Source organism: Amphiura filiformis, chromosome 4, assembly GCF_039555335.1.
Source record: "Amphiura filiformis chromosome 4, Afil_fr2py, whole genome shotgun sequence".
Lineage (NCBI taxonomy): Eukaryota > Metazoa > Echinodermata > Ophiuroidea > Amphilepidida > Amphiuridae > Amphiura > Amphiura filiformis.
The window spans coordinates 67,219,591-67,291,679 of NC_092631.1; the positions used below are offsets into that span (position 1 = coordinate 67,219,591).

General features: G+C 35.9%; 2 protein-coding genes across 2 annotated transcripts; both read left to right on the forward strand.

The window, feature by feature from the left end:
* The first annotated feature begins 321 nt into the window (after positions 1-321).
* LOC140151258 (cytochrome P450 2U1-like) lies at positions 322-12,216 on the forward strand. The gene is made up of 3 exons (XM_072173531.1): positions 322-586; positions 8,430-9,404; positions 9,940-12,216. The coding sequence occupies exons 1-3, from the start codon at positions 478-480 to the stop codon at positions 10,116-10,118; spliced, it is 1,263 nt and encodes a 420-aa protein (XP_072029632.1). The 5' UTR covers positions 322-477; the 3' UTR covers positions 10,119-12,216.
* Positions 12,217-13,997: 1,781 nt separating this feature from the next.
* Positions 13,998-17,551, forward strand: LOC140149579 (cytochrome P450 2U1-like). The gene is made up of 3 exons (XM_072171656.1): positions 13,998-14,090; positions 15,851-16,817; positions 17,204-17,551. The coding sequence occupies exons 1-3, from the start codon at positions 13,998-14,000 to the stop codon at positions 17,380-17,382; spliced, it is 1,239 nt and encodes a 412-aa protein (XP_072027757.1). The 3' UTR covers positions 17,383-17,551.
* The last annotated feature ends 54,538 nt before the right edge of the window (positions 17,552-72,089 follow it).

The window sequence follows — 72,089 nt, forward strand, 5'->3', positions numbered from 1 at the left end:
AGTGGAACCCTGCAGGGCAAGAAAGCAAGAGTAACCTTAATATAACATTGACCAACAGTAACTTTAATATAACGTTACCCATCAGCCTTAATGTAAGACAGGGCGCTATTTATACTGCCGTATATTCAGTCTCATATCTTCGTGGCAGATGAAGCAAAGAGCAACCACATATCCGGGCTATATACATTCAAACACAGAACCATGCTAAAAATGACGACGTTTTTGTTCAATAATGTGCTGAACAACGAAACTGTGGTACCTACAGTAATTATAAGTTTGCTGATGGTTTTGTTATATCTGACATGGATGTATAGCAGATTTCCAAATATTCCCCCCGGGCCATGGAATTGGCCAATTATTGGTGCACTTCCGATATTTATTATTGGGAAATTCAAAGGTCTTCTGATACATGAATTCTTACAAGAATTAGCCATACGCTATGGTAAAGTGTGCAGTGTAAGACTTGGAAGTAAGCTTATGGTAGTTCTGTCAGACCAATCAATTACCAGAGACGTATTCCAAGGACCTGATGTTGTTGATAGACCCGCTAGAGTTGATGTAACAGATCTCGAACAACAGTGTACAGGTGAGTAATATAGTCCATCCACTAGCATCGAATTAAATCACCTGTCTTGTTCTAAAATTCTGACAGGGTTTATCTTATTCGGAATTTTCCATATAATTCAAATATCAATTTTTTACTCACTAAAGCGCTGGTCATGGGGTAAAAATGTACTGTTTGGCAAAAATGGCCGTCAAGCCCATTTAATTTTTTAAGCTTAAATATCTCCGAAGGGCAAATTCTTACAATTTTGTTCATTACAGCAAGCCATTTCATATAAAGGTATTTCCAGCTTGGGACTCCTTAACTTTAAGGGACGCACCATTAGATTCTCAGGGGGGCATGGGAGTTTGGGTCAGGCCAAATTTTTTTTTTTTTTTTCGCCGCCTTCGGCCGCGAAGTTATTTTTTCAATTTTAATGTACATTTTTATACAAAGTTGGGTGGGGAAATTTTTTTTTTACTCATCAGTGAGGCAAAATTTTTTTTTTTCGTTTCACTAGTTGGCGAAGTTTTTTTTTTTTTTTATTAGTTTTTTTTTTTTTTTTTTTTTTTCTCACTAGTGGGCAAAGTTTTTTTTTTTCAAAAAACTCCCATGCCCCCCCCCCTGGAAATCTAATGGTGCGCCACTAAATCGGCGAGTTACTGTCATCATAACAAATAAAGAAATGCATAAAGATTGTATAATACAAGTAACACACCATATAAGAGGCAAATATTAATTTTAATTAGTTTCAGCTTGATAGGCCTTCAAGAGAATATAATCTCTACCATTTGACATTGGTTTCATCGGGTTTCATCTTGGGGTGTATGCCGTGGCCAAGTGATCATTAAGTATTATCCATATACCAAGAAGGCAAATATTAATTAGTTTCAGCTTGATAGCCTTGCGAAAGAATACAAATCTTTATCATTTAGCATTGGTTTCAATTCTTGGGTAAATGCAATTGTCAAGTTACGGGCTGTATAAAAAACAAAGAAATACCCCGGGAGAAATACCTAAATCCGCGCAGTTGTTTTTGTATAATTTTGTATAATAAGTTTGTAACATTTGGGGAGAGTCAAACTTTCTGAGTACATACCATTTTTAAGAGCTATATTTTAAGCTCCTCCCATTTTCCAACAATTATTGGTACATTGCAAGTGCATTTAAGCATTTTAATCTAGATATCCATTAGCCTTGATTCAAGGCTTCTGCCTTTTTCTCTTCTTTCTTCCTTTAAAAAAAATTACTTTACCATTTACTTTTGCTCCATGAAACCTTACCCAATTGACTATATATGCTACGGTTTATATAGGCCTATATTGCTTAAAGGTTACATGAAAAGGTGACACAAGTATTTTTTTTATGTTCTTCATAATAAAATAATAGCAAAAACACAAAATTTCGCGGTTGATAAGCAGCTCTGGTGAAGAGAAATGATTTTTTTTAAAGTAGCCCGTTCCCGTGTCTACCATGCTCTGGCAATGTTTTTTCTGAAGTATTTCCATGTCATTCTTGGATGTCATTCTATCCATGCACTGAGCATGCTGGTTTTGACCACAGAGGGGCCTGAGGGTTCATGTGTTTGACCATCACCATGGTCTGACCAGGGTGTCACTTCCCTGATCTAACTTGGGAATCCCTGCTGGCTGCTTACAATAGCATCAAGCACACTGTATACAAGAGACAGGGTATTCTCACACTAAGAGGACATTCCTTCAGTTTTTAGCAGAAGGCCTTGACAAGTTTGTAATTAGATTAAAGATGTTCTATGTATGTTATGTGGCCATGGTTTTAAATAGGTATATATACCAATAGAAAATGAACAATTAAAATTGATAGAAAAATGCATCAGTCTATAGAAAGCCTGAGGACTTGGAGCAAGTCTAGATATCCATTCATTCCTTCTACCTCCATCATCATATCTCTGTTATCTTACGTATCAGGATATTGAAATTACCCATCCCATGGATGGATCTTTAAATCTTACAAGATTGAAATGTGATTTTTGGTTAAAGTGAATACAGATTTGGCATGCCGCAAACGGTCTAAAAAGAAAGGTTTATTTTTATTACAAAGGTTGCCAACATCTATGTGGAAATCATAACAGATTTATATCTGAAAATGATAAATTGCTTTATTTTTGTTCAAATAATTTAATCAATATCTAATTCATGCAGTTGTACAGTTTACTGGGTGTCATGTCTTTTGCACAACAAAACCGATACATGTTTAGATTAGCCTTCGTATTTACCCTTTTCCATAGGTTGTTGATTGGTCGAGCACTTGTTGGTTTAAGTCATATAAATTGGTTCATAAGTTAAAATCAAATAAGTCCTATGCACAGTTTTTATATGTTGCAAGTATATACAAGTTTATTAACAAACTGTAAATCTTATGACCACGATGCATCGATTTCTTAAATTAGGAATAATTACAAACGTGGTCTAGTCGAAATCTGGCAAATTTCACTAACATTTGTGTGTCTGTTGAACACTTCGATGGTGTTTTTCCTCATATAAAACATGTTTCATTTTGTTTTAAAGTCTCAAGGCATGTCAGGGAGTTTAAACAGGACCAAATGTTTATCCTCAGTAAGCAGTTGGGGAATTACACGGTTGTTTGATGGGATCATTTATTAGTTTTTCAAACAAAACATCATGTACAACCTAATTTTAGGCTTAAACAGCTAAAGTGATATCATGCTAATGTATACGAGCTTTTAAGTCATTCTCAACTTTAATTTCCCCTCTTTTACAAAATTATTCACTTTTATAGCATTTTTATAGCTTTTTCGTATATATAAAATGTATCTATTAATGACCAAATTGGTGGCGCTATTTAGTTAATGGAAATTACTGTTTTAAGCTTTTAATACAAATAATTCCTTTTATTGTTTGATCAAATATGTTTATAAAATTTCCTTGTTGCTTGTTTCACCTATTCCAGCTGTTGCAATGGCAGTATTAATCACCTACCCCTTGCAAATAAAGAATATGATTTATGATAAATAGCGCCATCTATAGTTTGCATTTAGTTAATAATGAAGCCAATTCTATATACATCAAACAACCGTATAACCACAGCTGGAAAACATTTGTATGACCATTATCCAAAGCTACAATATGATGCTTACTAAACTTTCAGTTTTAAGCGTTTCCGATGTACAAAATTTTTATTCGCTTTAACCTACATACATATCTTAACAACCAAAAATCGCATTTTCATCAAATAACTTTTATTTTGTAGCATAGATTTAAGAGTATAAACATGATAAATTTCCATTGACTGGCACGTACAGCAGAGACGTGATGATGGAGGTAGAACATTTTGAATGACCTTCGTACATTGCCCATTTCAAGTCTTTGAGCGTTTATTATTATTATTATTATTATTATTATTATTGTTATCATTATCATTATTATTATTATTATTATTATTATTATTATTATTATTATTATTATTATTATTATTATTATTATTATTATTATTTTATAATCCCAAGAAGGTATGACCCCGGATGACAAAGGTATACCACAATATAATGCTGTTGGCCCATGGTTCAGCTATAGTGCGGTAACCGCTCAAGTTAGAATACATTTTATTAGTTATTTTTTGTGATACTCTTTACATCTTTTGACTGTGATTCTACCTGGGTCTGCAAAACACATGGGCTTATTTATTTACTTTAATGTAAGAATTGGCAACATAAACATTAATGTTCAATTATAGTTGGGGAAATATGTCAATAAAATTCACAGGGTTGGCAAGGTCACACATTCAGGCATTTTCTCAAGCCAAGGTATGTCACGCAATGGTAGTAAACGTCATGACGAGTTAGTAAAATCACACAAAATCTCACGCATATGCATCGTAAAAATCACATTGGGGAATACCAACATAATTATACCACAGAGATGCCACTTTATACCACTCAGAAAACCTGAAATAACGCTTACATTTATGATAAAAAGTTACAAAACGGGCTGAAGGTAAAAAAAGTAAAATTTTGACCAAGTTGTATTATTATGATAATTACAGTAGCAATGTCACCAACTGGAAAGGTGTAGGCCTATACAGTGTAGCTGACAGGTCCAAAACTACAGAGCCCTGTGGCAAACCATAGACAATTAAATGGTCTATGGGCAAACCAAACTGCGAGATAATCGGCTCTAATAGTTCACCTGGTATATCCACTTGGTATGGGTAGACCAATCAGCAAGATATGTAACTAATAGTTCGTATCTTTGCCACACCAAACCATTGTTCGAAAAGTACAATTTACTTAATATAGGCCATCTATATAATAAAGAACTTGGTATATTTATGTACAAATATCATAAGGGCCTATTACCAAGATCATTTGACAAGTTAGGTCAAAAACTTCAATTTAGTGACCACTCTCTGGCTAGTAAGGTTTGACGATTGATTCGACTTCTATGGACCATTTAGAAAAAAAAATAGCCACATGTCCCTCGCGAAAATCCCGGCATTTTTCGCTAGAGGCCAAAATCCAAAATGGCCGCCGCCACCATTTTGAAAATTTAAGTTTTGAACCAGAGCACCTATAATCATGCACAAAGACACTTTTCCGGATATGTCGAGTACAAGGATTCCGATTCTGACATTAGTTTGACATTACGGCATCATTTTCACCCAGAAATTCAAGATGGTGGCCGGCACAATCTTGAAAAATTTAGTTTTGAACCAGAGGACCTAAAATCGTGTACAAAGACACTTTTTTGGATAAGTCGACCATAAGGATTATGGCATATGACATTACTTTGACATTATGACCTCATTTGTACCCAGAAATCCAAGATGGTGGCTGCCGGCGCCATCTTGAAAAAATAAGTTTTGAACCAGAGTACCTAAAATCGTGTACAAAGACACCCTGGTCAAATATTCGTTTGCTTAAAATGGTATTATTGTAAATTAAGATGGGTTCTTTGTAAATCTTTTTTTTTAATGTTTATGTGTATATTAGTTGTTTTGATTAAATTATAATTATTTGTTAGTTAAAAGATTATAGGTGCTCTGGTTCAAAACTTAAATGATGAGAAAGGTAACACTCTTACCGAAAGTGTAGACATCAAAAGGCGATGGGTTCAGTATAGTTCCCAGCTGTTTGTGGCACAAGATGACAAGGTGTATGTACAGTGTGAAACGAGTGAGGAAGAACCTCCACCATTGAGATCTGAAGTTGAGCTTGCCATGGAACAAATGAAAAATGCTAAGTCACCTGGCATTGATAATGTAGCTTCTGAGTTGTGGAAGGCAACTGGGAAAGAAGGGATAGACCTAATGTGGCGTCTATGTGGTATCATCTGGAAAAAAAAGAAGAAATGGCCGAGAGACTGGTGCAGGGCAGTATTTATTCCACTGCCAAAGAAGGGAAATTTGAAAGAGTGTGCCAATCACCGGACCATCAGCCTGATTTGTCATGCAAGTAAAGTGCTTCTGAAGATCATCATCAAGAGAATGAAGAACAAAATGGAGCAGGAAATATCTGATGAGCAGGCAGGATTTCGTGAAGGAAGGGGTACTAGGGACCAAATTGTCAATATCAGGAATGTGATTGAGAAATGCAGAGAGCATAGACTTCCTCTTTACATGTGCTTCATAGATTACAGTAAAGCTTTTGACTGTGTTAGCCACCCTCAGATGTGGGAAACTATGAAAAGATGGGTTTTCCAAGTCATCTTGTGGATCTGATCAGCTGCTTATATGAAGACCAAGAATCGCAGTCAGAACAAGTAGTGGAGACACAGATTGGTTCAAGATTGGAAGAGGCTTACGACAGGGCTGTGTGCCATCACCAAACCTATTTAACATCTACTCTGAAGACATAATGAGAACAGCTTTGGAGGGGTTTGAAGGTGGAGTGAAGTTTGGCGGTACAAGAATTACTAACCTGAGGTACGCCGATGATACCACTCTTATTTGTAGCAGCAGAGTAGAGCTGATTGATCTTTTGAAGCGCATCAAAGAGGCCAGTGAAGAAAAACACCTTCTCCTGAACACAAAGAAGACAAAAATAATGGTTGTAGACAGAGAGAGAAAAAGTGATGAGTTTGTGATAGATGGACAACAGATTGAGGAGGTGAAGCAATTTGAATATCTGGGTTCAATGATTAACAACAGTGGTGACAGCACAACTGAAATTAAGAGAAGACTGGCTATTGCAAGGACAACTGTGCAGGGCATGTCAAGCATATGGAAAAGCAGAGGCCTATCCATTGACCTCAAGGTACGCCTACTTCGTGCAACTGTGTTTTCCATTGCCACTTATGGATGCGAGTCTTGGGCTATGACCAAGAATGATAGGAAAAGAGTAGATGCTTTTGAGATGTGGTGTTACAGGAGGCTTCTACGAGTGACATGGAAAGACAGGAGAACAAATTCCTGGATCCTTGACAAGATTGGTACAAGACTAACCATCAGAAGCGGCATAATGGAGAGAAAGCTGAAGTACTTTGGCCATATTGTCAGGAAACATGGAGGTGTAGAAAAACAGATTTTGCAAGGGGCCATGGAAGGCAAACGAGGAAGAGGACGTCCACCAACATCTTGGACTAATGACGTGAAGCTGGTTTCTAACCAGGGAATGCAAGGTGCAACACACTTGGCATCGGATCGAGTGAGATGGCGTACTCTTGTGAAGACCACAGCAGCGCTACACAGCGCCACCTGACACAGAGAGAGAAAAGGTGGTACATCGTTATCAGGCCTTGGCTTTGTGATGTACCTACCTTCATCAATACTTGTTAATACACAATAATTGTATAATTATAATAATGCTATAATGTTTGTATGAGATTGATGAAAAATAAAGATTGATTGATTGATTGAAAAGTTCTATTGGCAACAGGTCTTCTTGAGAATATTTTGATCACGAGTTGGCTTTTTAATGAGAGGCCTTATATATAATTACAGAATGAGCTCCTTTTGAAAAAGGTCCAGTAGAAAGAGAAACATTTACAATATCAGTTATCACTGAAAGAATTTGCTAGAAAGAGAAACATTTACAATATCAGTTATCACTGAAAGAATTTGCGGTAGGTTCTTGTCTTTGAGGTACCATGTCGGAATTGGATCCAAACTACTGGTTTTGCTTGGTGATGACATGATGATTTGTAAGACTTTTTCATCAGTATTTGGCCTAAACACTTCACAAGTGGTGGAACATTTTCACAAGAAGAGTCACCAAAGCGCTCAGGAATAATAATTGAGACTGTCTAGTTTCTTTCTTATATGTGACCATCCAGCACAACTGAGCCTTAAAGTCGCCAATCATCATTTTTTAGATATTCAACCAAAATATTCTGCTTGAAATTAGCTTTAAAATGATGTATATCATGTCTATAGTACTTGACATTTAAGTAGTGAAAAATCAATAAAACAGTCAATAAATCCTTTGTTTCCTATTGTTTATTGTTAAGTTCAATGGAGCATATCTCAATAGTGGCACTGGCAACATCCGGGCTCAGTTGTGCTGGATGGTCACATATTCACAAACTTATTTACAAAATAAGCGGAGAACTGATTAGCAAGATCGGTAGCGGAATCATAGTATGGTAGATGTTGAACATGTTTGTTGAGAAGTGAGTTCATTGTTAAAAGAGGACATATCTGACAGGGAAAAGTAATATTTTGTTAAAAAAATCCTTTTCATTAACCCCCAATCTATACAATGAAAATATATATACGAGTTGAACGTCTATGACCACTCTGATACGCCTTACAGCCCCTTTAAAAGGTCATGATATCTATGATCTATGTTTGGATGACCCTGGCAGCATGAAATATGTAGATTCCTAGTAATACAACCATTTTGTAATTTCTGAAACTAAAGAACGATGTTTCCTTTTTTCCATTCTCACAGATATAGTTTTTGGATCTGGACCCGCCTGGAAGGAGCAACGGAAGTTCTTTTTAAGTGTTTTTAGAGGGTTTGGTGTTGAACAATCCAGTTTTGAAAATCGCATAACTGATGAAGCCGCCGCAGCTGCAGATGAATTTAAGAAGTGTTTAGAACAACCATTCAATCCAAAGCGTATTTTAGCCCGCGGGACTGCAAATATCATTTGCGGTATTCTCCTTGGCAAACGATACAACTACAACGATATTGAGTTTAATCGAATTCATGATTTAACAAAGGAAACCTTAAGACTTAATTTAGCCGGGGGACTTATTACTAACATACCATTATTGAAATATTTAATGCCAAATGTCGCTGAAAAGAGACGTCTGTGTAAGATGGAGCTTCATCAAATAGTTTCGAGCATCATTGAAGATCACAAGAAAAGACTTGGAACTACTGGCGATAAGGAAGCAGGAGATTGTATAGATGCGTACATCTTGGAAATGAACCAAGAACGTATTAAAGGAACAACGCGGTATTTCACAGATGAGAACCTTGTCGCGAACGTAGCCAATCTCTTCATAGCAGGAACAGAAACATCTGCCAATACTTTAGCTTGGAGTCTGCTATATATGGCTGCCTATCCAGGCATTCAACAACATATCCACAAAGAGATCGATTCTGAAGTTGGACAGAACAAAATGGTGACCGCTTCAGATGCTCCTAATTTACCGTATCTCCAAGCAACAATGTTGGAAGTACAGCGTATCAGACCAGTTGCTCCACTCTCTGCCCCTCACACCAACCCAGTGGAAACAACCATCAATGGTTACACAATTCCTGCCAAGACGGTTGTCACTGCTAACATATGGGCTATACATCATGACCGCCAAGTTTGGGATCATCCGGAGCAGTTTAGACCTGAACGATTTTTGAAAGAGCAGTCGGGATCTACTGTGGTTTGTGGACAGGAGAAAATCATGCCTTTCTCTATTGGTAAGGCGAATCAGAGAGTTTAATAATTTACCTTAATAGTAACATAATTCTTAGTTGCAATTATGAGCTCCGTTTGTTTGGGTTAGTTCACACCAAACAATGCAATTTTTGCCAAAGCTCATTACCATTCGCAAGATGCTGTGAACCACCAAAACTCAACACTTTAAAAAAGTTGCTAACTTTAAGTTATCTAGTCTGCAGTATCCGGCATTGTTGCTGGCCTCTCTATCGGACTGTCAAAATATCCTTGACTCCCAATATGGATCCCAATTTGCAAATTTAACCATGGCACATCGTATACCTTCAACCAGGGAGTGACCCCGGGGTAGTCTTTCAGGCACCATCAAAAACCTATGTTGACCCCTGTGCGCCTTGTGACCCCAAATTCACCGTCTTAGGTGAGTGGATCTTGTGGCTAAGTCTGAACAAAATTTAGCTTAAAAAACAAAGTAATAAAGAAGATACGGTAAAAGAAAGCAAGAACATAGTAAGTTAGGCTTAAGCTAACGATGCCCGTTGCCTTTTGTCCCTACAGGTCGTCGAATTTGTGCGGGTGAGAAGATAGCTAGATTGGAGTTATTCCTCATATTTGCAAGTCTGCTCCAACGTTTCAGGATCACTCTACCAGACGACAATACCGTGCCAGACTTTAGCACCAATGATGGGGTTACTTCAGAGCCCCATGACTTCCAGATTCGCGCTTATCAGCGATAGAACATGCAGAATGGTTAAACCTGAAAAATGTGTACCTACTGCTAACCTGGTCGCAACATACATCATAAAACTCAACGGGGATGGGATGGTACTCATTCGGTGACAGACTGATGTCGGGGAAAAAAAGCTTTATTTAGTGAGAATGATACTAAAACACAAGTGGGTTCAATCAGTGAGAATCCCACATTTTATAAAAGAGTTTTGCCACTTGATTTCCATATTGATCCTGATGGCACTCATTGTTTACATTGTTTTTTTCTAAATGGGTCATTCGGTGAGGGAGTTATGTTGCAAAAAATATCTCTTCATGCAGTGACATGTCAGGTAAAAATGCGGACCTAGACCTGGAATTAAGCTCTATCGCATCTCATTTTGCACCTCAAAATATGCCTATTGTACCCCACATTAATTGTGGTCATTTCTGCTATGATAATGGTTTTTTATAGGGGTGTTTTGCACCTCATAACGATTTCTTAATTCCAGGGCTGAATTTATATGGGATGCCCCAAACTGTTTTTCCTTTATTTATATAGGATAGCACAACATAACATAAGTAAAATAGCTTCAATAGCCAAAGCAAATTTAAACTTCTACGCTCCTCAAATTTGCTCTAACATCCACTGGAAGACGCCGGTTGACCCGGTGAAAGGACTCCGATGAGTGTACCAAATTTGAGTTTGATTTCTATTGAAGCTATTTTACTTTTAGTTATGTTTTACTATAAAGAAAACCAGTTTGGGGCACCTCATATAAATTCAGCCTTGGAAATAATAATTTGTTCATGAGGTTTAATTCCTTTCCACTATAATACGATTTCTGCTTCTGATGTTTATTATTGACCCCTCTTCTCCTGTAGCATTTTAACACATTCTCATTAATTGGGTGCTTTTTAACTCACTTTTTTTTCATTCTAAGTACTCCACACCCACATTTCAAAAGCTGCTATAGTACGTATGTTCGCATCTTCTTCATGACTCAGATCCAGCTCCAAACAATTGACTGTACAATAATCTTTTCTTGTTTTGGTTTTACAATCGGTATAAAGCAAAACTTACTGACACCTTTCTATGCCAGTCCTTGCTCTTATCTCGGTCCGACTATCCAGGTATTTGAACTGCTTGATCTGACTCCACCCTTTTCCTGTGGTGTTGTTAAAAATCTGGCTTGCATATCATCTTCATATCATCACCTTGTCTGTTTTACGCGAATATTCATATCATATTCCTTTGTTCTCGCTGATTATTAATCTTTGTTGTGTTACTTTATAGACCTGCTTCGGTACTTGTACAAATGCTTGGTTATCTGCAAATCGCACATTCTACATGATTTATACCGGGAAAGTTGAATATTTTTAGGTATGAAGAGTATTACTATTGGTAGTATTGTTTTAAATTCTAAACACATATTTAGCTTTCTTAGGAATTTTAGATTTTAGAAATTGCATGCCGTAATCACTAATTGTTGTTATAAAGGGCTACACAGTACATGCCTACATGTAAATGAATTATTAAAGGACAAAATCGGTCGGACATCTTTATTTGATTTTACCTACTTTTTGTTCTGTTCTAGTGGTAATACCAAATAAGTTTTTAGTGTCGTCATGCATAGGACCGTCAGTAGCACTTTTGAAGAAGTGCAGCAAAAATACCCATTTATGGTCCTATTTAATTGTCATTCCTGGTAAAAGAGCAGAATTTTTTCTTTCACATACTTTGTATTCCACAAAAATCGCACTTACGGTTCCCAAGAAACTGCAATTTGAAGTGAACCATCTTGGGCGATATAATGTAGACATAATGTAGAACAATTTAAAACTTATTCACACGAGCAATAGTAAAATTTCACTTTCGAGTGGAATTTTCGTGTCTCATCCGAGATCACTTCTTCAGCACTGAGTTGGCGTAGTACTGAGAGACGTGCCGCTACTATTATTACTGTTATTATTACTAGTGTATTATTACTGTATTTTATTGTTTTTCAAGCAGTGATATTTATATGTATTTCATTGTTTTCAAGTGGCGATATATAACATTTCTATAGTCAAAATTATGTATCTCATAAAGCAAATAAGCTATTATCATTTTATCTTCACAACAAATTGTAAGAAATAAGTACCTGCTTATTTTACATGTTGGATGTAATAAATTGCCATCTTATTTGCATAAAAAATTAAAAAGGCGTTTCTAGATATTTCTAGGATTTTTCTCATTTCTGCATTTTTGAGCCTTCAAAATAGAACCGGGGAGCCATTTTACGACGGATTTGAAAAGACATTCCTCTTAGCTAAAGCAATTGACGCACCTCCTGATGGTGGCGTCGCCTTATTTACACACATTACACACATACTAGTAGTCAATACTGATACCATTATACCAGTAAGTTATAATACGTGATACGTTGTGAAGTGATAGTCACCCATAAAATATACATGGGTTTTTCATGTGCTTGATTTCAGTGGGACGTAAGTTAATAACAGAAAATAATTTTTCACAAGGTCATATCTTAAAATCCTCTCCATAAAATGAACAAAAATTGCACACAGGATTACTTCAATACTCTACTCTAAACACATGTCAGTAACCAAGCAGTTGTCCAACTGACACAACAGCAAAATGCACTACCATGGAACACCTTCCTGGACCAAAATTCACATCCAACAGATTTCTTTTGTTGGTTCCAATTATTCGCCTGTGAATGTGGTCCCGGAAGCTGTTCCGTGTCAGTGCATTTTACTGTTGTGTCAGTTGGACAACTGCTTGGTTACTGACATGTGTTTAGAGTAGAGTATTGAAGTTATCCTGTGTTTTTTGTTCATGTACAAATAATAAGTTTCTTTTTGAGGCCAGTTTATATAAAATTAAATGGAAGAAAATGAATTTATATATGAGTTTGGGACCGTTCACAAACACTTGTTAGGGGGGCTGATGCAGAAAGGGGAGAAACTCTGAAAAGGTTTGACCCTCCTAAGGGGGGGCTGCAAAATGACCACAAATTTTCCTGGGAAAATTGAGTTTACATGCTTTTCTATGGGGTTGACCCATAATTTTCATGTCAAAAAAAAGGAGGGGGTTAATTTTTTTTAGTTCAGTAAAGGGGAAGCCCTGAAAAACTTTACTTCACCTCATGAAAATATTCTTACCATTGAACTTATAAACATTCAATATTTGTCTACCATTATCCTCCTAGCCAATATCATCCACGTGATCTTTTTTAAAGACATTTCTTGTTATGAACTCAATAGCCATACATCCACACGGAGCGACCGTTTATTAACAAACAAACAAACAAACAAACAAACAAACAAACAAACAAACAAACAAACATGCACCTTGACCACTGACCTCTACAGTGACCATGACTGCTTCGAGGGCGCACTGCCATTTTAAGGCGTTTACGGTTCAGTGCGTTAAAACAAGAAAAGTCTCAGGTCAACCTATGGTTTTGATTATTTGGCATCTAAATCATATAGATTCATCTGATATTTTTAAAGACATTTCTTGTTATGAACTCAATAGCCGTACATGCACCGTGACCACTGACCTTTACAGTGACCATGACTCTGTTTTTAGATCACGGGTTTTGATCTGTGTGTATTCAACAGAACTGTGCTAAAATGGCGACGTTTTTGTTCGAAAGTATGCTGAGCAACAACACTTTGGTACCTACAGTTATTATAAGTTTGCTGATGGTCTTCTTATATCTGACATGGATGTATAGAAGATCTCCAAATAGTCCACCGGCCCATGGAATTGGCCAGTTATTGGTGCACTTCCGATATATATCATTGGGAAATTAAAAGGTCGTCTGATACATGAATTCTTACAAGAATTAGCCATACGCTATGGTAAAGTGTGCAGTATAAGACTTGGAAGTAAGCTTATGGTGGTATTGTCAGACCAATCAATTACCAGAGATGTATTCCAAGGATCTGATGTTGTTGATAGACCTGCTAGAGATACCGTGACAAAGAGTGTAGGTGAGTAAAATACAGGGGAGGTATATGCTAAATGGTCGTATTAATATCATTTGAGTGTCACTCTTACAGGCCTTTTGTCTAGAGGCCTAAATTGTCCACAAGTTCATGACATCATATAATATATTGCTTTCAAACCAGCCCTCACAAGTTATTGCATGGATGTATTATTTTAAATTGACATAATGGTTTGTTGTTCGGGACAAAAAGATGAGATTCACCTTTGTTACAGGCATCCCATCCCATCTGACATCTCTGAAAAGATATTTTAGTTTCTTTTTTATTTTCGTGTCCAAAATTAAAACTAAACACATACACTGTTCTCATACAATGACACATGTGGAATTTCAATATAAATCATTTTTATCTTGCATTATGCACAATAAGAAGAGAAAGACATATGGCTTCAACTACTAAATATTCAGATCCACATTACGGACCAATCAATACACTTCTATGTATCATTCTTGCTGATTTTGAATGCGTAATTAGTGCTTGGTCTCTTATTAATTATGCGGAAATAAATATTAATGATGATTAATTCTTGGATCATGAATATCTGTGCCGTCAAAAATAGTCATGATATCATATAAAATGTATATGGCGTTTACCAAGTGTATAATAGTGTTAGCATTTGACAAACGTCATCACTTGAATCGGGAAAGTGGTGACAATTCGGAAAGGATCTTACTATTAAAAACTCCCAATTATTTACGGTGGAATATTATTACACAATAATATAGGATATCTTTCAATTATAAATTAATTGTAACATCAGAAAGAGTAAAACAAATCAACCAAATTCACACATAAACAATTCAAGAATGCCTATACAGCTCATGCTTGAAGTGCATACCCAGCAAACACAAAACGTTTTTGAAATCATTTGCAAAGAGTATATAATGGGTTTAAAATGTTTTCATAACTGTAATAACTTATGCTAAAGACCTTCATCTTAGAAACAAACAAGTGTGTTAAATCCATTAGTAGCATGACTGAGAACTTGACCTAGTTTGGACATTGACCTAGTCCTAGTTATGAACTTTATGCTAGCTATGCACAAATACAGTATAGGGCAAAACTGCTTAGGTGTCAACTCTCACTCTGAACCTGACTTTCTAGCTGAATGCAATGCTTGTAGCTTAGTAGAATAAAACATATAGTAGATTGTACAAAATGACTTCAAGTGTGTTTCTTCATGAACCCAACGAAATATATAACATTAACATTTTTTGATAACCTACTGCAAATATTTTAACATAATGTTATTAAAGTGTTGACAAAATATTTTGCAAAAAATGTTTGCAAAAAGTAGTTTAGAAAAATATTTTGAAAACATTTTAAAAATATTCTTGCACTGTGTTTTCATACAAAACGTTTTTCATGACCTTTATACAACCTGACATTTGTTTTTGCTGGATATCATTGTATTTAATAAGTTTATTTCAAGGACTGCTAAATGTCAAAAATGTAATTTTTTTATAATTTACCATACAATTTGTATTATATCGTGAACTTGAAACACAAATATTATTTGATATCCACGTTACTCGTATTCAGAGTACAATCTAGTGTGTCTGATATGTTCTACTGATATGAAACTACTACTTGGTTAACAAGCATTTCATATATATGCCATCGTAAACAGATGGGTTTTGAGAGATTAGAAACAGTAATGAGATGAATTGTTGGGAAGGTAAGCGCAAGTTTTTAGATGTTAAAAACCGTGTTCCTCTCTTTTCTATTGTTACAGACATAGTTTTCGGATCTGGACCCGCCTGGAAGGAGCAACGGAAGTTCTTTTAAGTGTTTTAGAGGATTTGGTGTTGGACAATCCAGTTTTGAAAATCGCATATCTGATGAAGCCACCGCAGTTGCAGACGAATTTAAGAAATGTTCGGAACAGCCATTCAATCCAAAACGCATTTTAGCCAACGGTACTGCAAATGTTACTTGTGGTTTACTCCTTGGTAGGCGATACAACTACAGCGATATTGAATTTAATCGAATTCATGATTTAATAAAGGAAATCTTAAGACTTAATGTGTCTGGGGGACTTCTTGCCAACATACCTTTATTGAAATATTTAGTACCAAATGCCACAGAAAAGAGACGTGTACTTGGGGTGGAGCTTTATCAAATAGTTTCGAACATCATTGAAGATCACAAGGAAAAACTTGCAAGTACTGGGGATAAGAAAGTTGGAGATTTTATAGATGCGTATATTTTGGAAATGAACCAAGAACGTATTAAAGGAACAACGCGATATTTCACAGATGAGAACCTTGTCGCGAACGTAGTCAATCTATTCGTAGCAGGAATGGAGACATCTGCCAATACTTTAGCTTGGAGTCTGCTATATATGGCTGCCTATCCAGACATTCAACAACGTATCCACAAAGAGATCGATTCTGAAGTCGGACAGAACAAAATGGTGACCGCTTCAGATGCTCCTAATTTACTGTATCTTCAAGCAACAATGTTAGAAGTACAGCGTATCAGACCAGTTGCTCCACTCACTGCCCCTCATACCAACCCAGAAGAAACAAGCATCAATGGTTACATAATTCCTGCCAATGCGATTGTTATTGCTAATATATGGGCTATGCATCATGACCATCAAGTTTGGGATCATCCGGAGCAGTTTAGACCTGAACGATTTTTGAAAGAGCAGTCGGGATCTACTGTGATTTGTGGACAGGAGAAAATCATGTCTTTCTCTGTCGGTAAGACGAAGCAAAGAGTTTCAGTTTCATATTATTTCATCCATTCAATTACAAACTTTACAAATAATATAAATTGTATAAAAAATACTGAGGAACATTTCAAAATATGACCAAAGTAGGAGCACGGATGAAGATGCCACTAAACCCATAGCGTGATGTTGTGGCACCCTATACATATGGTTTCAATTATATATTTTTTCACACTTGTTCAGAGTTACGCGATAATGATCATTAACCTCGTAGAAAGGGCAAGTATCCGTCCCATTATTATAACCTTACAGAAGATGCTTTCAAATGTTATGTATTGTTTAGAGATACGATTACCATAATTACAAGTATTCATTTATTTACAACTAGTATGTCATGTACCTTCTGTCCTTATGCAGGTCGTCGAATTTGTGCAGGTGAGAAGATAGCTAGATCCGAGTTGTTCCTCATATTTGCAAGTCTGCTTCAACGTTTCAAAATCTCTCTACCATATGACAACACCGTGCCAGACTTTAGCCCTACGGATGGTGTTACTTTAGAGCCCAATGACTTCCAGATTTGTGTTTATCAGCGATAGATTGGTCAAAGTATTCTTTGGAATGGTCAAGCCTGAAACCTTTCTACTTCAGCGGCTCATCAGCCTGGAAATGCTATGGATTTAATTGTTCTTTTTAAAACTTTGAATCACTTGTTTCTCATTAATTAGAGACCCAATCATGATAAAGGTCATGAAAACGTTATAAAACGTTTTGCATGAAAACACACTACAAAAATATTTGTAAAATGTTTTAAAATGTTATTGTAATTTTTTCCCACACTTAAAAGGGTTAACCCTATCGGTTTAGGATATGGATTCTCTTCAAACTATACATAAAATATCGTCCCCTTTATGCATCTATGTGAGAAAACGGGAACAATTTCAGCGTAAATGTGAATAATTAGCAAACCAATACACTGGTACGCGTGAATTGCATTCTGGTCAGGCATCTCGAAACAACGGCCGAGTGCATATCCCGATGGAAACAGGAAGTGTTTCGCCGTGGCACTGACAACCAGCTCGCCCCTGTACACTTTTATACCGGTCATTCATCTAGTACTGATTAATTTATAAAAACATTACATATCACTGCGCTCATTATCATTCTTGACAAGATAGCCCATGCTGTATTTATTTCGCTTAATTATTTCTATATTTTTAGCTATATCATGCACATTTTCACATATTTATGACTTAGAGAATAAAGGTATTGCTTTTAGCCACTGGAGTGCATCTATCGTCTCATATAACACGAGCGACATCATTATTTTAAGTAAAAAGGCGAGGCGGTCGTACTATCCTTTGATCTGTGTGCCACCGTACTAATGATGTCGACCGTGTTCTATGAGACGATATATGCACGACAGCGGCTAAAAACAATACATTTATTCTCATTCTTAAACACTTCAATTCAACTTGTAAAAATATCATAAATATTACACATTTTAAACAAATTAAATCCTACATTTTACAAGGAACTACCTAGGGCTTTATCGGTCAGTTCCGTTGTTGATATGCGCCTCCGATTGGTTTAAATAGCGAGTACGAGTATCGCGTTGATGCACACGCGCTGACCCGTGTGATATCGTGTCATACCACACGGGTAAGAACCAATAAGATTGCAGGAACATTCTCAAGTGTTTAAGAATTCACTTTGTTTTATTTTTGACTAATTCTTTAATGGGGGAGGTGCTCTCATAATTTTTTTCATACTCCTCGTATCATGTCTAACAATATCATGGGTGCATGGGTATCATGTTTGCTTATTTATTTCGCCCTTATGTATTTCTTTATTTTTGTTTTTTGTTTTATATCATTATATCGCCATCTATTGATATTATTGGATGTATTTCTGTTAGAATAATTGCAGTAAAGTATCATAAAATGTTTTTTAATGTTATGAAAACGTTTTATACCCTTTATATAACCTTTATATACAGATATAACTCGACATTTAACCGTTTGCGGGCAACCTTTTCTAACTTTTTGCGAATGATGTCGAAAACGTTTTGTATTTGCTAGGTAGTTTAGTTTAGTTAAACTGTAGTACAGTTTAAGATTTTAAAAGGGGCACGAGGTATCTTTTAATACTTACTTACTTATCGCCTTTCACCCCTACCCAGGGTATAGGCCGCCAACAAGTGTCCTCCAGATCTGTCTGTCTTGGGCTTTGACTTCAATCTCACTCCAGCTGTATCCCATCTTTCTAGTATCAGTATGTAAGTCCCTTCGCCAGCTGTTTCTTGGTAGGCCTATACTCCGCTTTCCCTGAGGGTTCCAGGTGAGAGCCTGTCTTGTTGTGTTACTTCTTGGTTTCCTAAGCGTATGTCCTATCCAACTCCATCTCCTTCTGCCTATTGTTTCTTTCACTGGGTCTTGATGGGATTTCTTCCACAAGTCAGAAGTTACTGATCTTGTCTGGCCAATGTATCTTGAGAATTCGTCTTAAACAGCTATTTATAAATGTCTGCACTTTGTGTGTATTGCTCTTCGTCATTCTCCATGTCTCAACACCATACAACAGCACTGATTTGACTATTGCATCGAAAAGCCTAAGTTTTGTGCGTTGTGACAGTAGTTTTGAGGTCCAGATATTTTAAGCTGCATGAATGATGTTCTTCCTTTCCAATCCTAGCCTTAACATCGGCATCTGAGGCGGAGCCTCCTTTCTTATCAATGATGCTGCCAAGGACTGTACCTCTTCCAGAGCAGCACCCTCCAATGTAACTGGTCCAGTACTACTTGCATTTAGGGACCGTTCACAAACACTTGTAGGGGGGAGGGGGCTGATGCAAAAAAAACCTCAATTTTTCCAGGAAAATTTGTGGTCATTTTTTTCAGCCCCCCCCTTGGGAGGGTCAAAAAATTCAGGGCCCCCCTTTTTGCATCAGGGCCCCCCTTACAAGTGTTTGTGAACGGTCCCTTACTTTCATTACTTTTGTTTTTCCTTTGTGTATATTGAGTCCTGTTGAATGTGAGATGGCTGCAAGTGTGGCGGTCTTATCTTGCATCTGATGTCTAGTATGATGCGACAGTAATGCCAGGTCGTAAGCGAAATCCAGGTCATCTAGTTGTTCCCACAATGTCCACTGAACTCCATTTCTTTTCTGTTTCGTAGTTGTCTTCATTATCCAGTCGATGACAAGAAGAAACAGGAAAGGAGAGAGCAGACATCCTTGCCTGACACCAGTTTTCACTTCAAATTGTCTGGTGAACTGCCCTTCGTGTAAGGCCCTGCAGCGAATACCATCATAGCTATTTTTTATTAGATTGACTAGTTTGGTGGGTATGCCATAGTGTCGTAAAAGTTGCCAAAGAGTCTCTCTGTTCACACTGTCAAACGCTTTCTCGTAATCAACAAAGTTTACATATACTGATGAATTCCATTCTAAGGATTGCTCTATTATGATACGAAGAGTTGCAATCTGGTCTACACAAGATCTGTTCTTGCGAAATCCTGCTTGTTGATCTCTAAGTTGTGGATCTACTGCATTTTTAATTTTTTCGAGGATGACTCTGTTGAAAACTTTTCCAGGCACTGACAGGAGGGTAATTACTCTGTAGTATCTTTTAATAGTTAGTTATTAATTACTTATTATTTTCTTTAATTTGAAACGAGTCCCAGCCCTATATCAACGGTACATTTTGGCACTGCAGATTTTTAAATGATTAAAATCATATTTTAACTATGGTTGATTGCATACATTGATAATAATGTAGGGGTGTTATTGGTTTGTTTAGCACCATAGTTAAGATGATCAAAGTAAGAAAGTAGCAAATTAAAGCCATATTGTAACATTTGCTGAGGAGGACGCCCTCAATATTTTTCAAAATTCTTTTTTTTAACACGATTATATTGTACTTTATTAAACAATATACAATGCAAAAATCAAGACTCCAGGTGCTGTAGGTTTGTCAAAATCCGAGATTTTGAATAAAACGCAGGAACCGTCGTTTTGAAATATTAGTCGAATGCATACGCGATGTTCATAGCACAGTACGTTCATGGCGTGCGGGAGTACGGTGGCACACAGATCAAAGGATAGTACGACCGACGGAGTGTGCGACATCGGTGCTGGTAGTAAATTCCATTTTTCTTTGCTTTACATCAATTGTTCGGCTCAAAATTAAAAGTAGACATATCTGATAATAAAAGCTAACATTTTATGGCAAAGAAATACTTATCTATTTGGTATGGAAATGTTACAATATGGCTTTAATGTAATTAAAATGTCATTTGACAGAGAAAATGTCAAGTAAAAATCAAATAAATAAATATTTTTTAATTCTCAATTTTGGATGTGGGAAGAAAGAGTAAACTCAAATTCATCTGTGAGGCCTTATAACTTGCCAGAAAGATGTTCTATTCTGTTCTAGAAACACGTAGTATGCAAAAGGAACCTAATGCGTTTGTATCTGGCTTTCAAACAAAATAAGCTTTCTTATAAAATATCACTATATCATTAGATGTTTACTCATGTTTATTGCTCATATGTCATGTATGTAGACACTTATTTTCAATAGGCCTTTACTTTCACAAACCAAAGAGAAAAGCCTTAATAATATGTTTACTCATATTCTCCATGGACGAACATGGACACTTATTTCCAATAGGCCTTTACTTTCACAGGCATATTAGAAAAATCATATTAGGGCTCTAATTAAAATACTTAAAATTTAAAATATTTGAAATAAAAAGTATATACCAATGTATTGATTTGAATGTGTATTTCAAAAAGGTGATCATGACAACAAACAACGGTATTTGACCTACCCAGCAAACACAAAGTTATATTTTGGGTTTTGGTTTCGGTAAAAACGTTTTAATAACATTAAAATGTCGGGTTATATAAAGGTCATGAAATCGTTTTAAAACGTTTTGTATGAAAACACACTACAACAATATTTTTTTTCGAAATATCATTTGTAAACTATTTTTGCAAAAAATTTTTGGCCAAATATTTTGTCAACACTTAAATAACATTATGTTAAAATATTTGCACCCAGCAAACACAGAAATGTTCTTAAAATGTTTTTTACAAAACGTTTTAATAACATTTAAATGTCTGGTTATATAAAGGTCGTGAAAACATTTTAAAAACGTTATTTTAATTATTTTGGGCAAACATTTTTGCAAAATATTTTTCAACCCCAAAATAACATTCTGTTTAGAATGATTTGTACCAAGTTTTCAAAAATGTTTTTGGAATGTTATTAAAACGTTTTTATACCCTTTATATAACCCGACATTTAAATGTTTTCTGTAAAACATTTGTGTTTGCTGTGCAGTAAATTACCAACAAATGTTATTTAATGTTATGAAAACGTTTTATACCATTAATGTACCCTTTATATAACCCGACATTTAAACGATTTTTTGACAACCTTTTATAACCTTTTGCGAATGATGTCGAAAACGTTTTGTGTTTGCTGGGTATGACCAGGGGCGTAAATCCATTTTTGAAAGTGGGGGGGACACACTGACAGTGGGGGAAATGAATAAATACAGTAAAAAATGGGCGCAAAGCGAAGTAAGAAACTTTTGCAAAATGAATACCTAATTGAAGCGATTTGGTGGCCCATTTTGGCACTATTAGTGTGTAAAATTTTAGTTTAAAAAAGCCAAAAATTTGTGAAATGACGGTCCATGAAGCCTTTTGTGGAAAAGTTTTCCCTATTATTGTAGGCCTATTAAATTACATAAATTTACAAATGTGGAAAGCAGAACCGAAAATGGCTACTTGTTTACCCACTACGCAGGGGTGTCTGAGGGGGGATGTTCCACCCTGAGAAGTTGAAGCCATTTGGTGCATCATATTTACACTATTTAAATCATTGCTTAAACACAAAAAAGGGTTCGAACTCAATTAGCAAAATGTTAATGTTACACAGGTCCACTGATATGTTAGGCCTATAAGACCTGCCCCCCTGAATCCGCGCCTGCGGATGTAGAAGTGAAAGCGACAACTTGTTTATAGGCCTATACACACAAGGGGTAGGGGTGTATGAGGGGGATGTTCCCCTTCAGACGTTGGAAAATTTTACAAAATGAAGGTCCAATTTTGAAGTCATTTTGTCAAAATTTTACTTGAGATTTGAGATTCACAATTACTAAAGCATGCATGGATTGATGTTGAAATCATTTTTTTGTTGATAAAATGTGACAGGCCCTGCATATAGGCGGGCCCGCAGGAATTTTCACACGCTTATGGGCCGTGGACCCACCTTCCCGCAACGCCTAAAATAACCACAGGCCTATATATAACCGACTGTGCGGTTTTTGTAATGCAATTTAATCTTTCTCTTCTTTTTTTTCTCCCTTTTCTCTTCTCTTTTTCTCCCTTTCTCTTCTCTCTTTTCCTTTTTTTTTTTTTTTTAGGAGTTGGGGACCAAAAAGTGGGGGGGACATTTGATATTGTGTCCCCCCCACTTTAAAAAGTGAGGGGGACGTGTCCCCCTGTCCCCCACCCGATTTACGCCCTTGGGTATGACCTTTTGAAAATCAAAGGTCAGCATAAAATGTTTGTTTGAGGCTTAAAATGGCAATTTTGAGCTAAATATAGGTATTTTTCCAAATTTTTTATTGTTTGCTTGCTATGCACAAGTTTTTATTTCAACTAATATTATTCATACTAACTGGTACCACAATTTCAGTATAGTTGCAGAATTCACTGGTTAATCAGTTACCATAGCAACCAGTTATTCTGTTTTAATAATTGGCATTTTTGGTATAAAAAAACCCGAGAAAAAGCTACATTTTTCAACCCAAATATCGCAGCTAACGTCACTTTTCCGAAATGCCAGCCGGGTCAAACAGAAAGATGAGATTCAGACGCAAACTAGTCTTTTTAATTCGGTCTTCAATTTTATTATGTACAGCCATCTTCCTTAGTAAAAGTGGCACAAATGTGATTTTAACCTTTCTTTAACTAAACATATCTCCAGATGAAATAAGCAAATTGAACAGAATAACCGGCATTTAAAAGCTAAGACTACGCCCTTGACGTTGATGTAAGCATCATTTCACAACGGTATTTTCTACTGCCAAAGAGGGCGCTTATTTTAGACAGGCTGTACAGAGCCCATGCATCTATTAATGAGTTCATAACAGATATTATAGATCCTATTGTAAAGACAATTAATGCTGAAAAAAGCTTGCTTATGTTTTAGGGGATTTTAATATAGATCTATAAAATGTTGAATGATTATTTAGACCTAATTCATTCCTATTCATTAATTTCAACTATATACAAACTGACTAGAATTACTGAAACCACCACTACACTAATTGATACTATTAACGAATAACGGAGTTGTAATTCAGTCTGCTATCATAGTTACAGATGTGAGTGACAACTTTCCAACAATCTTGTCAACAAGTTCCAGGTCCAAAGTTGACACCTAAAAGGATTCATAGTAACGAAAATGTTAAAAGAAAAGACTAGCTGATGTCAAATGACAGGAGTATCTAGATAATATAAATGTAGATGATGACTATGACCAATAAGTTTACCAGTGTATTTATATGATGAATGCATTCCATCAAAGAAATGTTCAAATAAAAGGAAAAGGGAACCGAAATCGCCATGGATAACGAAAGGGCTACTAAGGAGTATAAACATTAAAAATATTTTAAGATCAGGTTTTGGTGCAGGACGAGTAACATAACTGCGGACTTTCTTTATTTCAGGTGTTTAGTTATGTATCATGAGCGGGGGTACCGGTTAACGTATTCAGTCAAGAAAGGACTCAAAATACAAGAATAGCAAACCATGCCGTTACTGTAGCTGCGTGGGTCTTTTCTTTTGCGAATTTGACACAAGGCTGCTAACATTGAAAAACATTTTTTTCTAACAATATTGTCGAAACCAACCTAATTTGAGTAGCAGAACATGTAAGATCAGGCCGTTGATTACCTATTAAACGCGATGTCCCATGTGATGTGTGGAAGACGTTCAAACATAGACATAATATATATAATATACAGAAATAAATTTCTGCTTCAGTTGGGTTATTTTATAAAATGTAATATAATTATAAAATCCCAGGTATAATCCCCACTGGCCACGGGTGTTGCTATCTTGACTGCACAAAGATCACAAGTTGAACGGTGATATAGCAAAATACGCAAACAGATAAGAACTTTTCATTAAAGTTCATGAACTATTACACATTGAAAGATTCTTTTGAAAGAGTTTGAAATTTTAAAAGTATTCAGCGACGGACAGAATAACTTCAGTGATCATTATAAGCTACAGAAAAAAAAAGATGCGATCAATCCAATGGAATATGTGACCGTCCACGGCGAATGAGCCGTAAATTCCTCCACCGGTCAATTTTGTTTTATTTCGTGTTTAAAAATAAACATCATAAACTTAAAAATGGTATATCATTTGACTTCAAACGATATCCAGAAGCGGAGTTATGGTTAGTTAAACTTTGCTCCTTCAACAAAATTATAGCTTTTTCCGTTTCTATGTGTGTCTCTTTTTCCACATTGCTGGCAATAAATATCAAACAGTCATAATTGGCGGTCATTTCAAATCATCCCCAAGTCAACGAGGTTTAAGAAGGTTATCTCATTGTTAATTGTTGGTTATGCATACCTATACAAATAACCCACCACTTGAAAAGGATTTAGCAAAAGCAAACAAAGACCAGAGCTATTAAAAGTTCTATAGCCATCTAAGGTAGAAGCTTATTATCCACTTCAATAATAGGATTATTGATTGGTGTTGTGACTATCAAAATAAGACAGATGTCGCGGCAGCTTAAGTGACCGATGAATACGACCTTCGTACACATTTTACACCATAACTCAGAATACAATTTAGGGAATTTACGGCTCGTTTGTGCTGCCGGGTCACATATTACTTTTTTTCATTCTTTTGAGAATAACATTTGCTTTGATTTCACTCTTTGAAGGGTAAATATTACCCGATGTATTTAAATTGACTCTAATTTTACTCTTCCATTTTACTGCATATATATATGAAGCAATTTTTGGCACCCCATTTGCACAACCCCTGAGAGCATACCAAGCAAATATTACTTAACTGGGCCAATATAATAGGTCCCGTGATTGGGCAAATAAATGCTTGCACACCAGCGTCGAGCTGGGCCAATACTGGTGCTAAACTGGACAAACATTTATTGGCCCAATACCGAGGGCAGTATTGTACTTTATTGGCCCAGTACTGCAATGATTGCTGAGTAGACACCAATAAAGGGGGTCTTTCGGTGAGCAGACAACAAAAAGAAAATATTACCAAAACATGTGCATTTATGTGAGATTGAGAAAATATAAAAGTTTTCAAAAAGTCATCAAAATATTTGGACAAATTTGAAGAAAAATAATGAGAAAACGGGCTCAATGTGTGAGATTAACAGAAATGTGTAAAATTCTTTGGAAAAGGTGGTATTTTGGTGACAGGAAAACAAAAAAGGGGGTCATTGCATAAGAGTGAGTTCAGTAAAACAAAAAAGTGGGCACATTGGGTGACAAGTGCATCATTCTGTAAATTGTACGAAACTGTACACAATGTAAACGCATAAGTCAAAATCGACACAAGTGACAGGAGAGATGATCCTTACAATAGCTTCATGATTAGATCATGTACAGTCAGTCCACTCTGAAGTACAAAGTACCGACGCGGACGCACGCATTGTGCCGACATTGAAGGCATGCATACGCCTAGACAAACAAGTATGTCTATGCGCATACCTGCAGCAGAGACGCAGCACTGCGCACTGTTTACGCGCTGTATACGCGCGCATTGTCACTTTGTACTTCAGAGTGGACAAACTGTATGGTCAGTTTATATTGTTCATTTGTATTGAATGGTCGACAAATGTTCATTTTAAGGACAGTTGGTCTAGCTTTTTTATTTTTGGCGTAGGGAGGAGTGTGTCTGTCCTCCCTTTCGACCTGTCAAAAAATGCTCACGTCCCTCCTTTTGGCTTGCCAAGCTATCTTCCCCCTATAATTCACCACCCTTTTAGGAGAACTGCATTTCAACTTTTTTCTGGATTTTTCATGAATCGCAAACATTGCACAATCTCCAAATCAAATTAATAGATATTATTTGTCGGTATTTTCCTGCCGTTTAGTCTCTATCATAATTGATTTGAACCTCCGTTGTGAAAATAAAGTTGAAATGAACTGAAATAAAAATAGTATCATACGAAACACATTCTTTCATAGCGCGGAATTTTTTATTTTATATGCAAAATCAAGACTTTGTTGACCATAATTATTTAAATGAAACAAAACTTCGATTTGCACAAACCATATTCATTTTATTGGAATAACTTGGTTCCAGTGCCTATAGGATCCTGCAGGGTTTCATGTCCCTCGACACTTAAGTAAATATTAGTCGATAAATACATTTATGCTTAAAACTAACTGCATGGTATAGTTAATGTTGAATCAAAATATTTTAACACTAAGATTCAAGATTTTAAATGCAACAGTGTTGTGTATAATGAATTACTATCGAGGTAGCAGGTGAGCGGCTATTGGCGACGCCAAATCAGTTGATTCCACAGAAGGTATTCAACATATCCCACAATACATGACTTCATCGGGCCTTTCATGATCAGGCCAAAGTGTAAACACTCTTTTCACTACCCTTTGTCTTAAAAACAGACAAATTTTAGGCAGTAATGTGAAATTATTTAGAGGTTAATGACTGCGCATCAGTTGTTTTGAGGGTATTGTGAAATATCTAGACATTGTGCTTTGGAAAAAATTGTTTATTTAACAAATTTCAGAGAATAAAATCTTGAGATTTGGTTGAGCGATGAGTTGAAAATGACGGCTATGAATTCGGTTAACAACTTTGCATCAGTTATAATTATGTCGGGCTGCGCTCCTCGGGATATTCCTCGGTTCCAAAGGCAAAATGTTTACATTTTTCACAATGCCCTCAAAATAACTGATGCGCAGTTATTAACCTATAACTTTCGAACATATCACGCATTTTGTGGGATTGTGAGATATTAATGACCTCGATTTGCTTTCGCGTTTTTACAAATAAATAACTAAATGTAATTGGATCGCACGCATCGCGTTTATTAATGAGGTTATGAATATGTATTAGTAACCAATGCGAGTGCCGTATTGCAGTGGCGTGCGCGTAACTACGGGGAGGGGGCACCATGCCCCGGGCGCCACCCTTGGGGGCGCCAAATTTACCAATTCAGCATCGACTCTGCGCTCCTCCAAGCGATGAAAGTCAAAATTTCAGCACCTAATCAATTGAAAAAACATTTTAAGACCGATATTCAACTTCTAGTAACCAAAATTAATTATTGGTAGACCATATTTGTCCAAAATTTCGCGCGAATTCAAGAATGGGGGGGGGGGGGGTATGTATCCTTAGCCCTGGGCGCCACAATGGGTAGGGGCGCCAATTTTGTTTCTTGTCCCGGTTGCTACCAACCCTAGTTACGACACTGACATATTGTGCGGCGAACAAGCCGCTGTATTTGGATTGCGCGCTACCATAATTTGCACAGAATGTGATTAGCACTTTTGTTATTGGTCGTCCTGTTTTAGCCTGATCGATTTTTGGAAAGGGAAGATGTAAAAATCATCTATTTTTACCAAAATTTGGGTTATTTTGTACAGTGAAGAGATCAATGTGAAGGTTACGATTGAGATTAATAACCTTGCATCGGAAATATGTCGTGCATTGTGAAACATCTAACCATTTTGCTTTGAACTTCAGAATATTCCTCGGTTCCAAAGGCAAAATAATTTTTCATATGCCCTCCAAATAACCGAGGCGCAGTTATTAACCTCTAAATAGTTCCCAGATAAAATAAACCCAAGAACTTCAATACTCTACGTGTAGTGATTCATTTATTCTTAGAGAGATTGCGATGCTACATACGTGGTGCGTGGACTGTGCGTTGGCCCGTACGTTTATACGACGTTGAAAACGGCGTTAAATATTGCTAGTCTCAGTTCTAAACCGGATTGTGCTCATTCGTCACGAAGGAGAACAAGGCAGCTGGAACAAAGACTAACATCTAATTTGGTCAATAGAGGGCAATGTGATTCATACATACTCACGATATAACGACGTTTCTGATTGGATTTGGGCCCTTTTTTGCTGGTCATAAATTCCGTTTATGCGCAAAAGATGAACGCGTTGACTCCCGGCCGTTGACCGTATGAACCGAGCTGCCTGTAAGTAGGCCTACTCATTTTTAGAAGGAAAACGGTATGAAAATGTTATTTAAACGTGTAATGTTCAGAATGTTGGGTATGTATGAACGGGGTTCATTCATAGGATTTCGGGCATGATCGTTGATTTATGCACATTATAAACAGCGACCATGCCCTCAATCCTATGAATGAACCCCTAATTTAATGGTTACCGAATTCTCTGCCTAATTCAATACAGCATGCTTTTGATTTTGACTAAAAACTAAGGTTAACATGCTGCTTAAACTTAATTGTATTTTTGTACTTCCCAAACATTATAGTTGCCAAAAAACATATATTTTGATAGATTAAAGACCACTACATCCGTATATTAGGGCTTTACTTTCAAAATGAGATTTTTTCGTGCTGAAAAGTTGGCGCGTGGCATGAACTTCGACATGTCATAAAATCAGCATATTTGTACGTAACACGTGCGTTTTATATACGACGTTGGTGTCCAAAAGGTGAACTCGCAATGTCATTTTTATACGGAAAGTATCATACACATTTCAATTGACTATCTCTACGTGTGAGCCTCGAGTTTGAATGAAGTCAAATTTTCACACATCGCTGTAGCTTTATTATAATGATTTCTTACAAACAAAGAAAAAGGATCATAATAATAGTTAGACTTTCCTTTAAATTTGTATTTTCAATTTTGTGCATTTGCAACAATGTATCCACCTTGATTTCGCACGTGGAAAATCTTCAAAACTGGTTAAATACTCGCTTTGATACACGAGAGTGGTTTTGAATATATCGACGGGCGAGCGTTCACGGCGTTTGGAAATCGCAATCTCTTTATTATGACCTTACAGACGTACGCTACACTTGTGTAATAGACTGAGAGCGATGCATCGTGGGTAATCCGATTGTATCCCGTATATTATTGTGAGACAGAACTGATGCTTCGTCGGAGTTTACTTTGGTATTCTTAATTTATTATAACCCGAATTGAACTTGTTCAAAATCAATATTCATAATACTTAAAGGACTATAGGTATTTTATATTATATTTAAAAAAGGCAGAATGCCCAAGATGTCTTTTCATGACCTTGGCTATTAAACAAATCACTTCCCAACGTATCATGTATTATAACTTGTATTATGAAAAACAAATCAGTATTGACTATTCCGCCATGCATCATGTGTGTAAATAATGCGACGCCACCATCAGCAGGTGCGTCAATTGCTTTAGCTAAGAGCAATGTCTCAATGTCATTACCAAAACATTATTGAATCTTAAACTGTGTGCTAGGACGTACTATTGCAGTATTATATTAAAATATGAAATATGTAATCGAAGGTAACAAGATATTTTGGAAGATTAATATCTTAATATATAGAGGAAAGGTGGAAAGGAAAAGAAAGAGTGATTGTCAGAACGACTAAATGGTTCGAAAACATTAAATATATGTCTTGATTGACGTACTATGAAAGCCAAAAGAATCACACAAGAGAGGACGAAATGGAGGGAGCATCAGACCAAGATAATGTGTCAAATTGACACTGTCAATGCTGTCAATGTGGTAGCCAATCATCAGATGTGATGGCGATAGCAATGCAATGCAATTCATATCTTATGAAGCTGTTCACATAATATTCTTCGCACCTAGAATAATTTACAATGGACTTGAGGGGATAACATGATGCAACGTGTTATTATTAATTCCGATGGTAATTACACAGGTGTATGATTGGTAATTAGTTTCAAGCCTAAATAATTGTATCATTGAATAAGAAACATAATATCCTGTGGAGTGACTACGCGGCTGCGTCAGTATCGAATCTATTTTTTTAAAAGATAGGCAACGCTGGCATTATCTATACATATAGCTGATACCCAATAACTTAGAGATACAGTGTTTTTATTTCCATCTGTTGCGCATGCGCCGTGCTTTTGACTTTGAACTAATTTTTGTGTGCAGCGTCATATACAGTTCATGATTACATTCCTTTATCGTATTACAGTTTTGTAATTTTTCCAAAAACAATATCCTCTATAGTAGATTATCTACCCCTAATTATTAAAAAAAAAATTAGAGTGATTAGTGATGTTTATTCGGATAATGTAGGAAAGTATAGGTTGTAAGCTGTTAAATAAAATATAATATCTTACATGAGTTGATAGACTCCCGACTAATTTCTATTTTGTTATTATTTACCGGAAAATGCTGAAATAATATTAGTAATAATTATAAGGAAGTCTTTCTGTCCATTTTAACCCCGACTGGCTATTTTAACTGTTTAATGTAGATTTTTATGGAGGACCTAATGTCGTATACAACTTTTATGTTGAAATGTTGACCTACAAATACAACGAATCTGGTTGATTCCATTTAGGTGTCGGTTGGGACATAATGTAAACATATAGAAATAGCCTATAAATGATTTTTGAAAAACAATTATCCATTTAATATAACAAGATCCAGCATTTTGTCACAAACATATTTATAATACAACTAAATGTCTTTAGGTGAACGTGATTAGATATTTATCCGAGTACATTTGGAACTGACAGGTGCGTTGGCTATCCTTTTAAAAATAGATTTGATATTGGCGAAGTAGCTTCTTAGGATATTATGATTCTTGTTTACTTCAACGATAAATGTATTTATGTATAAAACCAAATACCAAACTTACACCTGTCTAATTATCATCGAAATTAATAGTAACACATTAACGTTGTTCCCTCAAATTCATAGTAAATTATTGTACTTAAGATTTAATGTAGTTTTGATAAGATTATTTATACATATCAAAAGTACATTAATTGCTCCTTTTATACAAGTTGAGCACTTTATTGAGAACCACCTTCACAATTGGATATATAATGTACTTTTAAGATTTATATGTTTTGACAGTTTGACGGGATATGAATTATGTTGCATAAAAACATGAATAAAACATTATATTTGACATTATTTCATGGTTTATGGCGATATTGGTACAAGGGTTCTTTGAAAATGAGTATAAAATTACCAATTAACGCTACAACAATTACTAAGCAATTATTCAAATAAATTGCAATTCTCGCTATTCGCAATAAGGGCGCCGCCAGCGGTTTGCGATGTAATCGTGATGTATCATGGGAAAATCGTGATGTATCATGGGAAAAGGTCGACATCAAGTCCGCGCAATACGAATATTACCATGCTATTACATAGGAACACGTGACAATATTTTTAGTTTGTCAATATAACGGTATTACACGCAAATCGATAGAGAAAAATTAATTGTGCACATTTCAAATCACATTATTAAGTATTATTGAGTATCGATTCGCGTGTAACACCTTTATTTTGACAAACTAAAAAATATTGTCACGTGTTCCTATGTAATAGCATGGTAATATTCGTATTGCGCGGACTTGATGTCGACCTTTTCCCATGATACATCACGATTACATCGCAAAACAAGTTGGCGGCGCCCTTATTGCGAATAGCGAGAATTAAATAAATCGTCCAGAAAACGTGTTGGGCCACTTTTTCCATGTTTGCGCATATCAAGTTTGAACCGCGTAGATATGCTTATCGTGCAACATTAAAGAACTTACACAAAATAATTATAATATAATATATTCTTCATAAAATTAACATGAACTTAATAATAATATATTTCTTTAAAATCTATAAATTAAGTCATAACATTTCTGTGTTATACTGCACGGTTGAGTGCATAGCATCATAAGAGCTGTGTGAGATCTAGGGAGATGAGCAAAGGCCTTGTGGTCATCCCTTATGTGGAGGGACTCTCGGAGAGGGTTTCTAGAATTTTTAAGAAACACGGATTCTCCACTAGCATGAAACCCCACCGCACGATACGAAACTTGTTAGTCCATGACAATGACAATAAGTCGCACTCTGTCCGCGCACCCCACAGGCGTACGTCTACATAACAGGGTCATTATTATTTTAATGTGGGAGTATCATGTTGATGATTTTGATTAATTTTTGGGGACCATTATGTAGTATATAATCACACATTTTTATAACCTAAAATTACGTTTGTTTTTAAGGGTCCTGAAAAGTGTTTAACATACTTAAAAGCCAGATGAAGTCACACTGGACACAATCATGATGTATCCTTGGATACATTCTGTGGCATCAACTTACTTTGCGTCGCCAATAGCCGGTCACCTAGTACCTGCTACCAAAATACCATGGCTACCTCTATAAGAACTTATATGCACAAAATGTATTTAAAATCTTGATCTCAGTGTTATTGTAAGTTCACAAGTTAACCAGGTTCGTGAATGTGTTTTTTATTCATCGACCACTATTTTCTTTTAAGAATGTGCAGTGTATGAGGGACAGGAAACCCTTAAAGGATGCTAGAGGTCATTGAAACCAATATTCCAAAAAATGCATAAGCGTATGGTTGATGCAAATTGAAGTTTCGTTTCATTTCAAGAATTATGTGTCAACAAAATCAAGATTTTGATGTAAAAAATAAAAATAATCCGTACAAACTATTTTCAATTCAATTCATCTTTATTCTCACAACGGAATCCCAAATCAATAGAATAGGTACAAGCAAAAATGCCGGAAAGTAATATCTATCAGTTTGTTTTGAAGATTTGTGTAAAGCTAATGTTTTATGAGAAAAGTCGAAATCAAAAGGGTATTTTTCACATATTTGAAGATATTTATTATCTGGGAACAAATACTTCTGCAGTCAGTTCACATGTTTTATACAAAATTGTAATGTGGGATACTTTTGATACCTTCTGAATCTGTGGGATCATCTTACGCCGCGCACCTACTACATACATCTGGCTTCCCAGACAATTAAGGGCTCTGGTAATAATGTTTGCACAGTAATTTTTGTGGGACATGAGAGCACATCAGACATATCGAATTACATTCTGAATACGAAGAATGTACTTTCTGATATTAAATAATTTTGATTTTCTTTTTTCTTATTTTATAATACAAATTGTATGTCAAATTAATAAAAATTGATATTTTTGAAATTTAACGGTCCTCGAAGTAAAATGTATAAATCTAATGATAATTATTCAAAGTGTATATAACTGGGACGAAATGCCGACAATCATTTGAAAATTTTGATCTTTCGTATTGAAGATCTAGATTTTTCCCCAAACCCCTTACAAATTTAGGTCTTAAAATTTGTATTATATCGCCAATTTCAAAAAATTATTTGATATCAGAAGGACATTCCTCGTATTCAGAATATTTATTTATTTATTTATTTATTTCACAATATTTCAACAGGGTAACCTGCTCAATAAAAATTGATTTTCAGCAGGGCCCTGCTTAACGTATAAAACACAGTTTTACATGTTAAAAGAAAATGAATATTTACATAAACATTATAATCCATCCATAAAACCATGATTAAGAGACACGTTGACGTAAAAGACATAAAAGATATGTATATACATTATTGAATATTTGATAAAATCATTAGAAACTTCATAAGAATTGCATAAGAATATAAATATTGACATAAACATATAATCGAACCATAAAACCATAATATTGAGAGACATGCTGATGTAAAAGACATAAAAGATATATATATATACATAAATAGGATAATTGATAAAAAAAACCCATTAGAAAATACATAAGAAATATACATTGATATGCTAAAAAACCTATTGCAATTGAAAACATAATTTAAGAATGCAGAGCAAGATGATGACTCATAAATGGCAAGATACATTAACATAATTTCAGATCTTTTTTAAAAGCTGTTTTAAAAGACGAGAATGATTTTGCATCTCGGATATCCTTTGAAATAAGATTCCATGTGATACATCCTTGATATTGAAACGTACATTTACCATAATAAGTATTAAAACTAGGCTTGTAAAGATTTCCAGCTTTGCTTGTTCGTGTATGTACAGCATGGATAGAACTAACTGCATGAAATAAATCATTAAGGTAAACAGGTGTCATATTATTCAAAACTTTGTACATCATACACCCATTATTATATAAAATTCGACTACGAATATCCATGAAGCCTAAAGTCATTAACATATCTTTGATGTGTGTACGGAATGGCATACATAAAATAATTCTCATGGCAGTATTGAAGCCTATTTATATTAGTTTCCGTACAACTACTCCAGACAACCATTCCATAATCAAAGTGAGGAAGTATCAATGTGTTATAAATTGTGATAAGGGAACTCTTTGGTACAAATGGCTTAATTCTCCTCATGATACCAAGGCCATTACATACCTTTCGGCAAACGTTGTTAACATGATCATTCCATTTTAAGTTTGAATCAATAGAAACACCAAGATACTTAAACGAATTTACATTTTCAAGTACAATATCATTCATAGTTACATTAAAATCACTAATTTGTCTTGTTTTAAATGGCGTACCCAGCAACATTACCTTTGTTTTGTTTACATTTGCTTTCATATGGTTATCATCAAGCCAATTATTTAATGACATAAGGTCATCGTTTAGGAGATTTTCAATAGTACTGACATCTTTATGACAAACGTAGATTAAGGTATCATCAGCATACATGTCAATAATTGAGTTGTTTAAATAATTTGGCATGTCATTTATAAAAATCAGAAAAAGTAATGGACCAAGAATAGATCCTTGTGGAACTCCGGATCTAATTAAATTTGAATTTGAAATTTTGCCATTAACCAATACATGCTGTGTTCGATTTTCTAGATAAGATTTGAACCAGCTACCTTCAACTCCTGAAATACCAAGTGACTGTAATTTGTGCACAAGAAATTCATGATTTACCATGTCAAATGCTTCGATATGTCTGATGTGCTCTCTTGTCCCACAAAAATACTGTGCAAACGTTTTTACCAGAGCACTTTTAAAAGATGAAACATCACAATATACCCAAACATTTTGCTATAACACGCGTCTTCGCGAGTTCAGAAGATAGTCACTAGGCTTAATGCTGAGCTTTAAAAAGGCTAAAATATAGGTCCTGGATGATGTGATGAGGTTATAATAAAAAGATACAATTTTTGAAATGGACTCATATATTGCAAAGAGAAGATTCGCTACGTGATGTAACTGAAATATAGAGAAAAAATATAAAACGTGACTTATGTATATAGTGGATAGGGATATAGTAGATAGGGATGTGACGCTAAATGTTATCTTCAACCGATAGAGATAAAACATCAGTGGTCAAACATCCTGAAATAGTAATTGCATGCATGTTGACATTTTTGATCACGTTCGGAATCAGGTGGTGGGCGCCGTGCATTCTCTAAATTCAGTAAATTTCCGTGTAATTGAATGGGATTATTTTGAAATTTTAAAACGCTTGAAATATCAGAAGAAATAGGCCCATGTTAATAAATAATATAAATACAAGCTAAAACCGTTGTGGTTCGATAATGAACCCCACAAAACTAACCGAGTATATGAAAAATGCCATACGGCCGAGCGGTTTTGCCGGCTCTTAACCATCATGCCACTCGTCGCCTGTTTGGAATGAAGGAGCTCACTTGCCCTCATTTTAATGGTGCTATAGCTATGCTGGGGATACTCGACGCAACTTCTTTTGTGCGTGTGTGCGTGCATTTATTACTTTTAATATGATTCTTAGAACGCATTCCAAGTCTTTCTGCCTTTATGTATTTTGTTATCTCCTGAAGAGATAGATATATTGAAGCAAATAAACAGGCAACTGATTTTAAACTAAAATATTTAGTGCATATGCACAAAGGATGGGAGACTGTAATTTTCTTTACAAAAACGTCTTCATGAGCAAGAGGGTACACTTGTTGAGTTTAGCATACCCCACCCTTCACAAATATACACATATCAGGTAGGATCTCAAATCGTGAGGATATGCACTTGGCAACAGAAGCGTAGCCAGCAGGGGGGTGCAGGGGGGCAGAGTGCCCCCCTGACAAAAAAATGAAAGAAAAAGTGCCCCTCTGACAAAAAATGAAAGAGAAAATCAGGAGGGCAAAGGAAAAGAAAAAGGGCAAGGAGCCCCTTTTCTAGCAAAATTCAGGGCCAAAATAGTGTAAAATACAAAATTTTTCCGCGCTACGCGCGCACATTGTAACAATAAAGCCCTTTTAGCCGGATAATGGGCGAAAATAGTGTAAAATACTATTTTTTCGCGCTACGCGCGCACATCATCCCAATAAGACCCGTTTCGGGAAGCTCCAAGACATATAGTCTCTATGTATTGTATGATGCAACTGCAATTTTTTTTTCGTCTGTGCCCCAAAATTTTATTTTGCCCCCCCCCCTGACCAAGAAAGCTGGCTACGCCCCTGCTTGGCAAGACATTATGTAACGTAAATATTTCAGATTATATGTTAGGAAAACCATGCCAGATGTTATACTGTCCTAAGCGTAATATCTTAACAGGCAATACGCCAGTGAGCAGCGCCTTTTGTTGAAAACGTCGAGACCTTGCAATTAACGAGCCCGTTAGAAGAAGTCACACAAAGTTTATTATCAACTTTTCCAGGAAATAGTCGTTTTTTGTATCTTAAAACTGAGCTACAGATTTGATAATTTCAGACAAGTAGAACAAAGTTACGCTTTATCCCGTCTTAAATTTAAATTTTTTAAATGTTATTAAAATTTCTATATATGATATGTATATTTATTATTTCTATATATGATATGATATGTATATTTATTATTTCGTGTCGTCTGACGATTGCCTTTTGGGCATGAAACTCAGAGTAACGACTACCTATTCTGGAAGGTCTGTTCTTTGAATTTTTATATTTATTATTTATATATATTTCGATTATTACAGTCACGACAGACAACTTTTGTAAACTACATTATACAGTTATGTTGAACCTTCCCAACTACGACATTTATATATGCGCTGATTTTACCCATCTATGTGTGAAAAATTGTTTAGGTGAGACTCGTATGTGCAAAGAATTTGCCGTTTTTACTAATACGCTATATAACTTCCGGTGTCTGGAAATCAGCATATTCCACCATGCATCATTTAGTTGCTCCGGACAAAAGATTCATTTTTTTGGGAAAAACCCATTCCACTATCAATATTTAGAATAATTATAGGCCCTACCGCATACAAGTATAACATCATTAGAGGCACTTCGTTTTGGGTAGAGAAACCAACAATTCTAGGCGAAGCACATTAAAAAATATAATATTATATTAACGGACCTGCGATTCGAACACAAAATCCATCCTGCATATAGTCAACACTACACAGTTGCGAAGTAGGGAGACATTTACTATACAATACATCATTAAAATTGACCTTATGAATTCTGACACATGAATACTTTAAATTGCATAAATTAATACAAATTAATTCGACGAATCACTCATTTGCTAGAGCGTGTCATAATAAGTGCATCAACTCTGCAACAATAAAGGTAAAATGCATTTGCTTCAGAAAGATAAAAACACCACAAAGTACTAGAGCATGTTCATGATGTTGACGCAAATAATTTATCTAATACTTCCGACAACTAAGTATTTTGTCAACAAATCATTTGTCATCAATACCGTTTCTCTTTAAATATAATAAGTCAACAACTTGTTTTCTTCAGGTGCAAACATACTTGAAAATATAACATATGGTTTAGTTTGTCATTGTGGAGTCTTCTTCAAAGACCACTTTAAAGATCAATGTTCTCTAAGCATCTCGAAAGAAGCTCATTAATTCAACACGTTCATGAGCATTAGCTGTCATTTCGCCTACGTTCTACTTAGATATCAGTCACCCCGATCATAAAGTATTCCCGTTATACATAATCGCGATTTATTGTTTTATAAATTGAAACTACTATTCATCGTTTACTTTATATTTTAGGGTACTTGTGTTTTTTCAATCTCATATTTCTTGATTCGGATGCTGAATCCATGAAAATTGTTTTGCATTTTTTGCATAAAACTTGGACCTACGTACATTGTCTGTCAACTTAACGTATGCGATACCAAAAATATATGCAACTTAAACAAATCCAGTAAACTACTCACGTCTTTAGCTTTCGCCATCTCAGATGATGGCTTTCTCAAAAGTGACTTGGTTCACTGCTTCTTTATAAAGTGACATGCAAATTTGTCAATTTGGTGTTCACAAGTTAACCGTTGGTCAAAAATAATGCCAAGATACTTGGAATGATGGTTTGTAAGAGAATCGTTCTTGTATAGAAACCTTTCCATATGTGGTGGTGCCCTCCCATGGAGGTCCCACCAGCGGTTGAGGGCACACACCCTCAATTCTTGATGGGTCTTCTGCGGGGGCCTTTCTGTCTGTGCATGATTTCCACTTCTTGGCGAGGGAGCCTGTGTTCACCACTAGGTGAGTCTATGCGTTTTTTGAGCGAATGCCCTTTCATAATTTTGTAGGGTAATTTTAAACATTGTTAATGAATAAATAAATAAATAAATAAATAAATAAATAAATTATATTTCTTATATATTCTATTGATTTCAAACAGTGTTATTTAAGTAATCAACTAATAGTTCAACATTTTTTCATATTTTACCGAAAATGCATTTTCATAAAAAGATGGAGGCAAAAAGCGTTTCTTCTAAGTCTAAACAACACAAACACAGATAGTATAATACAAAGTCAAAGTAATTAAAACTACGAAGATGATATTTTTGCGGCATATTTATTGATCTTAGCTCTGCATTAAACGTGCCCCAAACACTTCATTCTCTTTAAGACAATCAAACCACACACAAATGAGAATCAAAACAAAACAAAGCAAATAACAAAAGCACGAACAGTATTATGCAATATCAAGACAAAACATCACTACAAGACTATACCGAATATTGATGACACGGCATTAAACTAAATAGCTTTGTAATAGATCGTCATAACAACACTAAGACCTATTATCTTCCTGATGATTATCACGGCACATTCACACACAAGTATATTTCGAACATTATTTAAGCGACGCTGAACAGTATTAATTTGGTTAAGTCACTTACCAAATTTGGATTCTTTTTATTTCTTTTTTAAGCATACCTAGGTATTAACAGCTGAAATATAGGAGCTAACGCTGATGAAACTTCGGCCAAGCACAAGTGATCTGGTGAAGAGGGTCGCCGTAGATAGCTGGTCGGAAAAATTGAGGGCGTTGCTGTGGAGCAAATCACATAATATGTATAATGCAACCCAAATGCCATTGCTGACTGCATTTTGTCAAGAGGTATGTACACCGGAATGGTTGTGCTTGATTTATAAAAGGCATTTGACACCAATAAACATGATAACATAGTTCAAAATTCTTGAAACCTAAAATGTAACATACCTTGATCACTGATACCCAGCAAACACAAAACGCTTTCGACATTATTCATAAAAGGTTAGAAAAGGTTGCCAGGAAACAGGGTATAAAACATTGTCATAGCATTCAAAAACATTTTTGAAAGCTTACTGCAAAATATTCTAAAATAAATGCTATTTTTAAAAGTGTTGACAAAATATTTGGCAAAAAATGTTTGCAACATTTTTCAACATTTTAAACATGGTTTTTATAGTGTGTTTTCATACAAAACACAACCCGCTTAAAACATTATAGAAACGTTTTGTGTTTGCTGGATATGTTTGTGCTAACACGTAGTACTCACAAATTGACTGACCACGGCTCGACGACTGCTTCCTGGTTGAGCTGACTTTGATGGCGCTGTTTGATTTAGGACTTGGTCATAATGTTATTATTCCTGTGCTATATTAATGATAATGAGCATTTTGTGTAAATTCTGACTGTAAGGTTCTGCTTTATGCTGATGACGGCGCAATTCTAGTTTCCCAAAAAGATCCAGCTGTTTTTGCTGTTTTATGCATTTAGAGATGTCGGTTTTATGTTATAGCCTGGTAATCGAGTCAAAATTAAAAAAATAAATAAAACGCTAAAGAATCTACATCTGCATGTACAATCTTGGAAATAAGTCTTGGAACGCTTCCATGTAAATAACGGAAAACTGTCACCTGCCTTCCCCCATGCAATGTTGAGAAATGCCAATGTCTTCAGCGGTTTCCCAATGAGTCCAACATTGATTGACGGGGAGTGGGGGGGGGAAGGGTAAACTGATTGTGTCAATACAGCATGGTCCAAATTTAAAACTAATTTGATCGGCATTATTGATAGAGTGGCACCAAGAAAAACTGTTCGGGTTAAGCAGCGTACTGAACCTTGGATGTCCGCCCCTATTATTGACACGATCAGAATAAGGGACAATATCAGTCACCTCATCGAGATCCAGATGTCTCATTTACTGATTTTGCAATGACATGGTTACTTCGGTTAAAAACAAACTGCTCCTGTATGCAAATGATAGCGTAATCATTTTATCTGATACAAATCCAGATGTGGTTGCTCGTGACCTGAGCTTGGACTTAGAATCATGTAATAACTGGCTTATCAACAACAAGCTATCTTTGCATGTGGGCAAAACTGAGTTGATTTTATTTAGATCTCGTAAACAGCTCAAACAAGCCGCCAATTTTCATGTTTCCTATAATGGCTATGAAATTCAGTCAGTCTCCTCTTTAAAATATCTAGGGGTTTTAAGTGATCAGCATTTGTCAGGTCAAGTTATGGTTGAGTCTATCATTAAGAAAGCAACTGGCAGGCTGAAAATTTTGTACAGGCATTCACTTTATTTTAACCAAAACCTTCGCAAAAGGCTTTGTTCAGCCTTATTACAGTGCCACTTAGATTACTGCTGCACTTCTTGGTTTCATGGATTGCCAAAATACCATCAACAAAAACTGCAAATTTTCCAAAATAAAATGATTCGGTACATCATGCAGTTGGGTCCCAGAGATCATGTTGGTCAGGTTCAATTTGAATATGTCAAACTCTTAGATACTCAAAACAGGTCCAGGCAGTTAAGGTTCAAAGTGTCTGCATAATGGGATCGAAAAACGCTCTATTTACTCTTCTTTACGGATATTACATTGACCTGTCAAAAACAATTCTTCAAGTTATCAAACTTTGATATAGCTAAGCTAATCGTCGGCCGTATCACATTCGAGAAAATTGAGCCCTTAAGGGAAGGGGTATGAACGTTTGGACAGTATTTATTGTGGGACATTAGAGCACATCAGACATATCGAATTGCATTCTGAATACGAAGAATCTCATTCTGATATCAAATAATTTAGATTTTTTGAAATTCGCAATGTAATACACATTTTATGGCAAATGATTAAAAATTGATATTTTTGATATTTAAAAGTACTCGAAGTAAACTTTATAAATCTGATGATTTATACTTAATGTGTATATAGGTGGGATGAAGATGAAAAGCCGACGATCAATTGAAAATTTTGACCTTTCGTATTGAAGATATGGATTTTTTCCCCAAAACACAAAAAACATTAGGTCTTTTGGGGAAAAATCCATATCTTCAATATGAAAGGTCAACATTTTCAATTGATCATCGGCTTTTCCTCCCAGCTACATACACTTTAAGAATATATCATTAGATTTATAAAATTTACTTCGAGGACTGTTATATATCAAAAATTTGAAAAATATCAAATTGTTATAATTTGTCATAAAATTTGTATTATATCGTGATTTTCAAAAAATGAAAATTATTTGATATCAGAAAGACATGCTTCGTATTCAAAATGCAATTCGATACGTCTGAGGTGCTCTCATGTTCCATAAAAAATACTGTCGAAACGCTCAAAACGCTCATTCCAGATCCCTTAAGTAAAGCATTCTTGTCGATTAAAACTGAAAAGTAATGCAAATATACCATATTTTCAATGTAATTCACTTATCACTATCAGAGCATAACTTATTCGGCAAAAAATGAAATACGTTACTATGTGAAAAGGACTAAAGACAATTTCGACGTTCAAATGACAAATACGTCGTTCAAATACGTCACTATGTGAAACAGTGAAACAATTAATTAATAACTTACTAATATATAGAGTAGAACATAACAAACTAATGTTCCAATTTTCTCAAAAATGTTTAAAATGTCGAATACGTCACTATGTGATACGGCCGACGAATGTGTATTCATTCATTTATCGTTGATATATATACAGGGCGTATCAAATAAAGTAAACCGTTTGAAAAATGCCACTAGATTAAAAAGTATAAGGTGTTTGGTCAACATACTCTATAGTCAATAGCTGCATCAACATCTTGTCCTCCCACATTGTCAAATCATCAACGGCTTGTGACCATCAATAAAGACTCAGCGGCTATTTTTGTCAGGCACAAATGCGCATGCCCGAATCATTGAAGGTGGACACAAAATGGTCAGCGACGTGGCAAGGGGGGAAATGATGGACGAAGTCCACTGCTCCTTGTCCATGGGCTCCCGAGGCTCTTCCTATGCCCGCCCCTGGAGATGGTGCTCCTCCACACAGAAGGATAACGGCCACGGTACACATTGTATAATTGTTTGGGGATCGCGTGATTGCTTTGGATCACCAAATGGAATGGCCCAAGATCTCTTGATCTTTCACCACTGGATTTCTTATTGTGTGGCTATCTGAAAATGTCCTCTTGCAGACCTTGATAAACTACAGAAACGCATAACTGCATAAGTTGGCATCCTCAGGCAGGACAGGTCATGTTGAGGAGAGCTGAAATCTGCATACAGTGGAATGGTGGCCACGTGGAAGACTAAGACTGCCAATTGATGTATAGAAATTGGTGAAACATGTGGTTTTCATGTTGTTTTGATTTTCTTTAACCTTGTGCAATTGCATTGTTGACCGGGTTACAAAAATAGCCGAGTCCTCGTTATAAATGGTCACATACCAGTGATTTTATAGTTTATAGATGTTGATTCAGCTATTAAAAAAGAGCATTTCTACCCCATATACCTTGTATCTAGTGGCATTTTCTGTTTACTTTATTTTGATATGCCCTGTACTTGCCGATATACAGGCTACAATGACACTTAAATCATCATTACATACAATTGACCTTATGATTTCTGACACATGAATACTTCAAATTGCATAAATCAAGAGCTTGTCATATTGTACATACTCTGCAACCCTAAACCCAAAAGGTAAAAGGCAATATCTTCAGAAAGAAAAACAAACACACGAAGTACTTTACGCAAATAATTTATTCAATAACTATATAGCAATTTATGTTTGAAGTATTTTGTCAACAAAGCATTTGCTATCAATACCGTTTCTGTTTAAATATATGTTCAACAACTTGTTTTTTCCGGTGCAAACATACTTGAAAATATAACGTATGGTTTAGTTTAACATGGTGTCGTCCCCGTATTCTTCAAACACCATTTTAAAGATCAATGTACTCTAAGCATCTCGATATTCTCATTAATTCAACACGTTCATGAGCATTAGCCAGCATTTAGCCTACGTTCTACTTAAATATCATCACGATCATGAGTATTCCCGACATATATAATCGCGATTTATTGTTTTATAAATTGAAACTATCGTTTGCTCCATATTTTTAGGGGACTTGTCTTTTTTCAATATATATATTTCTTGCCATATTATAACATTTTCATTCAAATTAGATTAGCATTTCTTTGCAATAAAATGTTAGCTTTTACTGTCAGATATATCCCCTTTTATTTTTGAACTGAACAACTAAGGCAAAGCAAAGAAAATTGGAATTTATGTAACACTCCTTCAGTCGTGTTATGGTACGATCCTTTGTCGTGTAGATCACCGGCTCACACGCCATACGTACTGTGTATTAGGAACATGGTGTGTGCGTTCGACTTATAGTTCCATCGTAATAATAAAACGACGGTTCCTGCGTTTTATTCAAAATCTCGGATTTTAGCACCTAGATTATTGCAGGGTATATTGGTAAAGTATTAAAGTACAATATAATCGTGTGAAAAGAATTTTGAAAAATATTGAGGGTGTTCTCCTCAGCAAATGTTATAATATGGCTTTAATATCTGTTAGGAAATTTTGCATAATAAGTGGACCTACCTACGTTTTCTGTCTACCAAAAATATTTGCAACTGACCTTATTTTTCACGACCGGCAAAAATATATCTATATTAATCTTTTATGCAACAAATTTGCTCTTACAGAGAAGACTAGAGTATATTTGGGACAATTGTTTAATACATGGCTCCAATGCTTTACCTACATGTACTCTCTAAATTCTAAAGAGTGAAAAAGTCAATCCTCCTCGGAATGACTCTTCGGGTCAATCGAAAAGATTGACATTTCAATCTACCAAGAGTGAAAATCATATATTTTTCTCCATACAAGTAAAATTTTCACTCTGCAAAGAGTGAAATTTCGATCTTTTTAGAGTGAAAAAGTCTTTTTACAGAGTGTTCCCTCAGCACAATCTCTCTCGATTGAAGTTTATTTATGTTTATTAAATTTTTAAAAACCAGTTTAATGACTGAGAAAATGCACCTTAAAGTTACACCAAGAAAGCCTTTCCTCTAAGTCCTCCGCGCAAAACAACACAAACACAGTCAGTATAATTACAAAGTCAAAGCAATTTAAACTACCCAGATGATATTTACGGCAATTATATTGATCTAAGCTCTACATTAAACGTGCCCCAAACACTTCATTCTCTTTAAGACAATCAAACCACACACAAATGAGAATCAAAACAAAACAAAGCAAATAACAAAATCACGAACAGTAATGCAATATCAAGACAAAACAGCACTACAAGACTATACCGAATATTGATGTCACGGCATTCAACTAAATAGCTTGGTAGTAGATCGTCCTAAGTCTCTTGATAATTATGTCAAAACAATAAAAAGTCCTATCGTTATCCTAATGATTATCACGGCACATTCACAGACAAGTATATTTCGAACATCGTTAAAGCGACGCTGAACAGTATGTGGTTAAGTCACTTATAAGATTTTGATTTTTTTCAAGCAAATCTAGGCATATTAACAGCTGAAAATAGGAGATAACGCTGATGAAACTTCGGCCAAGCACAAGTGATCATGGTGATCTGGTGAAGGGGGTCGCAGCTGGTCGGAAAATTCAGGGCGTCGCTGTGGAGCAAATCACACAACATGTTTAATGCAACACAAATGCTTTTAGATGGAAGCTGATTAGATATTTCTCCGAGTACATTTTTCGGTTTCGGGCGTATCACCCTCGACACACCCAATGCTGACTGCACTGATTAACAAAAGGCATTTGACACCAATAAACATGATAAAAATATTACATACCTCATTCAATGATACCCAACAAACACAAAACGTTTTCGACATTAAAGGTTAAAAATAGGTTACCAGAAAATATTTAAATGCCTTAGGCCAAATAAAAAAAAATAAACATGTTTCACGTCCCCTCCCGCTTCCTTTTTTGAGGTTTCTTCAATTATTTTTTATTTTTTGTAATTCAGTTATAACTTTTCATAAAATATGTCTAGGAAGTAGAGATGTTTTCTATAGCCTTGCTAATATATAAGAAACACTTTTGGAAGGTTTTGAGATAGTTAGAGGGGGCCTACCTCTCAGAACAACAAATAAAAAGAGGCCTCCTCCCTTTTCCAGGTATTATTGTGTATGCTAAAACAGCTCTAATTATGGGTATTTACACAGATTTTGAGATAAAAAATAGAAAATAACAAGCCCCCTCTAACCTTCCTCCTCTTTTCCAAAAATCCGGACGTGAAACATGTTTTTTATTTTACTTGGCCTTATACTTATTCAATATTTATCTGAGCCATAGATTTAATAATAACACATAAATTGGAATAATCTTTGCCTATGCTCCCTAAGCTTACTTGAATTCAGCTGACGCCAGATCAGACCAGGCGACATCGCTCATCTTACCCGCAAAGTCTCTTTTGTGAACGCTCGCGATATTCGCGCTGTTTTTGAATTCGCTCACGCACCCTTTACTTAGCGTCGACCCCAACATGGCCACTGTGATTCCGTGGTATGATCTGAGCTCTCAATGTTATTCCTGTGCTATATTAATGATAAAGTCTTATTCAGATTTCATTTGACAGCTTAACCATCGCGTATACGCGCGCGACGTCAAGCGTGTGCATTGGACCTTGTGCAAATAATACGCGCTGGACGGCTAGCAGTACGCTTAATTTGTAAAAGGGAATCTGAATAAGACTTTAATGAGCATTTTGTGTAAATTCTGACAGCTGATCAGCTGTTATTGCTGAAAAACAATACTTATCTTTAAAATGTTGTTAATTCAAATAAACTCAATCAATCTATCAATCTATAGATGTAGTAAAATTTAAAGTTTAAAAATGGTGCAAATTTCGCTGGCAGGTGCAATCTTCAGAATAATCACAGTTACTTATTACGTACTTGCATTTGACACATACATCGGAGAGGATGTAATAATGCATCCATGTATAAAACTGAGGATGTCTGATTGCACTTGGGGAGTTTATCGTAAGAGATTGAACTATTTATTATTCATGATATCGTAAATTCGTCTTCAAAATAATGTTGTTACCTATATATCATGATACCGGTGATATTGTTATGCATAATGAAACATGCATTTAGAGATGTCGGTTTTATGTTACAGCCTAGTAATCGAGTCAAAATAAAACAAAAGATAAAACTCTAAAGAATCTACATCCGCATGTAGATTACAGTAAGACGCATTTTGACAAGCTCGGAATAGACTTTTGAAATATTTGAGTGGTAAGCATATGGAGTAGATCTAAGGGAATGGGGGATAAAAATCCCCCTCCCAATAATTGACCAAGGTGGATGGTCCATACCCTAATGTTACGCAAGTACACGTGTGTTTTGTGTCTAAATTATCAACATCAATTTATCAGCAAATTTTCGCGCGCTTTTGTTCCAGTTTAACGTATTTAACGTAATATTTGGACATTTTAACTTTTGACCCTCTATTTACTCTTCTGCGCAGATTTTACATCAACCTTCAACATCTCGTATGTCAAAAACAATTCTTCAAGTTATTAAACTTTGATGAGATATACCTATAAGGTATAAATGAGTCATAATAAATGTGTCGAATATTCATTCATTTATCGTTGACATACAGGATAAAGTATATAAATCTTTTGAAAAATGCCACTAGAGATTGAAAAGTATGATAACTGCATCAACATCTTGTCCCGCACCGCTCCTTGTCCATGGCGCTCCTACACACAGAAGGATAACTGCGACAGTACACCTTGCACACCGACATCGCCTGGCTAATAATTACTTGGTACATCAGAGATACCTTGCACTTGAATATATATGTTCAACGGATATGATAGTCGTTAGCTAGCGTCTTGAGAAAGAAGCGTGCGTCTTTAACTCAAAAACTTATTTAAAAAAATATTCTGATTTTATATGTGCTGAACTATAGCGCAGCGCGTAGGCTAGCTGCACTCACTCCCGTGGAGGCAGTATAAAATGACCATTGACCTCAATGGCGTATACATGCTCACTCACACACAGAGAGGTCAATTACCAGGCTATTGTCAGTAGCCTTAGTCATGTCCCTAAGCTCATTATGCGTCTCAAAGGTCGGAACAAAATGGCCATGCGTGGCTGTGGATTCAACCTACCATGGCGATTTCTGCCATGAAGATATCGGGCGATAACACTGTGCTTTGTTTAATTGTTTGGTGATCGTGTGATTGCTTTGAATCGCCAAGTGGAATGGCCCAAGATCTCCTGATATTTCACCACTGGATTTCTTCTTGTGTGGCTACTACTCTGGGAGCTAGGACCACTTTCTGTGCACCCCCACAGGACCAAACCAAACCAACTTTTTTAGGTTCCTGAGATGACCCTAAAACATAATCAGGATGCTCCCAAAAATATAAACTGGCCCCAAGGGGGGTAAAAGGTCATTGAACGTTTGCACAGGGTGAAATTTCAAACTTGCTCAAATTGTGTTAAATTCCATTCCAATGTATTCCTCTAGTCACAAGGATTCAGAAAATGTATAGTTTGACCTATCTAGGACGTACCGTTCTTGAGTTATAACCAAAAAGGTCAAATGTCATGTTTTTGCTTCTATGGGGTCGAAAACATCAAAGGGCTCCGATTTTGCCAAAAGAGGTATCAAAATGTTCGTTTTGATGAAACAAATCAAATAAGGATATGATTGCACCATCTTGGATGTTTCGTTACCTAGATATCACAGCAAAATAGGTCAAGGTCAATGGGCCTCAATGGTAGGGCCTACTTGACCTATTTTGCTGTGTTACCTAGGTAATTATGATTATGTTTTAGGGTCATCTCAGGAACCTAAAAAAGTTGGGTTGGTTTGGTCCTGTGGGGGTGCACAGAAAGTGGTCCTAGCTCCACGAGTATACCTGAAATCAGAGGTTTTCACAAGTCCTCTTGCAGACCTTGATAAACTACAGAAACGCATAACTGCATAAGTTGACTTATTAGACATGGTGTGATTTTACAGTTATGGGATTCAGCTATTACAAAAGAGCATTTGAACCACATATCTAGCAGCCTTTTCTGTTTACTTTATTTTGATAAGCCCTGTACTTGCCGAAATAAAGAAGCTAAAGACTACAATGGCGATGAAATCATCATAAAAATTGATCTTATGAATTCTGACACATGAATGCTTTAAATTGTAGAACATTAATAAAAACTCGAGTCCACTTTTTGCTGGACTCGGACTCGGACTCGGACATAAAAGGACTCGGACAAGCTGGAATCGGGTACAAGTCTGGTACATACTCTGCAACCCTAAAGGTAAAACGCAGTATCTTCAGAAAACAACAACACAATAATTTATCCAATGTTAATGTTTGAAGTATTTTGTCAACAAAGCATTTGTAATCAACATAATTGCTCTTTAAATAATATGTTCACAAGCTTGCTTTCGTCCAGTGCAAACATACTTGAAAATATAAGATGGTTTAGTGTTTCATGGAATCGTATTCATCAAACACCACTTTAAACAGTGGACTTCGGTTGTATATATAAATGCGCACGTGACATCTACAAGTCGCCATACCGTATTAAACGATATAAGGTACCCGGATGTACATTAACTCCCCGTGCAAAAGTATAGGGGAAAATGACAGGTCGCAAGGAAAATTGCTTTTGCAAAATAGTGGCATTGATTGCAAAGGGTAAAATAACTTGACCCGAAAGATAAACTCTTTATTAACGTTTTCCATCACGGAAAAAAAAAATTAACTACGGAAAAGCTAGATATAGCTGATTTACAAACTTATATTTCATAATTCCGTGCTAAATGGGCGTACCAATTGGCCATATCTATGACGTAGTGCTGGTTTCATATACTATCATGCTGCTTGCCGCCGACCGGCGTGACACACGCGCATTGTAGACAAACAGACACAATCAAGACTTGTGAATGGCTGATAAGTCATGCCTCTTGTCGCAACGGCATGAAAGTATGAAAGGGGACAAGGTCAGAACTGTGCAGGCGGCGGATGACATGATCGAGCCGGCAACTTGTGAAACCGCCCGGCCGTATGGCATTTTCCAATATAGAGGGTATTCATTACTACGTCATTGGTGTAATTGCTCATGCATACAATTCCTCCACATAGGCTGTTTAGCTTATTCATGAAAGTGGCCTCTTGACATGATATAACAGTAACCTTTATGTCATTAGTGAGGCCCACTTACAATGTTCAACACAAAGTGAACAATGCTATAACTTGGAGGACAAACAAACGAACACCGCCAAATTCGACTGACGTGTGTACAACGTGGGAAGCTATGGGGAAATTGAAGACTCGCTCTCTGATCATGCATGTGTTTATGGTTCGGTTAGCGGTTACTTAGCAACTCTCGTTCCGCTTGGGTTTATTGCATGATACACTCTATAGTCGGTTAATTTTGTGGGGTTCATTATCGAACCCCAACGGTTTTAGCTTGTATTTATATTATTTATCAACATAGGCCTATTTGTTTGTGATATTTCAAGCGTTTTAAAATTTCAAAATAATCCCATTAAATTACACGGTTGACGATGAAAATTTACTGAATTTAGAGAATGCAATGCGGCCACCACCTGGAACTGTGGTCGCAATTTCAGTGATTGACAGTGAGGTAACACGAACATGGCACTGGCCATCTGGTCACGTGCGCATTTATATATGCGCATTTATATATACAACTGAAGTCCACTGTTAAAGATCAATGTACTTGTACTCGACACATCTCAAAAGAAGCTCATTAATTCAACACGTTTGTGCTGGCATTTAGCCTACGTTCTACTTAGATATCATTTATATATAATCGCGATTTATTGTTTTATAAATTGAATTGTTGTTATCTTATGTTAATCTACTAATCATCGTTTACTCTATATTTTTAGGGTACTTCTCTTTCTGTCAACTTTTAAGTTGACAGAAAAGGACTCGGAGTAACGTTTGCACAGTATTTTCTGGGATATATGCATGATATGAGAGCACATCAGACATATCGAATTGCATTCTGGATATATGGAATGTCCTTCTGATATCAATTAATTTTTATATTTTATTTTAATTTGCGTAATAGGCCTAATACAAATTTTATGGCAAATTATTAAAATTTGACATATCTTTTGATATTTAGCAGTCCTCGAAGTAAACTTTATAAATCTAATGATATGTACTTAAAGTGTATGTAGCTGGGAGGAAATGTCGACGATCATTTACAAATTTTGACCTTTCGTATTGAAAGTATACACATTTTTTTCGCAAAAAGACTTAAAAGTTTTTAGGTCTTTTGGGCCATCGGACTTTAATTAATGTGCACTGTTGTAGTGTCAATGCCAATGATATAATTCATTATCTATCGACATTTGATCATCATTTCAATATCTATGCCTTCACGAAAACTTAGCCTAGATCTAACTGTGATGCAGATCTCATTGATTAAGAAGGTTACACTTATGTTAATTGTCATAGAACCGGTCAAAGAGTGGGCGGTACTTCTCTTTCTATCGATAACAAAACTTAGTTCATGATTAGAGAAGATCTTGCCATCAAATGTAATAACTGTCTCAGTTTTCATTGAAATCAATAGCCAGCGAACTCCTTATTTATTCATTGGAGTCGTATATATCGGCCAGACACAGTTAATTAAAGCTTCTTTTATGATGTTGCCAGAGTTTTTGATATCATCAATAAAGAGCGCAAGATACGTAGCTGTTGATTACAACCTTGATCTACTTAAACATAGTTTTAATAATAAAATGTCTGAATTTGTAAAGCTATAATCTATTTTAATAATGTCTATCCTTACATTGATAGACGGGTTACTGAAAATAGTGCAACCCTTCTTGATAATATTTTGATCAAAACTATGACTGCTCAGATCAGCTGTTTGTTGATATTTCTGACCATTTCCCCATTTTTGCGTGGGAAGAAAGTTTAAAGTTACAACTTAAAACTACAAGAACTGGGCAAATGAATTCATTTTGGTATCAATATGTAGCTATTATAATTGATAGTTCCAAATTTCTAGCATTATTTTAAAAGCATTTAAACCATTAGTTGTCAGGTAGTTAAACATAATATATGAGAAATATGTTAATATTCCATATCTAACAGCGTAAAATATGACAATAACTACCTGACAACTAATGGTTTAAATGCTTTTGAAATAATGCTGATGAAAATGAATTCATTTTGGTATCAATATGTAGCTAATTGATAGTTCCAAATTTCTAGCATTATTTTAAAAGCATTTAAACCATTAGTTGTCAGGTAGTTAAACATAATATATGAGAAATATGTTAATATTCCATATCTAACAGCGTAAAATATGACAATATTAAGGGGTAGGGGACATTCAAATCACCAAAACTCAAGTTTTGCTGATGAAAATGAATTCATTTTGGTATCAGTATGTAGCTATTATAATTTATAGTTCCAAATTTCTAGCATTATTTTAAAAGCATTTAAACCATTAGTTGTCAGGTAGTTAAACATAATATATGAGAAATATGTTAATATTCCATATCTAACAGCGTAAAATATGACATTAAGGGGTAGGGGACATTGAAATCACCAAAACTCAAGTTTTGCTGATGAAAATGAATTCATTTTGGTATCAATATGTAGCTAATTGGTTGTTCTAACTTTCTAGTAATTATTTTAAAAGCAATTAAACCATTAGTTGTCAGGTAGATAGACATAAAATGTGAATAAAGGGTTAATTTCCATGTGTAGCAACATAAAATAATAACAATATTAAGGGGTAGGGGACATACAAATCACCAAAACTAACGTTTTACTGATGAAAATGAACTGCAGATCGATCAGTGGCGTAACTACGGGGGGGCAACATACCTTAGGGGCGCCAAATTGATCAATTTAGCATCCAAGCGATGAAAGTCAAAATTTTTGCGCTACGGGCACCTAAACAGCGCCCTCACGAATTTCAGCCGACAATTTCGCCTCCTTACCAGTTCCGGCCTTGATATTATTCCGACAGCCTGTCGCTAATTCACAATCGATTTGAAACATTTTTTGAACAGATTTTTAATGTTGAGGTCCTACTCTGTTGTTCCCATAAAAACAAGCACGATTCACTTGAATTTAGTACCCACGAGAGGCTGATACATTTTGCTCAGGCGCTAGTTTTAACCGGAACTATACAAGGTTACACCAAATGCGGAAGGATTTAGTGTTGTGCCCCCTTGAAGAATAGCACAATAGCGCTAATAGCACGCTATAAGGTCTAGGTCGTTTTAAGAATAGCACAATAGCGCTAATCGCACCCCTCCAAGTGTACAAGAATTCAAAAATAACATTATTGCGATAATAACGCGCTATATGCCCCCTAAGGCCAAAACAATTTCCAGAGCACAATAGCACTAATAGCACGCTATAAGGCCTAACCATTTTAAGAATAGCACCATAGCGCTAATTGCACGCTATAAAGTCTAACCATAAGAATAGCACAGCAGCGTTAATAACACCCCTCCAAGTAATAGGAGAACTCAAAAATAGCATAACCATGATAACTGCGCTAATATTAACTATTTTTAATGTCCCTAATGGTTTCCTCAAAAAATAACACTGTCAATTGCACAAATAGCACACCCATGAAAATAGCGGTGCTATTTGTGCTAACATGTATATAAAGTAATGACAAAATTGCGCTAATAGCACGTGGAGGCCCGAGGAGAGTGTCTGTTATCTGCGCAAGTCAGTTATAGCGCCTTTCTCGGTCCAGGGGGCAGGAACCATTTTTGCCGACCGAAATGTGAGATTGTTGACCCAATTAAGGGTAAGGGGTAGAGGGGGGAGTGGTGGGCGGTCACAAATAATTTCTCCTCGCTCATTTGTATTCGACAAATGGCTATAGGCCTAATTTAAGCCTGCAGAGCAAAATGCAACACTTCTCATGTGCTCATGCATGATCATTTGTAGGACACATGGCAACAACAATGTCAACATAGCTCATACTAGGGAACACTGACCGAGAATAGGAATGCCAGCGGAATTCGTATGCCTATTCTCGGACACCCCTGTTTCTATGGGAATTTACATAAACACAACACCAATCATTTGCTATGGTGTTATTTACGATGCAGATGGATCAACTTGTTAAAATTACAGCTTTAAAATGCATGTACAATTTCGCATCACTGATTATATTACAATATCACCTCTTAAATGACGTCATTATTTCTTTTAAATGCCGATATTTCAGGTCACCATACAATCTCAAAATCTATCATTTGAGGTGAACTGTGCTGCCGTGATATTAAAAAGTCACCAAAACCTGCAGCACCGGTACGGCTAAATGATTCGTTCGGAAGACACGGCTGAAATTAAAGCAACGATCGTCAGCGGCTGTTCAATACGCTAACTGACCGAGAATAGGCGTGTGACCGAGAATAGGCGTATTGACCCTATACATTTTTAGAATGGAAATGACTTGATAAATTCATCTGTGAGGTCCAATTTGGGCCCAAATGCTCATTTTTGGAGAAAATCCCAAAAAACGGGGTTTTTTGGCCCAAATTTTTTCGTGCAACGTAACAAAAAAAATTGTTTGGCCAAAAATTTTTTTTATTGATTTTTAAAAACTAGATACAAATATCTAGGGACCGTTTTTTCATTTTTTTGAATTTTGACCAACTTCACCAAAAATATTTGAAATTTGGGCGAAAATCTGGCTTTTTTATGATTTTTTGAAAATTTTGCATTTTTTACCATTTTGGTGCAAATTTCTCAAAGTTGGTCAAAATTCAAAAAAATAAAAAAATGGTCCCTAGATATTTTTATCTAGTTTTTAAAAATTAATAAAAAATTTTTTGACCAAACAATTTTTTTGTTACGTTGCACGAAAAAATTTGGCAAAAAACCTGTTTTTGGGATTTTCTCCAAAAATTAGCATTTTGGCCCAAATTGGACCTCACAGATGAATTCAGCAAGTCATTTCCAGTCTAAAAATGTAACTTTTATATTCTTTAGACTAATAATTTAGCAGTTACGAAGCCCGAAAGTTTCCATAATTCCAGGGTTAAGACCACCCTTAAGGGCAGTGTAATGGGAGAGAACATGGACCTTTTCGAGCATCATTATTTCTGAATTATATGTCAAAAGTATATAAAACTATACATTTTTTGGAAAGGAAATGAGTCAAGGAATCCCATGGTGACGTCAGATTTGTTCAAAAATCTCGAGTTTTTGAAAAAATCACAAAATTTCACTTTTTTACTCCAATTTTTTTGTGACAACTTAGAAAAAAATCCGTTCGGAGTAAAAAAAATTCAGTTAGCTTTTCATAAAGAAGAGACATGAACTTAGGTAAGGTTTTTATATTTTTTTGAAATTCGTCTCTTTTTTCGAAATAAAAAAAAAAAAACATGTGTAAAAAGCAATTTTGTCACTCTATTAAGCTAAAATTGCACAGAATGGTGTATATTTTTGTTTAAAACAAATATTTTGAAAAAATGAGAAAAGCTTCCCTAGGCTTTGATGTACTCTAAACGATAGTGCAAAAAGTTTACCTTTTGCTTGCATATTTTTCGAGTTATCTTGTCACAAAAATCGTGCAATATTGTCAAAAGTGAACTCTGAGAAATGGACGTTTTCGTAAAAAAATTTCAAAATTATGCACAAAACGTCCTTATATTTTAAAACGGTAAGACATTCACGCTTGTAAAAGCTGTATCTGGTGTATGGTCTAAATATGCATCTTTTTGCACCAATAAATCTATAATGTCTGTTTTCAGTGCGCCAAAATTCAAAATAATTAAAAAATCTAAGTGGCATTTTGACTGCAAATTTTTGTTTTTTTTACACCACATTTGCTGGCGTGAACAACAAACCGAATGCACCTAGACTGCGTTGGACATACGCGCAGAGTTGCGCCGCGTCACGCTAAGTGAATCGCGCGCGTAATCAAAATATTTCGCATTCGCGCATTTCTGACTCATTATTTCCCGCCAATTTACTAAGCTGTCTTGAGCCATGTGACTTTTTAGAGTTGAAAAGAGTGAAACAAATCAAGCAAAAATACGAGTAAATAATTCTCGCTATTCACAATAAGGCGCCAGCGGATTTTGCGATGTAATCGTGATGTATCATGGGAAAAGGTCGACATCAAGTCCGCGCAATACGAATATTACCATGCTATTACATAGGAACACGTGACAATATTTTTAGTTTGTCAATATAACGGTATTACACGCAAATCGATAGAGAAAAAATAATTGTGCACATTTCAAATCACATTATTAAGTATTATTGAGTATCGATTCGCGTGTAACACCTTTATTTTGACAAACTAAAAAAATATTGTCACGTGTTCCTATGTAATAGCATGGTAATATTCGTATTGCGCGGACTTGATGTCGACCTTTTCCCATGATACATCACGATTACATCGCAAATCCAAGCTGGCGGCGCCCTTATTGTGAATAGCGAGAATTAGCAAGTTGTATTTTATCAGTTTCAAGTGAAAGAATACATCTTAGTGTTGATAAATATCAAGAAATCTCAAATTCGGGCGTGAACGAATGTGTCTTCCATTACCCTGGCCTTAACGCGGCTGTGTACTCTAGACATTGTTTCTTTCGCGAAATTGAGTTTTTTTGATATGTTTGTACTTTGTTATGTTTTTTATAAATACAAGGAATGAAAATCCAGATTTGTAAACTCCAACTGCAATATTTTAAGGATTTTATTTCACTATTCCACTAAATTTTGAAATTTAAAAGGAAAGAAAATCTTTGTTGTACCAGCAGGGTATACGCGCGCAACAACGCATCGCGTTGCGTATCGCGCAATTTGGTAACGCACAAATACGCTACGCATACGCGACGCTTATCTGGATGCGCGGCGCATCTTATGGAAACACCACAGAAGCGCTGATTTCACAAAAACCTAGCGGTCAAATGGCTCCGTTTTAGCTGATAAAATGTGAATTTTTTCAAGTTCTTTCCCCCGATTTAAACATCAAGATATGAATAGATTTCGCCCAAACTTCTCAAGGGGCTGTGGATTTACCCGATGTTCACGTAATGTAAGGTAGAAAAACGAGAACTGTCGCATTCTCCTGTAATCTTCGATCAAAGAGCAAAATGTGACCACTTTAAACTTCAACGGCCATTATTTCAATGTTCATTTTCTCGGTAAAATGACGATTTAGGTACACGATAACTCAATAAATACAGCATCTATTGATAAGCAATTATTCTCATCATAAAAAGCATGATCGCCTTAAGAAACGGTTTTCTCATTTTTTTATATTTTGGTCTATTTACGATTTTAGGCATCATTTTGTGCAAATAGGCGTTTGTGAATTTTAAAAAGTTCATTTTGATGCCTTATATGGTCAATATCTCACAAAATAAGGCCAATATCAAAAAACTAAAAAAACCGTTTTTGGAATGGTGCCTCAAGATTAAGAAAAAAGCAAAACAAAAATTTTTGGAAAGAGTGTTTTTTTGTTATGATGTACCGAACAAAATTGCCAAAAATTCACTTTTTGTGATTTTCTTCATAATTCTTCAAAACTGTACTTATATTGAGATTCATTGATGTCTTGCCTTTATAAAAATGTATACTTTTATATGACTTCAGTGAATAATTACAAAGTTATGGTACTTTTACTACATGCGTATCTGAGAGTACACAGCTGCCTTTTAAGCAAATTAACTTCACCAAGTATCGTCCCATTTCTATTTTACCATCCATCTCAAAATTGCTCGAAAAGATCATTTATAACCGGATTCTTGATTTCATTACTGAGCACAAAATTCTCAATCCGAACCAAATCATTCCACCTATACATAGCCATTATTAACCTGTATGACGCTATAATCACTGAAATTGGCAAGAAACTATGCACAGTTGGTATCTTCCTTGATTTAAGCAAGGCGTTTGACGCCCTTGACCATTCCATTCTCCTTCTAAAACTTTACGCCGGCTGTGGCATTAGAGGAACTTCCAATTTGTGTATTAAAATCTATTAAAGGACAGACAACAATTTGTTGTTTTCAATGGGAAAAATGCCCGCAACTAATACCATCCATTGTGGAGTTCCGCAGGGTTTGATCCTTAGTCATTTACCTTTCCTCCCTTACATAAATGATTTGCCCAACTGATCCTCTATTTAAAAATGTATACTTTTTGCTGATGATACTAATATAATTTGTACCAATAAAGATCCTAATAGCCTTGAAACTCTAGTAAATAAAGACCTTGAAATAATTTCCAGTTGGTTTAAGGTTATTAATTATTTTAAACTGTTGTTATTTGGTAGTTCACAGCATCTTACGAATGGTAGTGAGCTTTTGCAAAAACTGCATTGCTCAATTCATAGCGATCGTGTAGAAGAATTAAAATATCACAGATATACTTTTATAGGTGCTGCGGTTCTTGAGTTACGTTGTAAACATGGTAAAGAGGGCTGAAACAACAACACTTTTGTAAAACGTACATAACTCATTAACAACAATAAATTAAGCAAGTTTGCAAAGTATACGATTTGTAGAATGAACTTTTGCAAAACATCAAGGTGTTAATTTTCAATAATATAATGCCAATCGATTTTTAGGTTGCTTCGACCAACAATACCTCGTCTACCCTTAAGTTAAACAAGCTGTCACTAAATGTAAATAAAACTAATTCTAATTACATGATAATTTGCAATTCCAATACCACTCACGTCTGTAAAATCATCTCTAAATTGCATCATCAGAAAAGTTCTGCAATTTCTCCCAATTGAGTTATTAGCAACCTTGTATAGGGGCGGTGAGTAATTAATGAGAGTTGACTTGTAAACCCCATATATGGTTTATTTTCATGGCATTTCTCTATGATCAAATAACCACTGTACCTTTGTCTTTCAAACAACACATGTAAAAATTATATCACACACTTGATTACGTAACAGCATTAGCATAAAATCAATGGTCTACAGTCACTGGCTGAAAATGAGTGGGTTTTTTTAAAGGGAAATAAGAGGATGAAATGAGGTATTGTTGTATATTTAATTTCATTTTCATACAAAATAGATTAGCGTTTCTTTGCCATAAAATGTTATGTTTTATTGTCAGATATATCCCCTTTTAGTTTTGAGCCGAACAACCACGGCAATGCAAAGAAAATTGGAATTTATTACCAGCGCATATGTCGCCAATTCGTTATCGTAGTCCTGACGTCATATCGGTGACCTCGGAGCGTTACCATAGCGACTGGATCACGCTTTCATGCACAGCCAAATTGCCGTATGGAATCATGCAGCATTTCGCCGACATCAACACAAAAAGTCAAAAACTGCCGGGAAAACTGTTAGACGAGGGGAAATTGACGTGATTTCTATCATGTTATTTTTTCCTACATTGATCCTGAATGTGGCAAAATAAAAAGCAAAGTAAAAGCAAGCCAAAAGAACGATAAGATGTGTATCAATGTTTCGCCGTGTTCATCGACTCGTAGCCCGAGGTACTCACACCTCCGTCACTACGAACTCCACTGTCCTTCTCCGTACGAGGAAGGAACAGGGCCATGATGTTTCGGGCTAATCGACTCGGCACTCATCTAATTCGCAGGGATTCCTGCATGCCGTGTGTAGTTTTACTTGGCAGCATGCAGTAGCATGCAGTAGCATGTAAATAATTATATAAATAAATTAATAAGTTAATAAGTAAATAAATAAATAAATAAATGATTGAATACATTAATAAGTGAATCCATAATCAATCAATATTTAAATAAAATATTTATTCAAAAAGGTGAGATGATTTTCATTAATTAATATAATATAATGGTATTTAGCACATATTTTCATGAAATTCCTTGTATCAGTTCAAAACAGTCAACAAATTTAACTCTAATATCAAGTTGTATTTTAAAGATAAATGTACGAATTGTTAGATATTTCCAATCAATTAAATCATTTTATTAACCTTCGTGATCGCTATTCATTGCTAACGGGTCAACCACACGCATGGTACACAAGCCAGTCGGCATACGTCACCGGGGAATTCCCCTGTCTTGCCTCTCACTGTGGCGGGCGGTATGGCGTCTTCGCCGTAATTTTTTACTCATCAAAAGATTAAAATTATTAATTACCAGTCATATTTAAGACATCTTGCAAAAGCTGGCAAGGCAGTGAAACCCTTAAGGTTACATAGGGTGAAAATATTCCACTCAACTTGTCTTCTGTTTTTTAATTTTTATTTATGAAGTTTATGTATATATTAAACTTCTCAGAGATGTAGATTGAAAAAATTGTATCAACAAAGTATCTTTTAATTATTTTTGTGTATCAATATTTGCTCTAGATATCCCACAGCACTAATTCTTTTTTAAAGACAGTTCTTGTTTTAAGGGGACACTACACTAAATCCTTCCGCATTTGGTGTAACTCATGGAAGAAAGAGAAGGTGTGAGGCGCTATCATTTTCTTTGGAAGGGGGAATCCCAAATATACATGGGGGGGCGTGGGTTAGATTTTAAAAGGTATGCCAACATTTCCTGTCATCCTCCCTGGCCCTGCTCTCGGCCAGCCTAACTTTGCCAATGTGGAAACTTTAAATGGCCTAGATATTATGATGCAGATTTGAATGTTTCTGTAGTGTTTCCTAAGCCTTATAAAGATGCACTGTAAATGTTTGCCAAAAATGCTCCCCCTCCCCCATTCTACCCTCCCCCAGGACTCATCATTATTATGCACCTAGTTACTTTATTGTATTTTCACATGTATTTCAATGGGACATTTATTTAGTGAAGTGCCCTCTTATAGTGATTATTATTCCAGTGCATGAACTGGCAACCCTATCATTTTCATTTGATTTCTAAAATCACTGAAGCATAAGCAAAGTGGAGCATGAGTATTCAACCAGCACAATACCGGGCACAATACTAGACAAAATCAATAAAATAAGTACTATCACCTTGGCCCTGGCAACACTAACTAGCATTGTAAACAAGTTAGCACATGGTTTGAACAGGATATAGATAGTGTGGAAGTTTTGGCAGAAATTTGTCAGTTTCTGCAAGTTTTGTGAAAATCAATTGATACTTCCCATGCAGTAAGGATTATCAGTAGTAATACAGGAGCACTGCACCTGGAATATTATGGGATTGTGAATTGATACTGTGAAATAGCAGAAAATGTGAGTACTTGAAACTAAATGTGTGCACTCCATTTTGGACCATTTGGCCTGATATGCTGAGATGAAATAAATTATTTTTAATGTTTCCCGTAGCTGATTCATAAAATTTTGATATGCATGTGTTAGCTGATACTTCAAAGAAATAATGTAGGGAATAATTGTGTCAATATATTGGCACACTAAATTAATATTGTTGTTGCAAAAAAGACGACATTTACCCCATCATTTTCATTGACATTCTGTGAACATGTAAGCTTACTTTTTCAAATCAGGAGGACCTATCGAAAGAATAACTAGGTACATTATTTCATTGGTTTGTTTGTAACACATATCCGAAATCGCAATGAAATCGGACCCTCTCCCCATATTTTCCTGGCCTCTTTCCCAAAAACCTCATGCTCATGAAATTGAACACAAATTGAAACGCTTACAAAGTACATTTGTGTATGAGCTATGACGTTAAAAGTATTACAATAATAATCATTAGAGTGTCAACTTTAAGATGAAGTATGATTTTTAGGCCTGCCATGTTTATTTTTTGAAAAACAAAATATTTTAGGTGGCTACGTGCAGCCAATTTGCCTACACAAAATTTCAAAATCCTGTATAACCTTAAGAAATGGCTAAAACTTGACTTTCAAACAGATGAACATCAACGGTGTTTTGGTGAGTCGATATTACGAATTCTACATACAAACCAATGGTGATTCTCTGATCGAGTCATCAAAACCTACGTTTATATAATCTGGTTTGCCGTGACTTGGGGACCGAAATAATATGCAATCACTGCGTTTACTAGTGTGAGAACATTCTATGGATAACATCAGCCCATGTTGGGCTTTCAATCGTGATTCTAAAATGTTGAATTCAGAGGTGATTTATTGACCGTCTCGTGTCGTTTTGTACAGCGTATATAGTGTTGCTAAGCAAACGGCGTGATCCATCACCAAGGAAATAGCTGTAACCTCGACAGGAAGTGACGTCGGACTACGATAGTGAATACGTACCACTCATTCGGCCATGTTATGGTACGACCCTTTGTTGTGTAGATCACCGTCCCGCACGTCGTGTACGTACTGTGTGTTATGAACATCGTGTATGCGTTCGACTAATAATTCCATCGTAATAATAAAACGTATATTGGTTTAATAAAGTACAATATAATCGTGTAAAAATGAATTTTAAACAATCAGTGAGGGCGTCCTCCTCAGCAAATGTTATAATATGGCTTTAAGTGCAACTTTTATAACGGCATCTTTTCTTACACAATTAACCATTGTGACTGAACGCAATTGTGTGACGCTATAAATTGGCCCACGTGGCTATACATATCATATTACATTTTTACATTTCGTAAAATATTTTTCGACTTATTTTAAAAAGTATTAAGTTATAAGTTGTGGACCCTATAGATTCAATTATTTGCTGTATATATCTTTTGTTGTGTGTCCCTGAGGAAGGGCAGCTTATCTGCTCGAAACGTCGTCGGTTGTATTTTTGTTTAAGTTTGTCTACTATCCCTGTGGTTTTGGATTTTGACTAGTGCAGTAGTGTACACCATCATGGTTTACATAATCATAATGCATTAGTTTTTATCTTGTCTTGGTCTTGTTCCCCACGCTAAGTTGGTATACCTGGCTCGAATCTTTCTAGGCACAGTTTGAAGTAAAATCCATGAATGGTCATTTCTCGTGTTTCAGACATGGATGCAACATTCTATAACACCTGAGAAAGTTTCTGCAATCTTATAATAATTTGGTTCTTTCTAGCAATGTCTAGGAAACGTTATACTCTTTACACAAATCTGTGACAACTTTAGACTGTATTCTAGATGAATGAATACAGAAGCATAATGCTTAATCATTGAACTACATTGAACTCATTGGTACTACACCCCTGCCCAATTTTGTGCCTATTTTTGCATTTTTCTCAAAAATTATAGCGCATTGGTGACAAGTAAGATATGTATATTATAGGGGCAAGGAATACAACTACTGCACTGGAAATTTTATTTCAGCACAGACAACAGTTGTGGAGTTACAGTCAAAAATGAGGGAAACCAATATTTGATCAATAAATCAATAACTACTTGCCTTGAGTTGTTGAATGTTCAGTGCAGTAGTTGTAGTCTTTGCCCCTATAGTATACATATCTTACCTGTCACCAATGCGTTATAATTTTTGAGAAAATAGGCATAAAATTGGCCAGGGGTGTAGTACCCCCTTAACAATGGCAAACTTTAGAGAGCAGCATACAACTCACAGAGCTCTTGCGGGGTACCTCATTTTGTGATGTGAGGCTGGGACTCTACAAAATACCCCCAAAATAGACCGAATTTTACCAAAAATGTGATTTCCAAAAATATATCGATTTTTATTACTCTTTTCAGTTTAAAATTACAGTAAATTTGACGAATTCTGGAAGACAAACTGCATTTTGTTTTCGATTTTTGGAGAAACTTGTGAGAATGTATCCCTTCTCTAAATCAGTTTTATGAAAAATATTGCACCTCAAAGTTATACCAAGAAAACCTTTCCACGAATTCCCCCGGGCAAACAACACAAACACAGTCAACATAATACAAAGTCAAAGTAATTTAAGCCACAGATGATATTTTTGCGGCAATTATATTGATCTAAGCTCTGAATTAAGGTTAGCCGAGAGTTTTTCATGCGCTTGATTTCAGAGGGGCGTAAGTTCATAACAGAAACAGCCATGCAGAAAATGAACAAGCGTACCGGGACGTAGGCCTACTTACAATAGAATATCGATCCACGGTCAAGACATGAAAAGGCTATGAAACTTGGCTTAGCTCGTGCCCGGAGCTCGGATGCCCGGGGGGGGGGGGGGGGCACAAGCCGTTTTCGGCAATTTTCACAAGGATTTTATAAATTTTTAAATTGATTGGGGGCACTTCGTCAAGCTACGCCCTGGAAAATGTGTTGATTTTGAATTTATAGCCTTGATATCTTTGATGAAATCAATGCTGCTATTCCCGTAGGCAACAACAACAATATCAAAAAGCAATTATTTGTAAATCGAATTTGGGATGAAAATCAACAGACAAATTTCTGAATTATATAAAGTGAAAAACAATCAATCACGACTGCACTCAGCGAATCAATCAAATAAAACTAAAAAGAAAGGAGCAAGAAAGAATAAAGAAATAGTGAAAAAGAGAAAGAAAGAGAGAGAAAGAAAATGAACGAAAAAGAAAGAAAGAAAGAAATGAAAAAAAAAAGAAATGAAAAAAGAAAGGGAGAAAGAAAAGAGGAAAGAAAGGAAGTAAAAATAAGAAAAGAAAAAAAAAAAAAGAAAATTCAGCCACACGGAGACTCGAACCCACAAAAATATTTCATATTAGATTCCCAGTCCAACGCCCTATCCACTCGGCCATAGATCCGCTTATGCAATTAACAGTTCTCAAAGCGGATGATATAATTATAATTGGATGCAATTACATATGATTACAATCGCGTCCGCATTATGGCTCTTAGAATAAACACGCATGTCGGCGCTGAAATTTTAACGAACTGATGGAGGAAAACCTCGTTTTTGCAAAACTAGCTTCAATTTGGAGTGAAAATCAAATGGAATAGCAATTGGCAGAATGTTGAGAAATAATGTAGGTATTCAGATGTATAAATTAACGTCTCGTAATCAAGATATCGATAATTTCACAAACCAGCTTTTTCTCAAGCAAATTCTCCAAAATTTTCCCCCAAACGGGCTTTTAAAATTTAATCGGTACTGTAGTTGGTTCTTCCCCATGGCAACATTATTTCTTTGATCGATTTGTAATACAATACGAAAAAGAAGAAAACAATCGCTCGGTGTGGATTTATACGGAGCCCACATTTGAAAAAAAACCTCATGGAACGTGTTTTTGATCTTGTGAACATGGTGGGTAAAAATGCTTTAAACGAAGGATTTTCACATTTATTCTAATAATTTGTATATAACACACACAAAAATGTTAAGCTACATCCAATGCACCAACATTTCACTCGCTGCGATATTTGATTACTGAGAAAACTCTGTTTTAGAGAACAACTTTATACGTCTTTTATACGTTTTTTATACGTCTCTTTGTGTAACCTTAAACGTGCCCCACACAGTGTCTTCGACCCTATATCTTCATGGCAGGAATCGCCATGGTAGGTTAAATCCACAGCCACGATTAGCCATTTGGTTCAAACCTTTAAAGCTCTTTTTTAAACTAATAATTAGTCGAGGACATAACTAAGGCTACTCACAATAGCCGGGTAATCGATCTTGGTTGTGCGTGATTAAGCTTGTATACCCCATTGAGGTCAATGGTCATCGACTTTTATACTGCCTACAGTGAGTGCAGCTGTACTACACGCTGCACGCTGTAGTCCATAACAGGACCAACGCAATATAAAATGGTCAAATTTTGAGTTCAAAGCGCACGGCCAATTTTCAAAGCGCATTCTAGCGACTATCATATCTGTTCAACACGTATTTCCAAGTTTATGAGACCAAATCTGGTTTCTTGAGAAAAAATCATGACGGGAGATATTCATCATTTTCTAACCCGGTATCAGAAGATTTTCGTCTGATATCAAAATCGTGCATAGCAATTCACGTGTATCGATCCCGTGTATTCATTTTAGTGTCCCTTCTGCACCAAATAATTATTAGCCAGGCGGTGTCGGTGTGCCCCAAACACTTCATTCTCTTTAAGACAATCAAACCACACACAAATGAGAATCAAAACAAAACAAAGCAAATAACAAAAGCACGCACAGTATTATGCAATATCAAGACAAAACAGCACTACAAAACTATACCGAATATTGATGTCATGGCAACACATTCAACTAAATAGTTTTGTAATAGATCCTCATAAGTGTCTTGTTATGTCAAAGCAATACGGTGTACCATAATATTTCTGATGAATATCACAGCACATTCACACACCCAATCACACATAGTATTTCGAACAATGTTAAGGCGACGCTGAACAGTATTTGCTCCAGACCCTTATAAAATTTGGATATTTTTCAAGTACATCTAGGCATTTTAATAAAACAGCTGAAATCTAGGCGATAATGCTGACGAAACTTCGGCCAAGCACCAGTGACATGGTAAAGAGGTCGCCGCAGAAAACTGGTCGGGACATTTTTTAAGTACTCCAGGCTTAGTCTTTCACAACAGCCTGTACGAAATTTCCTCGTCGTTGGACAGATGTTTCAAATGGACGAATCATATATCAAAATGTTCAGCAGAGTCTGGAGAATCTTTTCTGCAATGTTGCCAAATTTGTAACCCGCGTGTTCTATTCCGTTTCCATGGTAACGGTCACGCTATTTAAGGATTTTTGTTATTTTTAAACCTAAAAATGGCACATTAAAACTTTTAAAATAGAGCCCTTTTTGGCTGCATGGCCCCCATACTGCATGGTATTTTAGTACACCATTGAGCATTACAATCATGCAAAAAGTAGAAAATCGAGAAAAATTGGGGGCGTCTGTATGAAGTCACACACCGGAGGACACGTAAAACAAATTACCATACGGGTATGCCCCCACCAGAAAGACTCCTGTTTTTGGACCGCGCAGCTCCAAAATACCCTTGCATTTTTATAAAAATAGAGCGCGGAAAAGATTTGACAATTGCAGCTCTAAAAGACGCATAAATTGCTCATCCCGTACATTTCTTGTTTTTTTAAAGCGATTTTCAACCAGAAGCCAAGAAAGACCCTTAACTTTGATCATTTGCAACTTCGAAAGACACATACTGCAGTTACTGTCCGTTTTCCTATACACAATACACAGTGCTCTCACCATTGACGCGTGACCTCTACAAATGATGTATGTTGGGAGAATGGACACTTGCCTAGTTAACATCACTGTGTGAAAAATAACCAGCCAATATTTTATTTATTCTCCAAAACTTCTAGCAAATATATTTCTCTAACATGACCTAAAATTACAGCTAGGTTAGATGTTCAGAAATGGTCGCACTTTTGTAAAATATGAGTGAGGGCAAGGCATAGCTAGCCAACTCCCCGTGTTAATTGAATGGAGATTTGACCGAAAATATTGGTATCGGACCGCTCACTTCTGAAGGATGCCACAAAAAACGGTAAAAGCTACATTTAAATTATTCTAAATAGGTTCTAGAAAATAAAGTTTTGTAACATGTCCTAAATTTTTAGCTAATTTAGATGTTTGGAGAGGGTCGCACTTTTGTGTTTTAGGAAGGATATGTAAACGACAGATAACACCAAAAATATGAAGAAATTATTTCCAAACCGTGTTAAGTCAACAATCATTATGTTGCTCATTTTGAAGAATGCTGGTTAACAAAAAGCAGGTCTTTGTCTCATTTCGTGAACAAAAGTACACATACCATTGTTTCCTTTATAATCGGTTAACCAACTGAAGCTATAATACCAGCTTTATTGCGATGTCGCACATTGAAAACAGAAACTTGTGCACAACCAGAGAAGATCTGATTTAATCAGTTGAGCTGCTTCAATGAGTGTTATCTTGGTTTAATAGCTTTTAATGGGGTTTAAGTCCTGCAAAGGTCGAGATGAATTCTACTGTAGACATGACTGCATCATGACCCTTTTACCGGTACGCCATCAGCTCCCAAAGACCCACCATCTCCGAAACAAAATAATTGATGAGCCCCCTCCCCCGACACATTATTATTTCTTTACATCCGTCTGTGGTTTTCCTTTCGTTCATTGTCAAATGATCAGCCGGAGTTGCAGAGCACCATTTGATTAGTGCCATCACAGATGTTAAAGAGTTACCAATTCAATTTCATCACTCTGTTCATTGACCTTATCAATATACGGTATATGTTGTTCAGAATTGCACTTTATATCATGTGTTTTTATAGAATGCCCAAGGTAGAATGCCCAAGATGCCGGCTCCTGACCTGGCTAAACAAAGTGTTTAAAGTATCACTTCAAAACGATATTATGTATTATATGACTTAAGGGTATAATGCAAAACAAATCAGTATTGACTCCATGCATCATGTGTGTAAATAAGGCGACGCCACCATCAGCAGGTGCGTCAATTGCTTTAGCTAAGAGGAATGTCTTAATGTCATAACCAAAACATTATTGAACCATAAAATGTGTGCTAGGGCGTACTGTGGCACTATTATAGTGAATATGAAGTGAAAGGCAACAAGAAATTAGGGGCTGTGCAATAATTTTGTGCTCTATGGGATAAATGTAAACGTTATAAATATAGCAACAAAAAAAACAGGTTTGAAAACAATTTCATATTGTAAGATCCCGTATATTATGGCTTTAAGGCTACATGCTCTTTTTGGTTGACATTTTTGGCGGGAAATAATCCCGCCAAAACATTAAAATAATCTTTTCCCACAACCAAATATCATAGTCAGGAAATTAATGATGCATCTGGTAGCTTAGATCATAACTTTCATTATACTTAGTTGCAATTATCCCAGAAAATTCTTGATTTGTTTTTACAGAGTCTTGAATTGTCGATGTTTTTGATCAAAAAACATCACTCGGTGTATTTTGAAACTCGAGGCATTAACTCTTCTCAAATTAGCCCCAAATCATAATTTATTATATGCACGTGTAGCAAACAACAATGGGAATAATTGGACGTTGTTTGCGGAGCCTAAATTTGGTTTGATTTTATTTCACAATCATTCTAAGGTGAGAATTTCCTTTTTGGATTTCCAATTTAAATTCATTGATATGTGATATTTTGAATAAATAAAGAGTACGCTTACCTTTCTGCAACACTTCCCGGTATCATATAAGCATCTGCTGATAACCAACAAAAAAAAAAAAAAAGTCCCTTCCTATCATTTTTGAACAAAATATGGTTCAAAAGTTCGTACACTACGCGTATATAATGGCACAGCGAGGTAATGAAGAGAGCTATTTACGGTGGGGTATCTATTGTAAGCTATTAGGGTAGGCCTATAGTATATCTTCCCGCAAGTGACAAGATGTGTCAAGCAGGTGCATACATAAGGGCGGTATATTCAAACGGTATTGTCTGGATCATTGAGTATCTATTGCGCACGTATATATACAGTAACACGGATGTGTGTGGTCATCCCCAGGTTTTGACATGAATTACAAATGACGTCGTGAGTGACCCAGCGTTTTCATTTTATTATTACAAAATTAATCGTCATTTATCACGAGTCCTAAGAGTCGTACCAGTTCAATTCTATGACTGTATTCCTACCAAAATCTGAACGTGTTGATATGTATATCTTTGAAAATCACCGAATGTTAACCACAGTCACCGTGGCACAGTAGGCATCTTTAGCATTCATAGTGCAATTGGCAGTGGCTCGAACCCTGGTGAAAATTTTAGTATTTTTTTATTCTTTTTACTAATGCGCTATGCCGTTTTTCAAACACGACCCTGAATGAAATTGATGGGCAAGTACCCTTAACATGTTATGTTTAATGGAATCCAAATACCTTTAGATAAAAGCTGAGTGGATATTTTAATATCCGAGTACATTTTTGGGTTTGGGGCGAGTTTGATATAACTCAATTGCAATTGTCACAAGGTATATACACCGTAATGGTTGTGCTTGATTTAAGGCATTTGACACCAATAAATAGCTCAAAATTCTCCTAAAGAAATCCAAAATTTGATTATATTAGTGATAGTTTCGTGCTAACACTTTCAAAAATTGAATGACTAATTCCCGCACCGCGACGACTGGCGCGGAGCTGACGTTGATGGCCCTGTTTGATTACGGACTTGGTCATAAAAATTAATTCCCCTCGTCTCTGTTGATAGAGAGACTGACCCCGTGTATCATAAAGCAATGGGGTTGAGTCAGTGGTTGGATCATATTTGTCTGAGCTTCCACTGTCATTCCTGTGCCAAAAACAATGTTATAATAAAAAAGGAAACAAATAACATGAACACGAACAGTAAGGAACGTTTAGAAATTGTTTAAAACAGTAGAAACCGGACGGAACCAGACGGAACCAGGCGGAATCCGCGATCAACCGCCGCGAGTGTTGATTTCATCCCTAACGCAATATCAAGACAAAACAGCATCACAAAACTATAGAATGTTGATGTCACGGCAAAACATTAAACCTTTTTAGTTTTGTAATAGATCGTCATAAGTGTCTTGATATTTCAACAATACCATGTCCTAACATTTTCCTGATGATTATCACGGCACATTCACACATTAATGTATTAATGTATTTCAAACATTATTAAGGCGCCGCTGAAAAGTATTCGGTTCAGTCAAAATTACCCTAAAACTTATTGCTTTCATATCTGCACCACCTCTGCATTGATTTACCATTAAGTATTTTTAATGAAAAGATGAAGATTTGAGCAACAAATTTGTGCGCCACTTCTACTATTACTAGGATCTCATTGAACATGTCAATATGTAGCTCAATTGTAGTTAATATAATAATGATTTTACATTTATATAATGACTTTTGGCTGTGACGGAAACAAAAACTTATAGTCAACAACATGCTGGTCTACGCTATTCATTTTCAAATGGATGTTGAGAACTCTGTCATTGGAAATAAAGCTTCCAGCATACTTTCCTGCCGCTTGCCGCTGCGGCAAGCGGCAGGGCGTTTCAACCAATGACAAGCCTTGATTGTGTCCGTTTGTCTGCAATACGCGTGCGCCACGCCGCTCAGCGGCAAGCGGCAGGGTAGTATGAAACCAGCATAAGACCATTTTAGCGATAGCGACACAGACTACTTTATTATCCCTATCGTGATTGATATTGTCATGACTTTATCATGATGTCAGAGTCGAATATTGAATAACGTACATCCTTCTTGAATGCATCTGGCGTTCTGGTTTTATACCACACAATCCGTAATGAGTACGTAACTTATGATGATTATTTTCGATTGGCATGATACGCCAAGATGATCTCACTCCGGATGATCTCACGGTCTTCTCGAGCCGCAATTAAGGCAGGCGGACTATTATAATGTGTAGCTTGGTACCCATAACTCGACCTCCATCATGTGAGGACACCGTTTAGAATACTAGTCAAACTAGTAATTCCTGAACTACGCCAGTAGGAGGAGATTGCTTCATAAATGCGCCATTACAGCAAACCCCTGAAAGGTGCAAACACGGGTTTCTTTTAAATAAGAACGTTTAAAAGTAATCTATAATAAGTGGAAATATTTACATGCCTTGACGTTAATGACACTCTATTTGAATTCGTCCTCTATAGCTTTCTTTAACAGTGACATACTTTAGAACCTGTTCAAGGATTTATCTGCATATTCAATAACTCGATTATATATTGACATCCTGTCTTTTTTGTTAAATAAATGGTGATAAATTATGTTTGTATAGTACCGGTATTAATGCGGTATATCGTAAAGCGATAGCGTTTCAAGTGAAAAAATAAATGAAACAGGGAACACATCGGACAGACGCATCGAAATATGCTAATTTTAATCCTTTCGTTTCATATGTTATCACGTATGATAATTTTGAATTAAAGTTTTCAAATAAACGTGTGTATGGACATGTGTAA

What these genes read in the sequence shown, in the direction of transcription:
- LOC140151258 (XM_072173531.1), top strand. Translation starts at nt 478, where the DNA reads ATGGTAGTTCTGTCAGACCAATCAATTACCAGAGACGTATTCCAAGGA. An exon ending in TCTCGAACAACAGTGTACAG is followed by an intron (nt 587 to 8,429) that starts GTGAGTAATATA and finishes CCATTCTCACAG; the next exon opens with ATATAGTTTTTGGATCTGGA. An exon ending in AATCATGCCTTTCTCTATTG is followed by an intron (nt 9,405 to 9,939) that starts GTAAGGCGAATC and finishes TTGTCCCTACAG; the next exon opens with GTCGTCGAATTTGTGCGGGT.
- LOC140149579 (XM_072171656.1), top strand. Translation starts at nt 13,998, where the DNA reads ATGGTGGTATTGTCAGACCAATCAATTACCAGAGATGTATTCCAAGGA. An exon ending in GAGATACCGTGACAAAGAGT is followed by an intron (nt 14,091 to 15,850) that starts GTAGGTGAGTAA and finishes TTACAGACATAG; the next exon opens with TTTTCGGATCTGGACCCGCC. An exon ending in AATCATGTCTTTCTCTGTCG is followed by an intron (nt 16,818 to 17,203) that starts GTAAGACGAAGC and finishes GTCCTTATGCAG; the next exon opens with GTCGTCGAATTTGTGCAGGT.